This window comes from Lygodium microphyllum, chromosome 12 (genome assembly GCF_053477565.2).
Source record: "Lygodium microphyllum isolate KBCC chromosome 12, Lygodium_microphyllum_v1.1.10, whole genome shotgun sequence".
NCBI classification, from domain to species: Eukaryota; Viridiplantae; Streptophyta; class Polypodiopsida; order Schizaeales; family Lygodiaceae; genus Lygodium; species Lygodium microphyllum.
The window spans coordinates 127,871,008-127,943,096 of NC_141146.1; positions in this window are offsets into that span (position 1 = coordinate 127,871,008).

Consider the following 72,089-nt stretch of genomic DNA (forward strand, 5'->3'; position numbering starts at 1 on the left):
ATATATCTTGTAACAATACTATGAGTTGTTCTGTCAGCCCACAAGGCGAGCAATCGTGGCCACTCTTTTACCTTCTCTCCACATGCTTTTGTCAATGCCTTCACAATAGATGGATGACCTCTTTCACTTTTTCTATTTCCTTCAGGGTTATAGGTTGAAGTTAAAGCAAGCTTTATCCCCAATTGTGCTAAGAAATCATGAGCCTCATCTGCATCTAGCTCACCCCTATCTGCTGTAATTTTTCCCACACAGCCATACCAACAAAAGATCTCTTCTATGAGAAAAATACACACTGCATTTGTTGTCTTAGTATGAAGAGCTCTCCCTTCTACTTGATTAGTCAAGTCTTCACAGGCAAGCACAAGATATCTCATTTGCCAAAGACCTGTAGGCATCGTGGCCAAATCCACCACCCACTTAAAATGAAGAGATAATGGATATGTGGGTTATAATCCATCCCGATGTCTCACAGATGAATACATTTGACATGTCGTACATGTTTTCACAAAGTGAGCAACATCTTTACACATACCTTGCCACCAATATCTTTCTTTGATCTTTGAAAAAGTACCCTAAATACCTCTATGGCCAGCCCATAAGCTTTCATGAAATTCTTCCATAATATTTACTTGTGAAGCTCTATTACCCAAAACTCGCAATGGCATCCCTTTTTTCTTTTTAGCATGTTTCCATAAGTATCCATCTTTTAATAAAAACCCATAGGCTTTCCTCTTGATCTTCTTAAACTCCTCATCTGACCATTCATCTCTCTTTGTTAATGTACTGAGGTATTGACCAATTCTCAGCCATTCTCCTGCATATTTATCTTCCAAAAACACTTCAACACAAGATACAAAACATCTAAAGTGTCTTCTCTTTGTCGTCCAAGATTCTGTTAATGCTGTAACAACACCTTGAATTGCTAAATTCATTCTTACAACATCATTTTCAGCTGCCGCAAGAAAGTCCTCTTCTTCCTTCTCATCCATCATCCCATCTTCATGTATGCAATGAGATAGCAATCATTTGGCCAGTGGTGGCAGAGATGTTATCTCAATTGTAGACCAAAAGTAGAAGAGAGTACTGTCGCATAAGCATTTCAAATAGCCAAGTCTTCTAACAACTTCTGCATATCTTCCTTTCCAAAATTCAAAGCAAGAGGAAATCCCATTTCTTGTGCATGGATTTTTCCATCTTTCCAAAAGATGAGCTGTCATGCCAAGGCCTCCTAATAGGTAGCACAATCCTTTCTCTCATGCTCCAAGCTATCACACCACATACATCTTTTTCTTGGCTTAGGGACTGCTACCCGTCCCCTTTCCTCTTATTTTTTTTCATCCAATTTTGCAACCTTTAATTGAAGATCCTGCATGCCTTTGACCAGTTTATCTAAGACATCTTCCTTAATAGAGGGAGCAATAGTAGGTACAGCCATAGGGTTAGCCACAAAAGTGGATGGCTTATTGGATACATCAATTGTCTTGCCCGTAACAATGGGCATGCAAGAGACATGCAATCTTTCTCTTCTTCTATGCTTTTTCACAAGTGGAGCAACATCTTCCTTGACATGTCTCCACTTTATTTTCAAACATTTCTTTGTAGTTTGATCCTTGAGCAAATCATCAAGCTTCTCTTAAAGCTCAAGCTCAGCTGCCTATAGAAATAATTCAATTTTCTAACTTGCAAGATCTTGTTGTTTTGCAAGATCCAACTACTCAAATGGAATTTCAAATTCTCTTAGTGATTCTGTAGCCATAAGACCCTTATTGGGTTATAAAATCCACTCCTGATAAGTCTTGCGTGTAATCAAACTGGTATCTTCAATGTAAAATTCTTCCCTAAGTGTCTTCTTGAAAGCTACCCAGTCAGTATCCTTCATGTATAATTCAGTAATCTGCACTTTTAGTTCATGTACAATAACACGTCCAAAATACCGACTCCATGCAAGTTGAGCCACTCCAAAGAATTCCATCTTTTGAGCATAGGTATGTACATATGCAGATACATTCCTACCATTGAATAACTTCATTTCATTCTCAACTACTTGCAGAGCATTCATCACAACACTTTTTGTTTGAACAAAAGCATGCATCACCTATCGTTGTTGTTGTACATGCATAAGCATATTCATATTTTGCACCAATTGTTGCAAAATATCACCGGAGATTGTGTTCAAAGGTTCTCCCATCTTGTCTTTCCTTCTTTTGATGACCTTTCACACTGAGTTCACCAATGTCGTAGGGATTTTTGTCGAAAGGTTGTATCCACCAGGGATCAGAGATGGAAGGAAGTAGAGATAGGAGATGGAAGAGAAGAAAAAAGAATAGACAAGAGGTAAACATGACAAAGACAAAACACAATGAATTGAATCAATATGTATTGACAGAACCTAAAATCCTTCGTTTGGCACTACTCAGAAGCAATCTCCAGGCATTAGATCTCTTGGAGCTCTTTCATAGACAAAAAACATGCATCAAAATAATAGTTCCTTCTCTGCTGCTCGGAACCCAAATCTGATGGCTCGGTTGGCTTCAGAAGGGGGTAAAAACCCATGACACATACTCCAGGATCTCCTAGCTCACTCCTTCTTCTTCTTCCAGTTCAAAGTGCAGCTTTCAGCCTATCAACAGCGATCGTGACATGTGTGATTTTGCCAATCTCTCTTTTTTATGAAAAATCCCATAACTAGCTGAAAAAACAACTTGAGTTTTGCATGCCATCCTAATCTAGAACCTTTTCAAACTTTTTTGTATTTTTACAATAAATAATATAAAAAATAAGCTAAAATTGTCCAAAAATCTAGTATTTTTGGACCGTCTATGCCATGGACACTAGCATTAATGACTCACATGTCATTGACTCTCTTGATCAATAAGAAAGTCGGATGATGATGCACTCTAGAGTTTTTCACAATGTGTCCGCGTAGTGGCACGACAACATGGTAGTCTTCTCATGCACAGAACATGTGTTATTGGATTGAGAGATGGATATAACATTAGGTAGGCCAAAGATCCCTCAATATGTCTCGCTCTACTTGTATAGATTGGAGTGCAATGAATTTTGTGGCATGGAGGATGTCTCAAGATTTTGACCCAATTTGAGCAAACTTGTGATGCAAATGGAGTATTGTTTTCCCACTCTACCTAATTGGGAGGTCTAATACTTGGTTCAACATGTTAGACTAAGTCATTGCAAGACATACCCACCCAACAATGAAACTAGGGGTAATGTTTTGGTTGGTGCTTAGGGACCTAGTCGAGACAACACCATTTGGGTTTCTTGCAACTTTGAAGACTTAGTTAACTAGGCAATCCTTGGATTTACCTTGCAATAAATCATCTTGACTTCTACCCATTAGGATCTACCTAAGGTTCCTATGACAATAGGTCTCTAACAGCAATCTAGTGCCCACAATTGTGAGAGGTCACTTTACAACCAAACACAACTCAGAGTGGACTACCACTGCATTTGGTTCAAAGTAAGTGAGAGATAAGGGGGAGCTCGTCATTAACCCCTTTGCCTCCTAAAATGGTGTTAGTTGGGATCTATGACTTAATCCTAGGAAGTCATGCATTTGGTTCTTTCCTATAGATTCATTTAGAAAGCACCCAACTAATCGGGTCCACCCTACCATAGAGTGCTCCTATAAGTGGAGATGCTCACTTGCTTTGCACTCATGCACCCAAAACAAATTTAGTTGCGTAAACCAATATGTGCTACTCACACTATAAAAAATTCAAAAGCAGCTTCCTTAATTAATCCCTTAGAATTACATACACAAAAATAGTAAACTAGTTCTTTCAAAAAGCAAGTATCCTTTATTCTCGTGTAATATTCACAATGCTTGATTTGCTACTACAAGAGTCCAACCTTCTTGAGGGTAACCACTTTTCCCTGATCACTTAGGCCCTTTGATGCTTTGGCATGTCAAGCTCGTAGATATTTCATCCCTATCACAGGATCAGAGCAAAGATTATTTATATAGACTACTAGAGCCCTATTGGTCTCACTCCATTAAAAGGGAAAATTCTTTCTCTTATGGGACCCCTACCTAAGTGATGGTCAATTATCATTAGGTAGTTCTTATAAGATCTGGATGATGGAGCCCTAGGGAGGCCCTAAGAGAGGTGTTTCACCTATAGTCCAATCTAGTAGCTAGGAGCATAGACTTTGATTAGAACTTGTCCATTCTTTTAATTTTGAAAATCACAGTCAGGGTTTATTGCCAACTTTTGTTAAAACATTTGTTGCAAAACAAATCGAAAAAATAATGCTAATTAATACTTGCATTTTCATTAAACATATCCATCAATGCTATTGACCTTATATAACATGAAAATAAATAGACACTAACATCTAGTTAAAGAAAAAGGTTTTTCTTGGAATTGTGTAAGTGGGTTGAGTTACCTATTTTCTCAGCATTATTTAACTACCTAGAAGGTTGTCCTTCTCTTTTGGGTTTGCCTTTACTTGTTTAATTGATCAAGTTTTATCTACATTAATATTATATTTCCTTCTACTTTCCATCTTGGGTCTCATGCATTTATTTGGTCGATGGACTTGTTTGGGTAACAATTGTGATTTTTTACTAACTTAATTATCACAACTTAATTCACTAATCTCTTGTTGGGTCTAAGGAAAGGAATAATTTTTTTCTATTATGAATATAAACACCCTCATTTCAACCCATTTTATTATTTCTCAATAAATTTTATACTTATTTAATTTTTGCTTGAAATTTGACTATATTCTAGTTAAACAATAAACACTCTTTCTTCATTTGTAGGTTGTATTATTTTCTAGTTGTACTAGTTATTTTATAAGCACTAAAATAGTTTGCTAATAATACCACTATCTTACTACACACACACACACACTTATGTTAGAATATCAAGCTCCCGTTACTCTTTAGTCACAATTTATCTTTATGTGTGTGATTAACATTAGCTAGATACAGCTGTACACATGTGTGACATTTAATAAGTCATTGTAGTCACTGACTTAACCATAGTTAGTCTTGGTTAGTCGTACTTGTGTATAAGTCTCTGTATGATGAAAGAATAATGGAAGAACAACAACAATGATCTGAGGCTCATCTTCCGCTCCACTCTGTCTCTCTCCCTCTCTTTCAACATGGTATCAGAGCTTGAACGCTTGAAGCTTGAAGGCTTGGAAGTGGCCATTTGACATCAAGACATCAAATTTGAAGAAAATGTCATCAAATGAGACTGTGCATGTAGCTTGTTTTTTTACAAAAACTATATCTTGCTATAGAAATGGTTTTTAGAGAAACGCCTTGCTAGACCTGACTGTTTTGACGTGGTTTACAACTTTGTAGAAGAATGTTTTTTCAAATTCCTCACAGATTTTGAGATATTCAGCATAGACCTGTGCAGATTGGTTGTTTACTATAGTAAATAACAGGTGATTCCTGGGCATTGGTGGCTTTCATCCTAACAATGTATATGCCCTTATTATCATAAATTTGAGCATGATATTGGAGTGTTAAATGCTCAGTTTTGGAGCTTACTTGTAGGCTGAAAATAGTGAACTAGTTGCTGTCCTAAATTTGGAAACAATATACCTATAGGGTTGAAGTATCTGTGATGCTTATTTGTTAGTGACAAATGCTTGGATCATACCATTTGAGTGGTAGATTCTTTTTGGGATATTGTGAGTGCTAAAAGTCCAAAGTTTGGACTGATTTGTTGTTGGTTATACCTAGGTATTGATTGGTTATTGTTTGCAAGAAGGATATCTATCATCTTCACTTGACATACATGCAACATATTCTGACAGGTTGGACATGTATCAACTCCTACATAGAGTGGCAACTGAATGAGATGTTTTGAGGTCTGAATACTCTTGTTTTAACAGAGAAAATACTGTTGGTTATAGTAGTGGGCTGGCTGTATTTGGTATTGCTACTTGCATATAGTACAAACATTGATACTTGTATAGATATAGTTTGTTGCTGGGATATTTTGCACTACCATAGAATGTTTTGAACTCATTTGAGCTTGGTTTATGCTCAATTGACTATGTTTTTTCATTGTTGGAATACAGTTTATAGCAAGCAGGTTGTTAGGAAAACTGTCATGAATTGCAGGAAACTGTCCTAAATAGCAGGAAACTGGTCCTGAACTGTAGGAAAAGGAGTCAAATACTTACAGGTTGTATACATCACTGAATACCTAAGCTTCAACTATGGCAAATGCTCAAGGCACTGATAATATCACTCAAATTGTGGGAGAAAATTTGGACAACAAAATTTTTGCTTTATGGAAGTTCCATATGAATAATTTTTTGGTTGGTAGAGATTATTGGGATTTATGTATAGGTGATGAGGCTGAACCTGAAATGCATGAAAGGAATCCGACAAATGATCAGAAAAGGGCTCATAAGCTATGGGCTGAGAGAGCATGCAAGGTGTTACATTGGTTTTCCTTATATATATATCAGATGATATGGTTACACAGATTACTAGATACAGTTCTACAAAGGATGCATGGGACATACTCATGAAGAATTATGGAAATGGAACACATGCAAGAAATATTCAACTAAAGCAACAGTTCAATAACATGTCTAGGAATGGCAAAAGCATTCAAGCCTACACTACAGAGATCAAGAACATAACGGATCAGCTTGCCACCATTAAATCTTCAGTGTTTGAGGATGATATGATTGCAGTGACATTGAATGGACTTGGCAAAGAGTATAAAACATTTGATATGTCTATTTCTGTGAGAGCTGAATCCCCTGATTGGGATGAGCTGATTTCTTTGCTATTGCATGAGGAAGTTAAGATTGGGATGAATACAGGTTCTAGTACGTCTCAAAGTAGAGACACTGTTCTTTACTCTAGCCAGCATGGTAGAGGCTGTGGCTCTTTTCGAGGTTGAGGAGACACTCGAAATGCTTATGGACATCATTGGTAGAATGTATGGCATGGCACAAATACACAAGGCTAGCATGGATCTAGTGGCTTTAGAGGCAGGGGAGATCATCCTATGGTAAAGGTGGTGGATCTGGTTCATGGCCAGTCAAATAGAGATAAAAATTGTCATTACTGCGGCAGATATGGACACATTGCAAATGATTGTTACAAGAAGCAGGGAGATATGAATGCAAAGGGCAAACAACATGGGCATTATGTATCTTCTAGCGGTGCTCATGATGAGCAGGTTGACAGATTGTTTGCCATGCAGCATGTGTCTAAGAATGCATCTAGGCAGAACTGAGATGAGAGATGGTACATTGATTCAGGGGCTTCAAATCATATGACACCCCATGGAGAATGGTTTGATGAGATGGTTGCAAGTTCACATGGTTATGTGTGTACTGGGGATGACACCCAACATGACATTCAACACACGAGAATTGTTCCGTTGTTGATGCCTGATGGCAAGAAAAAGATTCTGCATGATGTACTACATGTACCTACAATAACCAAGAATCTTTTGTCAGTTGGACAGATAGCAAAATAGAATCTACAGCTGAGATTTAATAGACATGGATGCTTTGTTGAAGAATATGGTAATGGCTGCAAATTGGTTGATAGAGGCCGAAGAGATGGCAGAATGTTTACTCTTGATACGTCAATTCCAGAATTGAAAGTAGCCATGTTTGCACATGATGGTGGTGCTATACGGGATGTTGCAATATAGCATAAGTGGATTGGCCATGTGAATGTACAAAAGCTGAAATCTATGCAGCAGAAGGAGATTGTGCTTGGATTGCCTAAGTTTAAGTATCATGACTTTGGACATGTATCTGATGCATGCTAGTTTGGAAAGTAGACAAGGTTTCCATTTATGAGACATGTATGGAATAGCTCATGACCCTTGTAGTTGGTACGTTGAGATGTATAGGGTCCATCTCATAATGCTTCATTTGGTGGTGCTCGTTACGATGTATCCTTCATTGATGATTTCAGCATGTATACTTGGCTTTACATATCGAAACATAAGGATGATGTGTTTGATGCATTCAAGGACTTCAAGAAGCATGTTGAAAATGAGTTGAGCTATAAAATTTCATGTCTTAGATTAGATGGAGGTGGAGAATATGTCTCTAATTACTTTGACAGGTACCTTGCTATATATGGGATTAGAAGATAGTTAACTTGTAGCTATACACCGCATCAAAATGGTGTAGCAAAAAGGGAAAATAGGGTACTAATGGAATCCGCAAGAGCTATGCTGAATGAGAAGAGTTTGCCAAATGGTTGGGCTAAAGCAGTAGTGACTGCTATCTATGTGCTGAATAGAACTCCTATAGCAAGGATTCATGATGCAACTCCATATGAGAGGTTGTATGGTCATAATCCTGACATTTCACACTTGAAGGTCTTTGGTAGCATTGCATATGTACATGTTCCTGGTGAAAAGAGGAAGAAATTGGATCTTAAAGTTGTGAAGAGTGTGTTCCTTGGTTATGCACAAGACTGGAAAGCTTGCAAGTGTTATGTACCATCTACACATGAGACATTGATTAGCAGAGATGTTGTTTTTTATGATCTGGCATTGTGGTATGGTAATCAGGTTGCAATGGCTACTGATGGATCAACCAGTACTAGTAATTCTGAAAATACACCTACAGTGAGTACATCTATGAGTGGTCCTACAAGTGATGGGTCACCTACAGTAAGTCCTGGGTTAGGACTCTTGCAGAGTCGTACTCCTACATCCACTAACATGGATATGTCAGTGAGGGGGAGATTGGATAAGGGAAAAGAAAAGATGCTTGAGGATGTGACAGGTCCACTTACAACAGGTTATGAGTCATCTAACATCGAAAATTTGGATAGTGAGTTGGGCATTCCGTCTATTATGACACCGGAGCAATCAGAATTGTCATTGCTTTGGCAGCATGCAAAGGCTGGAAATTATGGCAAATGGACATCAAGAATGCTTTCTTGAATGGTGATTTGGTTGAGGAAGTATATATGGAGCAACCTGAAGGCTATGTTCACCCGAACTTTCCTACACATGTATGTAAGCTGAAAAATACTTTATATGGACTGAAACAGGCACCTAGAGCATGGAATGCTTGGATTAGCAGTTATTTACACCAACATGGATTTAGATTGGGTGATGCAGATCATAGTCTGTTCATGAAGAAGACAGATCATGGATATGTGTTTCTAGTGGTTTATGTAGATAATCTTATCATCACTGGAGATGATGAAGCGGGCATTGCTAAAATTAAATCATGTTTACAAGTTGAATTCAGAGTCAAAGACCTTGGTGAACTAAAGTATTTTCTTGGGATTGAGGTAGTCTCTACGCCTCAAGGTATATGGCTATTACAAAAGCAGTATGCTCATGACATTTTACAGAAGTATGGTATGGTTGAATGCAAGCATATGGAGACACCTCTTGATCACAATGTCAAGGTGCAAATTGATGTTGAGAATGACATAGAAAATGTGACAATGTATTGACAGATGGTGGGTAGCTTGATATACTTGACTTTTACCCATCCTAACTTATGTTATGCAGTGGGGCTGATTAGTCAGTTCATGCAGAAGCCTTGCAAACCACGTTTAGATGCAGTCAGGAGGATCATGAGATATGTAAAGGGTACTATAGATTATGGGCTATTTTATGCATATGGAAAATCTCTTGACTTGACAGGGTTTACTGATGCTAATTGGGCTAGTTGTGCCTATGACAGGAGGACAACCAGTGGTTATGAATTTGGATTGGGCAATAGTATGATTAGTTGGCAGAGTAAGAAATAGCCTATTGTTGCATTGTCTAGTATAGAAGCTGAGTATAGAGGAGCTGCCTTAGCGGCTTGTGAAGCAGTTTGGTTGATGAAATTGCTGAAAGACTTGGAAATACAACTGGAAAGTAGAGTGAGATTGCATTGTGATAACCTTAGCAGTGTTATGTTGGCTAGTAATCATGTCTACCATGCTAGGTCCAAACATATTGAGGTTCACTACCATTTCATTAGAGAAATGGTTCTTACAATACAGATTGACTTGGTTCATGTGAAGACTGAAGACCAGGTAGCATATATATTTACCAAGTCTCTTGGTAAAGCAAAATTCATATACTTCACACATCTACTTAGAATTTATCATATGGTTTGAGCTTGAGGGGGAGTGTTAGAATATCAAGCTCTCATTACTCTTCAGTCAGTCTATTTTTATGTGTATGACTGACATTAGCTAGATATAGTTGTACACGTGTGTGACATTCAATAAGTCGATGTAGTCAGTGACTTAACCACAGTTAGTCTTGGTTAGTCATACCTATGTGTGTAAGTCTCTTTCAGTTAGTATGATGGAAGAATAATGGAAGAACAACAACAATGAGCTGAGGCTCATCTTTTGCTCCACTCTGTCTCTCTCCCCCTCTTCCAACAACTTACATATGCGCACGCACACACACACACACACACACACACACACACACACACACACACACACACACACACACACACACACAGACACACACACACACACACACACACACACACACACACACACACACACACACACACACACACACACACACACACACACACACACACACACACACACACACACACACACACATGATATTATTTTTGCAATAATAAATGTATCATAATCTTGATGTTATTTTTGTAATAATAATAATAATAACACCAAAATTCCATGTTTTATTTAAATGACATCTCCTTTTTCAATTGCATATGCCCATGATCCATTGTGACAATTATACACATATATATTTGATAGTATTATAATTAGATATCTTAATATTATTATCACTTAAGCTATAATATTTACCTTAAATTTACTCACTCAATCTTTATTTATACTATCATATGAAATTTTGAAATTGATTTAATTAATGGAATACATAAGGTGACTTAGACAACATGAGTGGTTCATTGTTAGCCACTAATGAGGGATCCAAGACATCTATATACCTACAGGGTGTCATGTCAATGTTGACAAGGGGAAAAGATCAGAAAGTGTTTGAAGATGATGCACTCGCATGTGGACAAGTCTCTCTTGTGTGGCTCAAGAAATTGCACTCTTAAGGCCTTCCGCTCTCTCGAGTCTCTCTCTCTCTCCCCCTTCCTCCTCCTCCTCCTCCTCCTCCTCCTCCTCTCTCTCTCTCTCTCTCTCTCTCTCTCTCTCTCTCCCTCCCTCCCTCCCTCCCTCCCTCCCTCCCTCCCTCCCTCCCTCCCTCTCTCTCTCTCTCTCTCTCTCTCTCTCTCTCTCTCTCTCTCTCTCTCTCTCTCTCTCTCTCTAAGAGCTTAGAACAGAAAAGCATGACAAACTTTTAAAGGATATAAGAGGTTTGTTTCGTAATAAGTATCCATCCTCATCATATAGAATCACGAACCACCATTAATCAACTTCTCAATCAGCTCCATCTTCATCTTCAACTACATGCAAGAAGGGAAAAACACCGCATATACACCATAGAACATATACAAAACTCACATAGACATAAGACAATGTATTCCAAATGGCACATGCTCCCAAAAGACGAAGAGCAAAGAGAAAGTTTTTTATTAAAAGGATTAGTACATCCAAGAGAATGTCCACAAGCAATGTAGGATGAAGATATTTTTTCTTGAACTTCATACTCAACTTAAGATGTTCCAGACTCTTGTTCTCATCCACAAAATGTAGATGCACATTTCAGAGAAACCGTAAATAACACATCCTTTCCAATAGGATAATAAATCTGGTAGGAAAATCTTGTGCAAAATAATTCAAGACATCTATCTAAGCAACTATCACATCCTCATTAGGATTAATCATCAAGTTTGGAATACTCTTCCAAGTATTTAGGTGAGACTATTGATGCATAAAAGCAAGATACCAACAAAAATGAGACGCTTAGCATACCAAAGTATCCTCAGAACAAGCATGTGCTCTAGAAAATTGAAGATAAGAAGTAGAACATTGTGCAAAAGTGTCCTAGGAACCATGAATGATAGGCCAATTAAACACTGGTCCTGTCAAATAATCATTCAATGTCCATTGTTGCCGACAGAGGATATCACTATTATACCTAGGAGTATCCATCACTGATTGTGGAGGAAGATTAATATAAACAGATGGAGATAGTAAGGAAATAAGAGGGAAACATTGAAGAGATGGGTAAGATAAATCATAAAATGAAGATATTTGAAGGGATAATGATGATGGGAAAGAAGGGAAATAAAGTAGAAATTTATGAAGGGATTCTACTGGAAAAACAGAAGAAATAGGTGGAACAACAAGAGTAAGTTCAATAGGAGTAGGCAAGGATATAGGATCAGTAAGAAATGGGCATGTAGCAAAAACTAAAATTTGAGGGAAAAATACAGGGGTAAAAGATAAGAGAGGGATACTATCTGGATTAGATGTGAGGATGGCAATATACAAGGGTAATCAATAAGATATTAGGGAATAAGATAGGATATCATGAGGATCATATAAATAGATGGAACATCGAAAATCAAAATTTGAAAAGAAATCCTCAGTGAATAAGGGATTGTTAGCAATATGGTTCAACACTTGGGATCTCAATAACTGAATATCTAACTTGTGAAAAACACTTTGTCGATGATGTCGAGGATCCAGAACATCATCCTCCAAAGGAGGATGCCAAGCATAGCCTTTACACCACAATGTCTACTGATGATAATCTTTCAAGCCATCAACCAAAGTCAATTCAGCTAAATGGACATACATGATTGCCTGCAAAATCACATCTCCTACACACAGATTCATGTCCTCCTCATCAAGGATGTGCACATCTCCTTGAAGAAACATAAAAGATAATAACTGGGCCTCATGAGAGATTAACTCATCAAAAAATCTATTAAACACTTCTTTGAGTAAATTTGCAGATCATATGTTCTGCCACCCATTCTTTGGAGGTTCTGAGTCCACATTACTCAAGGAAATGTACAATCCAAAGCACTGTTGTTGATACTGAATCCAGAAGGATGATGGAGGTGACACCAATTCAACAAAGTGGACAAAATCTTCCTGAACACAATTCATACACTATTGAAGGTGCTCTACCTTGGTAGAAAATCCATCACACAATTTAGCCTTCTGTTGCAAATGATTTAGCTCTTCCTTAGACAACAAAGAAGACATCATCGGGGCTGGAGGAGGAATAGAAAGAGTAGCAACTTTCTGATTAAGTCCATCAATAAACTTCTTTTGTGACTCTACAGTTTCTTGGGAATGTTGCAACTAGCCTTCACATATACCAAGCTTGTGAGCTGATTCTATCATTTCCTCAAGAGAGCGCCATTTTTCTCCCTGGTTAAGGACACATTCTCTTCCTCTAAAGTAGCAACCTTAGCTTCTAACTCTTTAATCATGGCCTTTTGTGAATCCATCAAAACTGTAGTTGCAGTCATTTGTATATGGATATCACTCAAAGTAGCCTTTTCAAAAGCTAAATCTATCAGAGCTTTGCTAAGTTGATTGGTCAAAGAGCTCGCCTTGTCTTGCAGTGAGGTATACGCTGGGGGTAAAGGTGCCTCCACCTCGCCGCCCGTGTATTACTACACTGACAATACCCGCCACTGCACACTACAGCGGAGGCGCTCGTCATCGTAACTTTATTCTTTATTCTTTTAGTGACAGTTTGAATAAAGGAAGGCCCAATCACACATTGTGACTGTTGGAGTTCCCATTTGGTCTCTCTCTCTTTCTTGCTCTTGCTCTCCCACCATGGCTCTTCCAAGCAAGCTTCAATCCTTCTCTCCTTTCAACTGGCATTAGAGCATGGATTCATGACCAATCGAGCTTGGTTCGTGGTGTCTTCAGCTTCCTATTGATTACCTACACTCATTGGGTCTCCTTTCCAGCAGCCATAGCCAACTCTCTCGAGCTCCAGTTACTCCCCGGCTTCTTGAGCACCTTCCCGACCCCTTTGCACACTCTCGGAGCATTGTATTGGAGGTATTTCTTCATTTTCTTTGGGGTTTCATGTTGGTTATGGGTCTATATGTCTGAGAAGAGAAAGGGGGCAGCACCATTGAAGCTCTGGTGCTCCATATCTTGACATAGACCTCTTGTGGCTGCTTCTTGAGGCTTATTGTGTGCCTTCTTTGGTACCCCCTGGAGCTTCCTTACCATCCTAACCAGCACCACAATAGTAGCAAAATCCATCAGTAGATTAGCGTGATTTGCGCCTAGTCTACTTACCCCTTGGATAGCTCATCTCTCGCTTGCTGAAGGTCATGCCTTGCTCCCAGATCATTGTGGCACCCTTGGCATTGATGTTTGACATGCTTTGATACCTCCCAAGCCTTGGACACTGATCTAAGGTACTGTAGTACTATTTTGAAATATTTTACAATAGCTTACAGACATTAAATGTCAATGCTACACTAGCAGTTGATGCCTATGCTTGTTTGATGCTTCCTAGTTAAGCGGTTTGATACCTATTGATGACCGATAGTTGGGGGATGCAAGACACATGTATTACCATAATCTTGGACTAATTTTTTGGGCTGAAAAATCTCAGTTTTGAACAGTAAATCATTGCTGTACAACAATGGGCTGAAGCATATTACTTCATGTTTGCCTATGCCTCTTGGAATTGATGTGTTGATCATCGGGGATCAACTTTGAGCTTGATATTGCTTTAGATCATTGGCTGAGCTTGAGATTGTGACGCATAGCATTTGGATCTAGATCTTTGATGTACTTATGGCATGTACTTCACTTATGTCTGACCAATCATGACATGTTTGGCCTATGCCACTACTACATGCCTGTTACATTGTCTAGAGTTGGATGCTATTGAGCCTTGATTTGGCTTGAGCGTACTTTGGCTATTTCTTGGCTTGCCAAAGTTACAATTTGGATGTACTTGATGTATGGCCTATATGCTCATGAGGTCTCATTGATGCTTGATCTTGGATCTTTTGGCACTAGTGCTATCATATGTCCTTGTTGAGCTTCTTTGCTTGATATTTACAGATTTTGTGCTAGTGGGAGCGTCTTTGGATGCTTGATAGACATTGAGTAGGCGGTTTATGCTACTTGACCATTTAGACACTTGAGACTAAAATCTTCACTTGGATGTTGCATGGTTGATATGCCATGGTCCTCATAGATGTACTTGGGTTGATTTAGGCTTTGCACTCCCTGAGTATACACCTATTTGTGTCAGGTCTTGCTAGTATTGTGTACACTTTGCTCTATTACATAAAGGGTATGCCAGCTTACTGACGGATTCATTTGACATGCTTGGGTGTTTTCTCGATGTCCGTATGATTGTCACATGTTGCTTTATGCCCGCTTGATGCTGGTTATGCTTTGATAGTTAGTGGTTGACTTGGTGCATTCATTTTGCGTATAGTTTGCTCTCATTATACTTGACTATAATTTATTACAACAAGTAGTTATGCATGGACTAACGTAGACCTTTCATGTTGAATCATCCTAATTTTATGTACTTTTGGTGATACTTGGTGGGCAGCATCATTAGCTATCAATTCGTGGTCATTTTACCTTGGTTTTGGTGGTATTTTGGCTATTTACAATAGAAAATATCAAGCAGTTTTGAACTATCAGCACCTTTTTGGATTGCAGTATGGCATCTTATTTCACTGATGGTGCTATCTTTAACATCACTAAGCTTGATGGTACGAATTATGCCTAATGGAAGCGCTAAGTTTGGCAGGTATTGTTATAGAAATCACAAATAAAGCCACTAAGAATGCATGGCGAGCAACCTGAAACTATGACTAATGACGAATGGGATGAGCTTGATGAGTTATGCAAGTCCACCCTCATCTTGTCTCTCACTGAATAGGTGCATTACAATGTGGTTGAGGAAGCATAGAGTGCTTGGCAGCTTTGGGATAAAATCAAGAATCTTTATGACAAGAAAAGTCCAACAAGTCAAATGTATTGGATGACGCAACTTATGGACATGCACATGAAGGGGAATATGATGATGTCTACTCATTTGACTAGTTCTATTCTATTCTTAACAACTTGAATTTGTAGGAAATTACCTTCAATGATGAGGTTACTCCATTGTTTTTGCTTGGGACTCTGAGTGAGTCATGAGATGTATTTCGCACTGCCTTATGTGTTCCTGCTACTATTCTGAAGATTGCTTGATGTAGAGAGTACTCTTCTACAGGAAGAGATAAATCATAAGAACTTGGATGCCTCTCGTGTGTTGCATGCTTTGACTGTTAGAGGCAGAGATGGTACTAGAAAGAATGACCGTGGGTATGGATGTGGCAGAGACTCGCAGAAGTCTAGGTCTAAGTCACGCAGCAAGTCTCATGGGAGAAATGCTAATGTGACATGTCATCATTGCTGCAAGAAGGGTCATATACGTCCACAGTGTCATGAGTTGCGCAATGAGAAGCACAAAGAGAAGGGGAAAGACAAAGTACAAGGAAATTCCTCTGATCGCAGCATTATGATTGCAAAATCCAGTGTGAAAATCAAGGAAATATATGTCATGCAGACTGATGACTCTGATGGGGAGTACATACTAGTAGCTAGTTCTTGTGATGCTACACCATTGACCGAGGTTTGCTCTATGTATGCGCAGTGCTGGCTTTTGGATTCTGGTACTTCATTTCATGTTACACCATTCTGTGAGTGGTTCCACTCCTACCGCATTGTCTTTGGTTCAGTTCACTTGGGTGATGACAGGTCACTTTCTATTGTTGGCATTGGGGATGTATGACTGTAGTTCTCTACTGGCAGTACTTTTCTATTACAAGATGCACGTCATGTACTTTGCACTTACATGTAGTCTTATGTTTGCAAGGCAGCTTGATGATGATGGCTTTTTTCAAAAGATGCGGGATCTAGAGCATGGTTATGGCGGATGGAACACAAAGAGAATGTTCATGATGACATAGACTGAAGAGATCAACTGTTACTCAAGTGAATTAGGTTCCAGGATGAAAGCTTGGACTCATAAACACAATCTTGAGTATGAGATTGACAATGACCAAGACACTAACTGAGATGGAAAAGCATCATGATATTGTATTCATCATCTACAAAAGTGACATCCAAGTACAATGTTATATAGAGATGGGTAGGTGCCTGTCTTTCTCTCTATGCATATGGGATTCTTGCAGCCTGCATGTCTTCAGCCCATCTTCTCTTATAAAGAGGCAGCATAGATATGATTGCAAATCTCAACACCCCTCCTCAATCACAACCAGAAGTACAAAGTGTGTAGAGGCTTCAGTAAAAGCAACACCTGCAAAGTGTGGGCACACCATAGACATGGCAAGACACCAAAGGTTGTCGTAGAAAAGGCTAAGTGTGGGTACCACAAACATGGTGGTCATCTAGAGGCTAAAATAGGAGCCTCACAAAGTGTATAGAGGCTATAGTACAAGGCTACATGAGGAGTTTACAAGCTTATGTGACAGGAGCATTTTGGGCTAGGCAATACAAGGCTAAAAAAGGTCAGTAAAAATTTGGGTCAAGGACCATTAGGCCCTTGTAGTTTTCGGCATTTCTTTTCGTATAGATCTTCAATTTATTGTAGGTCTTCTTGTTGATGTAGTCTAGCTTGCTCTTTTTGATCTTGTACTTATTTTTCACTTTGCTTGCAACTTCAATGTCCGCTTCAATGTCCAGTGCTTTGATCTTTTGGTCCTCTTCTTCTAGGTCCTCTTTGCTTGCAACAGTTGCATCAATCTTCATGTTCATGTCCCCCTCAAGCAAAGATATCATTATCTTTGAGGCAACGGAAATGATTGCAAACTTTTGCACTTTCATGTCTTCAAGGTCTTCAAATGGATACATTGATGGCATTTGGATATAGGCAGCTCCATGTCTTCCTATATGTATAGTAACATCTTCTATGTAGTGTAAATGGGCCATAAGATACATGTTACTCTTCATGAGAAGCACCCACTTAAAAATATTCATGTTTGGCATTGGAACTCAACTTCAAATCCTTGAATTTTTTGACCAACAAAAAGAGTTGAAACCTAATGTGTCAAAGGACACAAGAAGGTAGTGTGAAAACACACTATGCTTAGTGCTAACAAGCACTATCTTGATGGTTATGCTTCTTGTGTGCTAGCTTACAAATGCCTTATAATCTTCCTTTAACTCTTCCATATCTTTAGCAACCTCCAAGGAATGTAACTTAATGATTAAAATTACTGCGGATAACTCCAATGAGAAGAAATAGTGAGAAGATGAAGTACAAGAGGAGCTTGAGTTTGACTTGATGATCTTCAAAAAATCTTCACAACTCCCCTTTCTTGCTGATTTGATGCTAGGACAATAGATCAAAGTGGAAATGGGTTGCTCTAGGTGGCAGGAGAGAGAAAATGATGAGATTTTTGAGCTTTAGTGCTATGGCTTCCTGGATTAGGGTTTTGACCTAAGCCTGTTTTTTTTGCAAATATCAAGAGCTATACTTGATCATTTTTGAAAAAATTTCAATGGAAATGAAGATTATCTGATGCTCTATCAAATCCCTATACTAATCATCCAGTTCGCCCTATTGATTCATGACACGTAGAGCTGGAGAACGTGAACGGGTGTAATTTTAACAGTGATCACGAGTTTTCGTAATGTCACGCTAGTTGAGCAGTAATGTTGGTGTTTGATGTGCCACATAGAGAAGCCTTATGAGTCAAGAAATAAGTCCACAAAAGAAAGTGCAAAGGGATATGGCCTCTGTTGAGAGATCCAGGAGCTCCAAGGTGGGTATGTCCTGTAGGTCACAGTTACAAGCTATGGCAGTGACTGAGAATTTTGACAATGCTAAGCGTATGGTTGCTTGATGTCAATGATTGAGGTGACAACAAGAAGATTTGGAAGCATAAGAACACTTTTCTAGAAGAAAGCTCCAGGATATTTGACCTATGGAGTGAGATATAAGAGCCTCAAGCTGTCAGGGTGCTGCTGGCTATGGCTGCTGCCAATGAAGCTCAAGTGAAGGAAGACTTGAGAGATGAAGTCATGGGCTGGAACTGAGCTGACCAGAGTTGAAAAGGGACTAAGAGAGAGCAGAGAAGAGCTAAGCCAAGCTGAGCCATGCCAACTGGGCTCTGATACCATGTCAAAAGATGCAGGATCTAGAGCATGGCTATGGCAGATGGAACACAAAGAGAATGTTCATGATAACATAAGACTGAAGAGACCAACTGTTCCTCAAGTGAATTAGGTTCCAAGATGAAAGCTTGGACTCATGAACACAATCTTGAGTATGAGACTGAAAATGACCAAGACACTAATTGAGATGGAAAAGCATCATGATATTGTATTCATCATCTATGAAAGTGACATCCAAGTACAATGTTATATAGAGATGGGTAGGTGTAGTCTTCCTCTCTATGCATATGGGATTCCGGTAGCCTTCATGTCTTCAGCCCATCTGCTCTTACAAAGAGGCAGCATGGATGTGATTGCAAATCTCAACAGCTTTCATGTCTCCTTTGGGGATTCTGCCTAGAAGATCACCCATGGCAGACTTGTGCTTGCTAGAGGTGCCAAGGCTAGCAGCCTAGATCTATCCTCTTGTAGTTGATAGGTCCTTTGTTGGCCATGTCTTGTTGGTGGGTTCCATCCCACATGTATCTCTTTGGCATGCCCGTTTGGGCCATATGTCTTTGAAGGGAACTAAAAGGCTTTATGGCTTGTAGTACTTACCGCCCCTTGACTATTCATGTTTTGATTCATGTGAGCATTGTCTTTATGGTAGACAGACTAGAAATATGCATAAGAAATCTGGTAGGACATGCATGGGTGAGCCCTTGGCATTGGTACATTTGTATGTCTGTGCGCTCATGCCCTGTTAGTCTATGGGTGGTGTAAAGTATTTTGTGACATTTATTGATGATTTTTTCCGTAAAGTTTGGGCTTATCCCATTAAGCTTAAGTCAGATGTCTTGGATGTATTTCAGAGATAGCTTGCATGGTTGAGAACCAGACTAGGCATAGGCTGAAATGCCTTCGGACTAAAAATGGGGGAGAATATGTGTCATGTGCCTTTGAGTAGCTACGTGATGAGAGGGGTATTAAGTGTTAGTTGGCCGCCCCTTATACCCCACCCCAAAATGGTTTGGCTAAGTGGATGAATAGAGCCATCTAGGAGAATATACATAGTATGCTTAGCCATGCAGGCCTACACAGAGATTTTGGACTGAGGTAGTCACTACAGCTATGCATATCAAAAAATAGATCACCTTTCACTGGTTTGGATTTCTAGGTTGCAGAGGAGATATGGATTGGGAAACCTCCGTCTTATGCGCATCTACGTGTCTTTGGATGTGAGGCATTCTGCCATGTGCCCAAGGACAAGCATAGTAAATTGGATCCTAAGAATGTCAAATGCATTTTCCTTGGCTATGGAGATGCATGCAAGATGGGTTACTACCTCTAGGATCTGCAGGCGTGGAAAGTCATCCGCAGCCATGATGTAGTCTTCCATGAAGACAAGATGCATAGGCAGCCTGAGAAGGTGGTAGAGATACATAGGGTTATATTCTAGGAGAGGAGCCACATGCTCTAGTGCAGCCTGCACAACCAGATGGTTAGCCTATAGCAACAGTTGGTACACATGGCCAGGGTGTTGGACAGGCAGGAGAGCCTACTGTGAGACATCAATCTACTAGAGATAGACGTCCACTTGATAGATTTGAGCCCTTGATGCATTATTTCTTGGTTATAGATATAGGAGAGCCTCTCACTTATGGACTCCTTGCATAAGAATATGACTTGGGATTTGATTTCCTTGCTTGTAGAGGCAAGAAGACTATGCCATGCTAATGGATGTGCAAACTAAAAAGTACCCCTGGACCCCCCAAGCTGGCTTATAAGGCAAGACTTGTTGCTAAGGGTTTTAAACAAGAGCATGGAGTTGACTTTGATGAAGTCTTTTCTCATGTGGTCAAGATGACCACCCTTTGCTTGGTTTTGGCCTTAGTTGTGCAACTTGACTTGGATATGTATCAGATGGATGTCAAGATTCCATTCTTGCACGGGGATTTTCATGATGAGATTTACATGGAGCAGCCTAAGGGCTTTGCAGAACCTAGCAGGGAGCACCTAGTGTGCAAGCTGAAGAAAAGTCTTTATGGCTTCAACCAGGCACCTAGGGAGTGGTATCATAAGTTTGATGCCTTTATGCAATGACAGGGCTATAACAAGAGTGCTATGGATCTGTGTCTTTACACGAAGAAAGCTTGTGATGGCTCATTGCTTATTTTGGTAATTTATGTGGATGATATACTGATAGGAGGGAAAGCTCACGATGAGTTGGATGCTCTTAAATATTAGTTGAAGAAGAGCTTCGAGATGAAGGATTTGGGACATGCCTCTCACATTCTTGGTATGCGCATTAAGCACGATAGGCATTAGGGACTACTTTACCTCTCACAGAGGGAGTACATTTATAAAGTCCTTGAGCATTTCTACATGCAGGATGTGAAGCCTATTGGCTATCCATTGCCTTCTTATGTGAAGGTTTCACAGGCTGATTGTCTATAGACAAATGAACAGAGGGCCAAATAGCCAAGACCCCTTATTCATCAGCTGCTGTGGGTAGTTTGATGTATGCCATGATAGCTAGTCGTCTTGATATTGCCTTTGCAGTTGGTGTTGTGGCACACTATATGGCTACACCTGGCAGGAAACATTAGGATGTTGCGAAGGATATCATGAGGTACCTAAAAGGCACAAAGATATGTATATTTGCTATGACAGCCAAGATACAAGAGTTGTGGGGTACACAGACTCCGATTATGCAAGACATGCAGATAGTAGGAAGTCCACTTCTGGCTATGTATTCACCTATGCTAGTGGTGATGTCTCTTGGATGTCCAGGGTTGAGAAGTGTACAACTCTCTCTACCACTGAGGTCGAGTATGTTGCATCCATCGAGACCTGCAAGGAGGCCATATGGTTAGGCTGTTTGGTTCATGACCTTGGGATTGATGTTATACCTACGCTGCATTCGGATTCTATGAGTACTATTTAGCTAGCCAAGAATCTGGTCTTCCATGTGAAGACAAAACACATTGAGATGATGTATCACGTCATACGTGGGGTTGTAGAGGACAGGGCTATTGACCTTGTCAAGATCTCCATTGATGAAAATCCTATAGATCTGCTCACGAAAAGCCTCACTACTGAGCACTTTGCCTTCCTCAAGAGATTGATGGGTGTTGGATGAGATGACGTTTTTCTTTATCTTGTTGTACAAGTGTACATTGTACTATCTTTTCTTTTTTCTTTTCACTCCTCAGTGGGGTAGATTCGCCTTTAAGTGGGAGTTTGTTGGGGATAAAGGCACCTCCACCTAGCTGCATGTGTATTACTACACTGACAATACCCGCCACTGCACACTGTAGGTGGCGGATGCCCATCACCGCCACTTTATTCTTTATTCTTTTAGTGACAGTTTGAATAAAGGAAGGCCCAGTCACACATTGTGACTGTTGGAGTTCCCATTTGATCTCTCTCTCTTTCTTGCTCTTGCTCTTCCAAGCAAGCTTCGATCCTTCTCCCCTTTCAGTATACACTCCTATATAGATTTTCTGAAGATAGGAAGTCATGGAAGTCTCCAAAGTAGATTGAACACCAGAAACTAGCTATGAAAGCATAGATCTAGAAAGTATTGTTTGTAAAGAAGGAGGAATCTACGGATCTAGTTGTCCTTCCCGTTGCGCTGCAAAGAGGTTGGTACAAGACAAGAATGAGGAAAGGAAGCTACTAGACACTTCAGATCGGAATTTGTAGTATCGGATTAGAAGGACCCTATGTGCGACAATTCTTTCAAATGATTTTGACAGGGGGTACATCTGCTAGATCTGAATTGACTTTCATAGGAGAAGGAACTGAAGGAGGAGACAATTGCAAAAGTGGAATAGGATCAGATACAGAAATGCCACCCAGCGAAGGTGCCAAATGAATGATCTTCTGTAGGAAAACCCCATAGGAAACAGTACTGAGATGACCTTTCGTGACACGCTGAAAATGTTGATCCATTTTAGCCAATAAAAAGGTTATCCGATTAAGCCGTTACCCCTTCCAAGATTCTGATAAAGACCATGAAGCGTTCTCAAGACAAACACTTTGATGTAGGCTTGCCTAAAGCGATCTTGGAGGAATTGGCATAATTGCTTCCATAAGGGAGAGGAAATATGTGCCATTGATACTCCTAAACTAGTGATAACCTTATTTTCTACCAAAGGAGTAGAGGTTTCCTTTTGCAACAAGGCAAGGATCTCTACATTGGATAATAAATGATTACCACTAGGCATAGGGGAAGCTACAAAAGGTAGGAATAAGGCATCATTAACAATACCAGGAGATAAACAAAATCGACGGCCATAAACCAAGCCTGAAAGCTTCTTGTAAGTCTCCAAAATGAGTAACAGAGCTTCGCATCCACCACTAGAGGGAACCTCAAGGCCACAAAGGGAGATGAAGGCCAGCCTTTCTAATGTAGATAGCATCCAAAGGAAGAGAATAATCATGGGTTGGTAACTGTACATGCTGAATCACAAGAGCGAGGGAGTGTAAGAAGATGCCATTTAGACCACACTGGATTACCCACACACACAAAACCAAGAAAACGAGGAAGTATTCCTGCAAGACCCGCACATATCACTACTTAGATAGATAACAAGGGAACAAAACAACAACAACAATGACTAGACTAGACCAGACCTTCCTAAGCATTCCACATCCTAAACGAAAAATTTGACATGACCTACATGCATATGCAACTGAAGCTTCATGCTATGCATACATACATGTATCTGAAAACCCTGTAATAATCAAACATTCAAAAGAAAAGAAAATACCACACATACCGTATCCTAGATACAATACAGAAATCAAGATTAAACCATAGACTCCGACCATCATAATAAATATAGACAGACAAGATCTTTGTCTCCGACCAAAAACCCCAATCCCCAAAGTGTAAGGCGTATACCTATGGTGTGGTGAAGTGGGTGAGTGAAAACTCCATGACTCATTTTTATTAGATGACCAATCAAGCATAGTTCATTATTAAATTATATCCATTAATGCATGGTGAGTCGTATTCGTATCACAACCCCTACTTAAAATGACTTGATTGGATTGGACTGAGGGTCTCTACAAATGCAAGTTATTTTTAAAAAAATTTAGATTATATGTGGAGCAAAAAGTGCATGCATGCGTGACTTTTGGGGGTTCATCATTATTTACAAATTAAATTTGTGTATAGCACGTGTACACGTACACTGTGATGTATTTTAAATTACAAAAATTAAGTGGATTATGGTGCTATGTTCTTGTGCAACAGTGGGGTTCCTTTTATAAATCAACAGCCGGTTCTTTTTAATTAGAAACTTATCAGGTGCATTTGTAATATACTAGTTCTCACATCAAGTCAAATAACTAGAAATTTATGAATTACACCATGTTTGTAAAGAAATACACCATGTTTGCAAGGAAGCCATAGCCAAGGTAGCTAGGCATGAAATAGTATTGCCATGGAAGGCTGAGAATCATAGATGTAAGCTGCAACATGAATACTCACCTCATGTCAAGGTGGGACATGGTATGCACCCCATATCTTTGTGGCTAAGAGCATGCACCCTCTTAGTTGGTGGGAAGAAGGAACCTCAAAGCATGTATTGCTTGAAAATGGCAAAAAGATCCCCCACAAGTTACATCTCCACCTTTTATACTTAACCTTAACCTACTCTAAATTAAGGTGACTTATGTTTTATTACAAGTCACCCCGACCTAAAAGAGCTTTGTCCTCAAAGTTGAATTGGGAACAAATAACAAGGATGATTACAAAGATAGCTTGAAGTATTAGGAATCGTGCTGAAATAAGGCTCCATGTTGATGAAGTTCAAAGAAGTTGATGAAGATGGACCACATAAATGGAACAGACTGATGTAAACTGTCCGAAACAAGCTGCAGTACGAAATTGGCCATATCTCTAATTAGAAGTGGCCGATTTCCATATGTGAGATATAGAAATGTAGAGGAAAACATGTAGTATCCAGCCATGCCTTCAAAATCAAATTTTGATGCCAATAAGACAATTTACTTTCTGATAAAAATTTAATACAAAAAGCTATTTACTGCCCTGTTTATGAATTGTCCTCTTGCTTAAGCCATGGAAATTGTTCCAAATATGATGCTTGTTGCCATGAAGACTTTTGAATAGGCAAACCCTTCCATTTGATAAGGTATCCCACAAGAATACGGTTCCTTAGAACCTTCTCCCACTTGCCAATAATCTTTTTGGGCTCATAGATGATCAAACCATTATCATCCAAGGGCGGTAGATCTTCAAGAACTTGAATTTGAGGTGCCACATACTTTTTAAGCTGAGACATATAAAAGAAATTAAGGATTCTTGTGGTTGAATGTAAGTCTAGTTGATAAGCGAGATCCCCAACTCACTTGATAATACAATAAGGACCATAAAACCTATGAGCAAGTTTGTTGTGTCCTCCTTTAAGAGAAGCATAATGTGACTTGGGAACCTTCAAGAATACCCATTCATTTTTCTCAATCTCCATATGTCTTCTTTTCTCATCCGCATAAACCTTCATTGTCTCTTGAGCTTTATGAATGTTTCCCTTGCATTGCTTCATAAGGGCCTTCATATTTTCCAACTCCTCACATGCTTGTGGATTTATATCTTCATGAAACAATGTGGAAGGTACTTGTACTTTGTAACCATATAATGTGTCTCATGGCAAAAGTGCCTCAAATAAACTTCTAGCCATTTGTTAACTCTTTCAATTTTCTCATCCATTTGTCGGTGATATGCGGTACCAGGAGTCAAAAGAGTACCCATTGAAGAGAACAAACTCCTCCAAAATCTGCCCATAAACTTAGTGTCATGATCGGACACAATCTTCATTGGCAAACCATGAAGCTTGAAAATATATTCCATGAATTGTTGAGCCACTTGCTTGGCTATAAATTGGGCCTTAGTAGGGATGAAATGGGATGATTTAGTCAACCAATCAACTACCACATAAATGCTATTCCACCCATGCTTAGTTGTAGGCAATCCTACAATAAAATCCATAGAGGTATCAATCCATTTGCCTTGAGGAATAGGGAGTGGTCGGGTAGAAGAGATGAGGCTTTATTTTGTTGACACAGAAGACATTGCATCACATAGTCCTTGACATCACGCCAAATGCCCTTCCAATAGAAGCTCTTATGGATGTTGTCAAATGTTTTGAACAGCCTATGATGTCCCGCTAAAGTTGAAGAATGCATCTCATGAAAAATACGGTCTTTGAAAGAGGATTGTGGTATCAAGTAGACTCTACCATGATACCATAAAAGACCGTTGTGCCAATTGAAATTGGGATACTCTTCTCGTTTTTCTTGCTGAAATTCCTTCATCATCTTTGATGCTTGCTCATCAAGAAAATATTCTTCTTGGATGTCATGAATCCAATCCTTATGTCTAATTGAAATTGAAGATAAAGAACATGTCCACATACGTGATAAAGTATCCGCCACAACATTATCTTTTTCAGCCATGTAGGATATTTCAAAAGCATAGCTTTGAAGAGTAGCTAGCCACCTCCTTTGTTTAGGGGACAAATTTGGTTGAGAAAGGAAGTATTTCAACACATTATGATCGGTCTTCACCTTGAAATGGCTGCCATATATATAGTGATGCCACTTTTCGATAGCATGCAAAATTTCCAATATGTCTTGTTCATAGACATGTAGTTGATGCTCATTGTCATCAAGCTTGCGACTTTTATATAGGCTATAACTCCATGGTCTTGATTCAAAAAAGCCCCAACTCCTCTTCCACTAGCATCCGCACATATAATTAATTCCTTAGAGAAATCTAGGCATACAAGAATAGGTGTTGAAACTAATAGAGATTTTAGCTCATTCAAGCTCTTGTTGGTTATGGGGGCCCAAAGGAAAGCCTCTTTTTTCAACCTAATAGTCAAAGAAGCTGCCACATGAGCATATTTTTTTATAAACCTCCTATAGAATGAAGATAATCCAAGGAAACCTCTCAAGGAAGTAGAATTTGTAGAACTAGGCCACTCTTTGACACATTTCACCTTATTATGATCCACACGAATGCCATATTCTCCCACAATGTGACCCAAGTATTCCACTTCATCTTCCATAAAAGAACAATTTGACATTTTGGCAAAGAGTGTGTCTCTTCGTAATGTGTCAAAGACCTCTCACACATGCATTAAATGCTCATCCTTGGATTTGCTATAAATGAGGATATCATCAAAGAATACAAGGATTGTTTTGAACAAGAAAGGTTGCTATAAATGAGGATATCATCAAAGAATACAAGGATTGTTTTGAATAAGAAAGGTTGCAATAACTTATTTATAAGTGCTTGAAAAGTAGTGAGCGCATTTGAAAGCCCAAATGGCATGACCAAGAAGTGATATAACCCTCTTTCAGTCCCAAAGGTTGTTTTATCCCTTCCTTCATTTGAATTTGATGATAGCCTGAACAAAGATCAATATTGGTGAAGACCTTTGCATCTTTGAGCTCATCCAAGAGGTCATCAATGCGAGGAATCGGGTATCTATTCTTCACCGTGGACTTGTTAAGCTCCCTATAATCAATGCACATGTAAAAAGATCCATCTTTCTTCTTAACCAAGAGCACAGGAGAGGCAAACGGAGATTGACTTCGCTGAATTAAACCCATTTGCAACAACTCTTTAACTTGTCTTTCCACTTCTTCCCTTTCAAACTTTGACAAGCGATAGGGAGGTTTGTTGATGGGTTTTGTGTTGGGCAGCAAGTCAATAGGGTGGTCTACCTCTCTCTTTGGAGGCAAAGATGATGGTTGCTGAAATAAATCTTTGTATTCCTCCAATGGCTCTTCCATTCGTGGATCCTTTTGCTTTGAAGAAGATGATGGCTTATTTGGTGACTACTCTTCATCCACTTTTGCAAGAAGCAAAAGAGTGAATATGCATGACCGTGCATTGATTTCTTTACGCATCTTTTTCATAGAGATGAGTTCCATTTTTTTTTTGACCAATGCCCTTCGATATTATAGGCCATTTCATTGGAATTCCATCAACATGTTTTGCAAGTCCAAAGAAAAATTTCCAATGGTTTTCAACCAATCGCAGCCAATGACAATATCTATGGAACCCATTTCCAAAGTGATCAAGTCCACTTTCATAATACATGAAGGAGATAGGGTAATAGGAGTGTGGAGGCATACTTGATTCATAAGCTCCATTAGCAACTTGAATCTTCAACGGTACTTACATTTGTTGAGAAAGCAATCTCAACCCATGCAAAGATTTGGTATTAATGAAGCTATGGGTGTTGCTCGTATCAATCAAAATGTGAACTTTTCTACCATTGCTCAGTCCCTCAAGTCTAAGTGTATTTTCTCCTTTACAACCGGTCCATGTATCATGAGAAATTGCACATAAAGAACCACCCAGATCAAAAGGAAAACTGTCCACAATATCATAAAATTCATCATTATTGTATTCATCTTCACCATGCATTTCTTCAACCATAGGGTTTGCTTCTACCTGAAATACATTCTCCTCTTCATTTTTATCCTCATCCGGCTCATCGATGATGACAAAGTTAAGCTTGCTATTTTTGGATTTACATTTCAATCTATGGACTTGTGTCCACTTTTTGTTACACTTGAAGCATAACCCTTTTGCCCTCATGTCTCTAATTTGTTCATTTGAAAGAACTTTGCTGTAAGTGCTATTCTGAGATCCCTTTTGTGCATTTTCAACCCTTGCAAAGCTGTGTTTTTCTTCATCCATTGGTCTATAACCATTTCCCCCACTTAGTTTTGATCCATAGACTGTTGGATATGTAGGCAACTTGCTGTAATTACTACTATAGGTACTAGTCCCCTTGCCTTCTTTCCTAGAAATATCCCTTTGCTGGCTGAAATGTGCTCCAACCCTTGAAGACTAATTAGGTAATGAATACCCTACACTTTTTGGCTGAATCCCCATTGATTCTCTTCTATATTTCTGCCCATACATTTCAGCATATAAAATGGCTTCATGAATTGTCTTGGGTTGCATTGCACCTACTTCCGAAGAGAGGGTTGAATCTAGACCAAAGATATATTTGTTTAACTTGGCCAAATCATCAATCCCTTCAATGTACATAGAATCCCTTCAATGTACATAGAAAGATTAAGGAACATATTAGAGTAATCATGAACGAACATGCTTCATTGTTGAAGACCATACCATCTTCTTTGCAATCTTTCTTTTTCCATTTAAGAGACAAACATTTCCAACATTGCCTTCTTAAAATCCTCCCAAGAAGCAACATTGTGACCAACTCTTTGCATATATCTCCACCATGTATGTGCGTAGCCTTCAAGATGGAGTGCTGCAAAATAGATATCGGCTTCATCATAGTGAGGAAAAAGTGTGAAGTACATCTCTAATTTGTTTACCCATTCTTTCCACTCCGTTGGAGATACATTGAATCATTGAATCTCTTCCAAAAGAGTTTGGTCTAGGATTATTACCACCATGATTCGGTTGTCCCAAACCAAAAGAATGATGCTATCCATTACTGGACTGACCATAAAATGACTTTTGTTGGTGATATCATGAAATGACCTTCTTTTATCAAATCTTCCACTCTTATCATGAAAGTCTAATTCTTTTTTTTTAAATTGTAGATTGTGAGGGAAAAGATTTGTAGAAGGGGTCACATCCATGAAACTCCTCATTCTCTTCTCTTATGTCCTCCTTTTCTTCATAAGTAGCCTCATGTCTTGGATTTAATTGAGGATGGGCATGGTGCTTTGATGATATTGGTGGTTGGTAATGAGTACTCCTCAATGTGGATGGCTCTCCTTTCTCAAAGGTTGACATAATAGGTTGATCAATCCCCTTTCCTTTCATATTGGAGGGCTGGGCTGAAGTATTTTCAATATGAATAGTGGGTTCATTTGGTGTAAAGAATGTGGTTTGAGTCTTCAAATCCTTGATAGCTACTACTACATCCTCAAATCCACTCTTCATGAACTTGACCAGCTGCTGCTGAAGTCCTTCAACCACTTTTTTAGATGTGTTCTCAATCTTTCCCAAATATTTTTAAAGTTATTCATATTGATCATGCATCCCAATGTTCAACAAACACATCTCTCTTGAAAGCATGTGATCTTCAAAAGGTTCATGAGACAAGGGATTTCCATCATTACCCAATAGTGCACTATGAGCATTACCAACGCTTACATCATCATCTTATTGGCCATGATTGAGGGATTCATTAGTATTTTTTTAAATTTTTTATGCATTCTCTGATATCTTCTTGAATGGTCTCCATGACTTGATCTTTTCTCTTGTGTTTGGCCATTAAGGATAGGTGCTCTCAAAACGACTATGGAGAAGAAAACTGTCAATAACTTGCTTACTACTGCACCAATGCCAATGGTTTATTGATCCAAACAAATCTTACATATCAGGGATACTCTAGATTTTTCAATATCTCAGCTTGCAATATGATATATGGGTAAAATGAACTCAAACAGTGCACCCCTGTCAGCTTGTCTAGGTGCAGTCCACTAGACCCCCTATCAGAAAATTGGCCACAACTTTTGCTTCTAATTTCCAATTACTAAAATTTTTGATTCAAATGAAAGCTTAACATCTCCTCTTCAAATCAAGCTATCAGGATCCAAAATTAGATCATTATAAAATTTTATGTAATAGAAACTGTGTACCTATCCAGTGAATTCCTGCAACCTATTAACACCCTGTGTAGAGGCCTTGTTTCACCCTAAAATGAGTCCTATATTACTTGTAGACCTCCAAAGCAATTAATAGACCTGTGATAGGGTGTAAGGCACCTGTAAGTATCCAATAAAAACCTGCAACTATTAGGTACATGTTAGAAAGACGTATATATCTGCCCAAAGATGTCACAAACTGCCCTGTTTGGTACCCGTAGTCTTCAAATCTTCATACACTCTTTTCCAAGTGGTCTTCCATGGTCCACCACCTGTGGTGAGGGATAAAATAGTAGGAGGGGCACCTAAATGGGCTCTGAAACTTCAGAAGGTGTGCAAAGTTCCTTCTGGGCCAAGTTGTGCACCCCTACGCAGTCTTAAATAGCAAGGGAGGGTCACCTCTCTTTTGTCTTGCTATCTCGTTTCGCTTCGACCTTTTTCCTCAGTCGGAATATACATGGCAGAGCTAGTATTCTATCAATCAAAGTATGATATGCATGGCTGAATCAAAATCTTACCATTTCATGATATGCAAGAACAAAATGGAATAGGACTAAATTGAAATGGATATGGGTAAGGAATACCTACAGCAGTGACTCACTGCTTTACAATTCTATTCCACTTACCGATTGATTCTTATTTTCAGCCATATTGCATTCAATCACATCGAGCAATTCAGGGTTAGGATTAGCACAATTTTTCCAACAAATGGAAGGAATTAGCAACAATTGGCTACTGATTTTTATTGGGTAAGATGAAAAGAATTTAGCATGACATAATTCAGCCCTAAGTTGGGTCTATATGCAATCAAATGGTAATTCTTAAATGATATTACTCTTATTTATCCATTTTCAAAAAAATGGATGGCTTAAGCAACTGGATTTTAAAGGGATTAAGAGCAAAATTAAGAAATACCTATTGTATTGTTGAAGTAGATGATTATGGAAGCTCCAGTACCCGTATGAGACATGAAATACTTGAACTCCCACTTGATGTAGCCAAGAATATCCTCAAATTACAATCCCCATAATGAATATGTAGCTCATTGACTCCAATTTCTCTTCAAGAAAGATCCAATATCCAAAAGCTTGATAAAAGTGATCTTGTAGCCTAAATTTGGCTTGAAATTTGAAAAGGAATCAATAATGAGCATCCAAAAGGGTAGAAGACTTCAATCATTGATGGAGGACTCTTCCATTGTAGCACATAAGCTTGCATCTACTGCCCATACACTTGCAATGCCAAGAAGAAGCCCTATTCTTGCAATATTGATACAAGACCATGAATTCTTGATATAATCTTGTACACAGAAGCTTTATGATGCATCAAGAACCAAAAGCCCCATGATAACATGCTTCAAAGATAAAAAATTCTGAGAATTCAAGTGATGGCCCTGTTTTGACTCAGTTCAAGAGTAGAAGTGCTATAATCTTGCAAGAAATCTTCAATGTTGGTTCAATGAGTGCTAAAGAAGTTCAAGGATGCTTGTTAGAATAAAAGTCCTTTGACACTTTGAAGAAATTTTAGAAAAAACTCATTGCTGTCATAAATTTTCCATAGCCAGGGTTTGGAAGGTCAAGAATGATCAAGAGAGTGGAAATAAAATTGAATACTTGTTGAAATGCTTGAGTAATCCATATTGAAGCTTGCAATAGCCATAGCCAAGCTTAATGGTTGAATTTTTCGTGGAGTAGAAGAGGCTGGAAATCAGCGCAATTTGCACAAAATGCTCCTCTTTTTCTGGATGATCAAGATTGCTTAAGCTAAGCAATAGACTGCTCTACATAAAGCTTGTGGCATAAAGAATCAAGCCCTGGTGTCTCATCAGGAGTAATGACCATTGGAAGAAGATTTAAGTAGTAGAAGTTATGGATTCTTGGAGAAAAGCTTGAGAAGAGGAGAGAGAAAGTCTGCTTCTCAAAAGTAACTCTTCTTTTACCTCATTTAGTCACTGTAGGTTATCCTTTTGTCCAAGAAAACTCCAAAATGACTTCCAAATGGACCATGACCTGCTAAAATGGCCTTGAGCCCGCCATTTTTCCTTTAGACTCCTTCAAATTTCACCAACTTAGTCCTGCCTTGTTGAAGAATACTTCCAGTAGTCACGGTTTCCTGTAACCAAATCTTGGTACCCCAGTTAACTGGTTCCTGTCCCTGTGACTAAATTCTCCAAGAAAATGACTCTTCTCATGGATCAAAGGTCCATGCTCTGATACCAATGTAATATACTAGTTCTCACAGCAAGTCAAATAACTAGAAATTTATGAATTACACCATGCTTACAAAGAAATAAAAGAAATACACCATGTTTTCAAGGAAGCCATATCCAAGGTAGCTAGGCATGAAATAGTATTGCCATGGAAGGATGAGAATCATAGATGTAAGCTGCAACATGAATACTCACCTCATGTCAAGGTGGGACATGGTATGCACCCCATATCTTGGTGGCTAAGAGCATGCACCCTCTTAGTTGGTGGGAGGAAGGAACCTCAAAGCATGTATTGCTTGAAAATGGCAAAAAGATCCCCCACAAGTTACATCTCCACCTTTTATACTTAACCCTAGCCTACTCTAAACTAAGTGACTTATGCTTTATTACAACATTCTGTTTATTTTGTGGGTGTGCAACTACCAATTGATTTTTAATTACAATTATATATGTGTTATGGTGCATGTGAAGGAGGGAAAAAGAAAAAGAACCTGGCGGTGTGTGGACACCCGCAAGGTCTGATGCGCAAAATCCCACTTCTAAACAAATAGTGGAATAGAACAATCCTCCTACGAAAACAACAAGGTGACTAAGGGGCAGTCGGCCCCCCTATAAGGTATGAAAAACCAAAATAAAAAGAATGGGAACAAGAAAGGTTTGCCATGTGGGTGATTATGTGTTGGGGTTTTGTTTTCATTTTTTTAAAATATTTGTGGTTACGTGTTTTAAGTTGGGTTTTTTTTTTGGTTTTGGTTATTTTTTATTTTTATTAGTACACACACACACACACATGAATGTGAGTAACCAAATGGCCACAAAAATATTGGGAATATAAAAAAGAATTTTGTAAGGATTTTTATGCATTTAAATAGCCATTCGTGTAGATTTTCTCAAAATTTCCAACCATTTTCTCATTGTTTAAGTTGTTTTTTCAAATAAATAATTCCCAATATATTTTTTATTTCTAATATATTTTTGGCTATTCATAATCATGATGGACATTTGTTTAGATTTTTTTCTTTTTTTTTACATTTGTTTAGATTTTTTTACATTTTATTAGATTTTTATGACATGTTGAAGTTTTTTGAATTTGTTTTCTATTTTTATATTTTTATGGGCAATTTTGCAATTGATTGAAAATTAACAAAATTTTAAGCCAATTTTTTAATGTAAATTTTCCATTTGATTTAATTTTTAAATAATTTTTGGATGATTTTTTAATGTACTTATGGTTTTTTAAAATTTGAAAAGTATCGAGAATAGGGTACTTGGCCACAGATTGTGTTTTGCTACATGTGAACAGCTGCAAGTTCACCACCACACGAAAAAACCGTGCATGTGTTCTCGCATGCGTGAACAATCGCTATCATGATGAACATCCACACAAACATGAAAATGCGCACGCGAAAGGCACCTTAGTAGATGGCATGCAGACATCACATGTTGAATAAGATAGTCACGCGCCGGAAAATGTACATGGGTAGGATAAAAACAAAAATAGGGGGGGGGGGGGGGGATAGGTGGGTTGTTTTCTTTTTATAAATATGTATATATCTATAAAGGGAGTGAGGCTAAGGGTAATTTGTGTGTTGGGGGGAATTAATGGGGGAGGTCAATAGGGTGGGCCAGCGGGGGAGTTGGATTGGCGGTCAAGCGGGGGACATAAAGGGGAGGAAGGGTGGCCAAAGGGGGGGGGGGATCAACAGGTTGGCGGGTGAGCAGTTGGGGGAGGCGCACGTGTTGGAGGAAGGTGGGTATCTTGGAGAGTGTGGGCATTAGGGTAGACCAACGCCGAGGTGGGGGGTATCAACAAGTTGGAGGGCAGGCCATTGGAGGAGGCACGGGCATTGGAGGAAGGTTGATACCATGGAGGACGTAGGCGGCGTGGCAAACCAACACCGAGGTGGGGGGAGTACCAACAAGTTGGCGAACGGGCGATTTGAGGAGGTGCGGGTGTTGGAGGAAGGTGGGTACCGTGGAGGCCATGGGCGACAGGGCAAACTTGTGGGGCGTGGTGAACCAACGGCGGAGTGGCAAACCAATGGGCGTGGCAGCGAGCAAGAACCATGGCATCAATGAACCAGTGGGTGTGGCAGCGGGCGAGAACCATAGCAACAACAAGGGAGAGGATGGGAAAAGGAGGGAGGGGAGGGGAGGAAGGAGGGAAGTGGGAGGAGAAGGGTGAGAAAAGGAGGAGGAAGGGAAAAGGAGGGAGGGAGGGAGGAAGAAGAAGAAGGTGGGGGCTGGGAAAGAAGAAGGCGAGGAAGGGGAGGAGATGGGGGAGAAGGAGGGAGGAGGAGGAAATGGTGGAGGAGATGGATGAGAAGGGGTGAAAGAGGAGACGCAGAAGAGAGAGAGAGAGAGAGGGAGGGATGTTTTTTTTTAATTTTTTTAATGATTATGTGGTTTTTTAAAAACTATGAGTGTTTTTTTGTTTGAAAAGAATAGAAAAGCGTACTACCCCGTCCCACATGTACTAACACAAGGGGTAAAAAAATTTGCATTGACGGAAACCACCAAGGACGAATGAGAATCTACGTGACGAAACACCATGCCATGAAGACTGGAAATGTGTGTCAAGGCGAAAACTGGCCAGTGACGCGACACGCAGGGGATGAAAATGCCAAAATTAAACAGAAAAATAAATTCAAAGAGATCCGAGCATCAAATGAAGATGCCGTAAAAAAACAAAATTAGGTAGGATGATAGAGGGAATGACATGGACAATGCATTTGGTGTGTTTGGCAACAAAAAGAGGGGTTCACATGGAAAAATATAAAAAGTTAAGCACAAAAAGTCACATGAAATTTATTTGTGTAAAATCCATTAGGTGGAACGAAATGCAAAAAGAAAGAACATCGTCCATAAGGAGAAGGAAGACGTGTATCATGTCAAAACACAGTTTTGATGAGAATAGGACATGTTCATATGGAAAAAATAGTAAAAACACACCCGAAAATCAGAACAACAATCCATAAGTCAAAATATGGGGCAACAAAAAGGAAATTTTTTTGAGAAATTGTGAAAAATAGGGATATTAGATCAAAATACAATTCCGGTGCAAGAAAGGTGCATTTACATGGAAAAGACAGTAAAAATGAGCACCAAAATACACATAAAAATTTATAACACAAAATTGGTAGGCTAAAACATGATGAAGAAAAAAGAAAAAGTGTGCAAGGGAGCAAGCCAAACAAGGCTATCTAATCAGAGTCGAATTCTGGGGAGATTAGGACAAGTGCACATGGAAAAAGAGCAAAAATCACACACGAGAGTTCCTGAAAACATGTTAAAATTAATAACGGACAAATCGTACATCGGAATGATGAGCAATAAAAAGAAAAAAGGTAAAGGGGAAGGTCTAGGTTGGGGCTATCTCATCAGATCATTGTTTCAAAGTGAAAAAGATGCATTCACATGAAAATACTTTAATATTTATAGAAAATTCTTCAAAAATTAATAGATCATGAACAGTGACTTGAAACTAAAGAAAAGTGGCCATTTTCAAAGGGAAAAATAGGGTTGTAAAATCAGATTTAAATTTCGGTGGAACGGAGGATACATGCACATAGAAAAGTGACAAAACAAAAGATAAAGACACATGAACAAGGAACGGCCCCAAGGATGGGGTGAAAAGAGGACAAGTGGATGGGGAAGGAACCCCATGAAGGAAAAAATCAGGACATGGTATACATGAATGATCCGACAGGGGTGTTTTTCCATGAGGGTATGCGGCACAGATGTGCAGGGACGCATCCCCACAATTAAGACCTTAATAGATCGGGTTGACTAATCAAAAGGGGCCTAACACTTGACCCCATCATTCATACCCGTACATCCCTACAATTAAAACATGACATACACTTGTAAACAAAAGGGATAGGGTTAGAAGAACTTGTCTCGATTTGCAGATGGTCGAGTGAATTGTTGCTAACATGTGAAAGGTCATAGTCATCAGCACAGCAAGAGGTACCACAGCTTGCCACATCACACTCGTCTAGCATGGCAGGGACTATGCCACAGCACCCAAGGAGGTAGCATTGTCGATGAAGAGTTGGTTAAGTTGTTCATGGCAAAGTATACAACACTCAATCTCTACAGTCACTTATCTTGGAATGATAGATCAATTGCTCGCCCCATGACTCACATCACATGATGGGAAGGATTAAAACCCATATATAATGCCCGGTTTAGAAATTGACAAGAAGAATGGTTCAAGGGGAGTATGCCAATGTGCATAGTTGATGGTGCATTAATGCATTCCAACCCATCTGGCATAGGTGCAAGAAGGAAGGCCAGGGAGCCTTATCGTGCAGTGCACCAAATAGAGTGAGGCGTGTATTGATGATGGAGGAGGCTCGTGCCATGTGTGCATAGGAAAATGAGAATGTGCCTAACTCCAATTGTTGCAATGTCCCTCAAGTCTCACCTCTCAGTTGGTTGATGAAAGGAAATCAATCACGCTTAGTCCCCCCCTCTATCTCATGCTCTATTGATAAATATAGGAGGGCAATCCATTCTTCATACCCATTGATATAAGCCTCACTGCCACTTGTGCAAAAGTGATATGCCTTGTGCGCAATTGATAGTGCAATAGTGTATCCTACACTATGCCAGCATATGGTGCGAGAAGGAAGGCCAAGGAGCCTTATAGTGCCATGTACGAGAACAAATTTTGCTTTGTGCATTGAGAGGCCCATCCCTGCATGCAATTCTCCATTCACACATCTCACCTCCCTTTTGAATATAAAGAGCAAGGTCTGGTCACTCACCCCACCCTCTGTCTCATGCTCATTTTGATAAGTACAAAGGGCAGCCCATGCTCATATCCCCATTCGATTAGGATGAAAGCCCACATTACTCAAGGGTTGTCATCACTGAAGATCGGCTTCGTCTGGTTGATGATGTCAACTTGTATTAGATGATGAAGAGATGTATCTAGGGAGGAAGCTAACAAGTTTGGTACTTGGATTGTATATTGAAAACATCATCTCTACTATAGGAGTCAAAAGCACTGATAGAGTTGTAGAATACAACACACCAAGGGAGGTGCCTTTGGAATTTCTTCTGGAAGGGTTTTACTAATGATTCAGCTATGCTGGACTATAGGATGTTGTCAACTTTCCCACAGCAACCAACTTCCTGCCCAAAGGTGTTTGCCACCTTTTGTTGGAAGGAGGTATGTTATGACAGGGAATGACTTCCTTTTCTTCCATAACAGTTTTGTTTTTTTTCAATCTTTTCTTTTCTTTTCTCATTTTTTAAGATTTTTATATTTTTTTATCTTTTCTTTTCTCTATTTTAAAATTTTTGTTTTCTTTTTCCCTGCTCTTGAGGGTGTCTCCACCTTTTTTTGAAGAATAGGCCGACATGACAGGGTCTGAAGTCCTTATCTCCTATTATCGAGTATATATTTGTGTTTTTTCCTTTTGTTAAAAAAAAAAAAGAGAAGTATGGTAGGAATATCATGTATCAAAACCATCCTCACCACCTATATTAGATCAGATAGAAAGGGAGCAAAGGAGATGTGAGAGATGACTATGAGGGGCTAAAAGAATGAGGCCACCTCATCAAGACAAGAAGAAAAGCTATCAAGAGAAATAGGCAAAGCCTTACCAATCGACATGCAAGGAATGAAGGGACTATTGGCGGTGATTATTGGCATCCTAGGGAGGGTAATACTACTTGAGACGATAGCTATTAATCAGGAAGGGATCATCAGAAGCATCGATTTTTTGCACTTGATAAGAGCCATTAGGATTGACAGCAAATACTTTATAGGGACCCATCCATTGCTATTAAATCTTGCTTGGAAACTTGCCAAATATCGAGTCATAAGCAATGACTAAATCACATTCCTTAAACTCTCTACTTGATGAATCTATAATGATAAGCCTTTCTTCGAGCTTGTGTGGCTTCCATGCATTGTAGGGCCATCCTGTAGGATTCATCATCTCCCATGTGCTGCTCTTTGTTGATAGCCACACACAGAGAGGGTAATTCCAATTCAACAGGAAAGACAACTTCTATACCATACACCAACTAGGAAGGGGTCTATCCTGTAGCAACCTTATGGGAGGTTCTATATGCCCAGAGAGCCTTTGTAAGTCAATCATCCCAATCATGATGCTGTGTAGAAATTGTCCTTGTTAGGATTGAACAGAGAATGCGATTGGTATCTTCAACTAAGTTGTTGGCTCTGGGGTAGTAAGGTGTGGACTTGTGACGACGGATCTTGTACAACTCTATCAATTCTTTCATAATTTTGCTGAGGAAGTGAGTACCTATGTCAACACTGACTAGCTCTAGGGAACTGTGAAAATGGGTGATGATGTTCTCATATAGGAACAGGGCCACGATGTTGCCATCATCCTGCTTCATAGCTTTGGCTTCACATCACTTGGTAACATAATTTGTACATACCAAAAAGTATTTGTTTTGCTTTCTTCTGGTTGGTGGATTAATGGGGCCCACAAAGTCAATCCCCTACTTCTTGAATGGATTTAGGGGAAGGATGGGCTATAGTGGCATAGTGCTAGATTTGGTAGGCTTTCCCATCCCTTGACAAACATCACAACATTTGCAGTAGTCATAGGCATCCTTATGGAGGGTTGGCCACCAATATCCTATGAGCAAAAGCCTTTCTGGCTGTCACTTCTTGTGCAAAGTGTCATCCACCATAAGCCTCATCATGGGATGCTTTCAAAACTATTCAAATATCGTCTCCTACAATACATCTTCGCAACACTTCATCCTTGCCTTTCTTGTACATAGCACTGCCTAACATGGTATAAGAGACTAATTTCAATAGAGGCTTCTTCTTCTCACAGTGGCTAGAGATACCAAGAGGATACTATTGAGTAGCCAAGAGATTGGCTATGTCTACATGCCATGGGGTTACAATTTTGACCAAAAAAAGGGAAGCATCAAGAAGGTCAGGGTCATCCTATTCCTCTTCCTCACTCTGAGGGATCCTCAACAAATGATCAGCCAAGACACGGAAGCAACCTGGCTTAGTAACCACTTCAAAGTCAAACTCCTGAAATAGAAGGAGCCATCTTATCATTCTTCCCTTCACATTTGCTTTGTTCATCAAGAAGGATAGGGCCCTATCCTTCTTGATGCTAGGCAACCACCATTATTAGCTCTATCACTATGTAGTTTCGTTCTCTATCGGTTACTTTTTGGCTTGCATAGTAGATAGGTTGATCTAACTTTGAGGAGCCTTTTTGGCATAAGACTGCACCTAATCCTTCAATAGATGCATTGTTGGGGGTAAAGGCACCTCCACCGTGCCGCCCCGTGTATTACTACACTGACAGTACCCGCCACTGCACACTGCAGGTGGCGGGCGCCCGTCACGTCACTTTATTCTTTATTCTTTTAGTGACAGTTTGAATAAAGGAAGGCCCGGTCACACATTGTGACTGTTGGAGTTACCATTTCTTGTCTCTCTCTTTCTTGCTCTTGCTCTCCCGCCATAGCTCACGTGCAAGCTTCGATCCTTCTCACCTTTCAACTGGTATCAGAGCTTGGCATTCTCTTGCTCGAGCTCGACTCGGTGCTTCCCAACCTTCGCATCAACTCGCTTCACGCATTGGGTCTCCATCCCAGCAGCCATAGCCGACCTCTCGAGCTCCCGACTCTCCCCGGCTTCCCGAGCTCCATCCCGGCCTTCTTGAGCTTCATCAGGGCCTTGCCCTTGAGGTATTGCTTCAGCATTTGCAAGCATTTGAGTGTATTCTCAGTTTGAAACAGGGCAGGAACAAAGGGCAGCCACTCTTCTTGAGCTCCATAGCTCATATCTTCCCTCCCCTTTGCATTGGGCCTTCATGGCTTGGTATGTGCCTACCTTGGGCCATCATTGAGAGCCCCCCCACACTTAACATTCAGCCACGTGATTGGCGGCAGCACTCCAGGCCTCAACACGCTGAATATGGCACCCATTTTCAAACTTTGACCTCCACATTTTACAGCTGAATGCTTTGTTGCTCATGGAGCACTCATCACTGGCCTATTTGGAGGGCATTTGAGCCATTTTTGGATGTCATTTTGATGCTTTGGCTTGACATTGAAGTTGGGAGCTGATCATTCTCAGTTTTGAAACTGTCATTTACTGCATAACAGTGTTGAAAACAGGGCAACACCCCTGACACTGACATTTGTTGCTTATGCCTCATTCCATTGGAGCTATTTGATGCCTGTATGCAGTCTACTTCCTACCTGGATGTATTGGGGATGTATGCATTTGGTTTGACCATGATTTTGGCTTGAATTCGGGGCTGAAATCTACTATTTAGAATAGTAAATACATGCTGGAATAACAGTGGGCTGAAGGTACTTTACATGCTTTGGCACTTACCAACCGATACCGGATGTATGCTTTGAGCTTTGGCATGATGTCTTTGACATTTGGGGACAACTTAGAGCGATTTTAGCTTGAATACGGGGCTCAAATCTACTATTTAGAACAGTAAATACATGCTGGAATAACAGTGGGCTGAAGGTACTTTACATGCTTTGGCACTTACCTACCGATACCGGATGTATGCCTTGAGCTTTGGCATGATGTCTCTGACATTTGGGGACGACTTGGAGCATATGTATGAGATTATGGGATGCTTTTGAGCTTTGCATTAGCTCCGTCTTCACTGGAATTTGGACCGACTTGGCATGCTCGTGGACTGCCTATGCCTCATGTCTCTGCTTGACAGTTAGGCTTTTGCATTACATGCTTTGGTTCATGCCATATGCTATTTTGGTTCATGTATGCCATACCGACATTTGGAGCTTGGATTTGGATGTATTTGAGCATTCCCGGCTTACTTGATCACTGATCTTGGTTGCCATTTGGATGTCATTGAGTTGACCGAGAGCTTATTTGGGCTTATGTATTGCTTCATGGTTAATATGACCGGTGCTTCATGTATGTCATGCTCTCTTGGATGCGCTTGATGCATTGACAGGGTCACTTATCATTGGTGCTTTCTCTTGGGTTGTTTGAGCTTCTGAGCTCGCTTTGTACGCCTTTTGTGCCAGTGGGAGCATTTTACGTGCTTGCTTGACCTTTGACAATTGCATGCTATTGGAGCACTTACATGTATTTGGAGCAGTTTATGTCTTGAGCAGCTACATACGCATTGAGACTTTGGGATCATACTCCGATCTTTATGGATATGCATTGATGTACTCTTGGTTCACAGGATGCTTATGAGTTAAGTCTCATATTTGGATCTTTCTCTTTGAGCAGACACCTATTTGTGTCAGGTTTTGGCAGTTACAGGAACACTTTGCCTAGAGTGTCTGGGGGTGTGCCTTTCACTAGCAGATGTTATTTTGACATGCTTCGGTGTTGAGCTCATGTTCTTTTCACTGTCATTGGCCTTGCTTATGTCCGTTTCATGCCGGCTTTGGACCTAGCATTGTTTGCTTGACATTGGATCCTATTTTGGGACAGTTTGCTCTCTAGACTGCGTACCTAGAATTTATTACAGCAAGCAGTTATTGGTGGACTGAGGTGTACTTTTCATGCTGAAATATCCTGATTTGGTATACCGCACCTAGTACTAAGTGGGCAGCAACTTTTGGCACACTTTGCTCGCTCGTTGGACCCCGTTTTGGTCATTTTTGGGCAGTTTCTGCAGTAAAACATCAAGCAGTTTTGGACTATTTGGGCATTTCCAGCCTGCATAATGGCGTCATCTTCGCATGATAGTGCCATCTTTAACATTACAAAGTTGGATGGTACCAACTACTCTTATTGGAAGAGTCAAATTTGGCAGGTCTTGGTGCAGAAATCTCAGATTAAGCCACTTCGGTTGAGTGGGGAGCAGCCTGAAACTATGGACAATGACGACTGGCTTGAACTTGATGAGCTATGCAAGTCCACGATTGTATTGTCTCTCACTAAACAGGTACATTATAATGTATTTGAGGAAGCACAGAGTGCATGGGATCTATGGAATAAGATCAAGAATCTTTATGATAAGAAAAGTTCGGCGAGTCAGATGTACTGGTTGAAGCAGCTTATGGATCTGCGCATGAAGGATAATGTGACTATGTCTGCTCACTTGAGCTAGTTCCATGCTATACTGAAGAACCTGACTTCACAGGATATCACCTTTGGAGAGGAACTCCTCTTTTCTTGCTTGGGACTCTGAATGAGTCATGGGATGTATTCTGCACTGCTCTTTGTGCCTCTAGTGCTACTCTAAAATTGGCAGATGTTGAGAGCGCTCTTCTTCAGGAAGAGGTGAATCGCAAAAACTTGGATGCCTCTCGTGGTAGTCATGCTTTGACAGTTAGAGGCAGGAATGACAGGAATGATCGTGGTAATAACCGTGGCCGTGACTCGCAGAAGGGTCGGTCTAAATCTCGTGGCAAGTCGCGTAGTAAGTCGCGTGGGTGCAATGCAAATGTCAATTGTCATCATTGTGGGAAAAAGGGCCATATTAGACCACAGTGTCATGAGTTGTGCAATGAGAAGCACAAGGATAAGGGGAAAGAGAAAGTGCAGGAGAAGTCCTCTGATCGCAGCATAGTACCTGCGAAGTCCAACGTCATGATTGAGGAAATTAATGCCACGCAGACTGAGGAGTCCGATGGTGGTGATGAGTTTATACTTGCAGCTAGTTCTTCTGATGCTTCACACTTGACTGAGACACCTAGTATGTATGCACAGTGCTGGTTATTGGATTCAGGTGCGTCCTTCCATATGACGCCTTACCGTGAGTGGTTTCACTCTTACCGTACTGTATCTGGATCAGTCAGACTTGGAGATGACAAGTCTCTTGATATTGTGGGCTGTGGTGATATTCAGTTGCAGTTTTCCACTGGCAGTTTATTTTTGCTTAGGGATGTACGTCATGTACCTGCACTTACGCGCAGTCTTATGTCTGCAGGACAGCTGGATGATGCAGGATTTCATGTATGTTTTGGGGATTCTGCCTGGAAGATTACTCGTGGCAGACTTGTGCTTGCTAGAGGCGCCAAGGCTGGCAGCCTCTATCCTCTTGTTGTATCTGGGTCCTCAGTTGACCATGTTTTGGCAGTGGGTTCTATACCGCATTTATCACTTTGGCATGCTCGTTTAGGGCACATGTCTTTGAAGGGAATGAAAATGTTATCTGGTTTGCAGTATCTTCCGCCTTTGGATTATGCATGTTTTGACTCGTGTGATCATTGTCTTTATGGTAAGCAGAATAGGTCTACGCATAAGAAATCGGGTAGGCCACGCATGAGTGAGCCCTTGGCATTGGTGCATTTTGATGTTTGTGGGCCTATGACTTGCATGTCTATGGGTGGCGCGAAGTACTTCGTTACCTTCATTGATGATTTTTCTAGGAAAGTGTGGGCTTATCCCATAAAGCAGAAGTCCGACGTCTTGGTAGTTTTTCAGAGATGGCTTGCTCTTGTTGAGAACCAGACTGGGTATAGGCTGAAATGCCTTAGGAAAGATAATGGGGGAGAATATGTCTCGTATGCTTTTGAGCAGTTTTGTGATGATAGGGGTATTAAGCATCAGTTGACCGCCCCTTACACCCCACCCCAGAATGGTTTGGCTGAGCGCATGAACAGGACTATTCAGGAGTGTGTGCACTCTATGCTTAGCCATGCAGGCCTACCCCAGAGTTTTTGGGCTGAGGCAGTTAGTACGGCAGTGCATGTCATAAACCGATTGCCTTCCAGTGGATTGGATTTTCAGGTTGTAGAGGAAGTTTGGGCTGGTAAGCCACCCTCTTATGTGCATCTCTGTGTCTTTGGATGTGAGGCATTCTGCCATGTGCCCAAGGACAAGAGGAGTAAATTGGATCCAAAGAGCATTAAATGCATATTCCTTGGCTATGGTGAGTTAGGAGAGATGGGCTATCGCCTATGGGATCTGCAGGCACGGAAAATAGTACGTAGCCATGATGTCGTCTTCCATGAAGACAAGATGCACATGCAGCCTGAGAAGGTGGTTGAGATCTGCAGAGTGATCTTTCACGAGGAGCCTAGAGCTCCTGTACAACCAGTAGTACAGCCTGCAGCAGTTCCTCCACCGGGCCAGGGTGTTGGACAGGTAGTTAGACAGGCAGCAGAGCCTGCGGTGAGACGGTGTGCTAGAGACAGACGTCCACCTGACAGATTTCAGCCCTCTATGCATTATGTTTTGGTTACAGATGCAGGAGAGCCTTTCACTTATGATGAGGCTATGCGCAGGGGTGACAGTCACTCCTGGGAGAGGGCTATGCAGTCTGAGATAGACTCCCTGCATAAGAATGAGACTTGGGATTTGGTTGCCTTGCCTAAGGGCAAGAAGGCTTTGCCATGCAAGTGGGTGTACAAGCTGAAAAGTACCCCTGGACACCCCAAGCCGGCATACAAGGCTAGATTGGTAGCAAAGGGTTTTAAGCAGGAACATAGTGTGGACTTTGATGAGGTCTTCTCTCATGTGGTTAAGATGACCACCCTGCGCTTAGTCTTGGCTTTGGTTGCACAGCTTGACTTAGATCTATATCAGATGGATGTCAAGACGGCTTTTCTACATGGGGACTTGCATGATGAGATCTATATGGATCAGCCTAAGGGCTTTGCAGAACCTGGCAGGGAGCACCTAGTGTGCAAGTTGAAGAAGAGCTTGCATGGCTTGAAGCATGCACCTAGGGAATGGTATCATAAGTTTGATGCCTTTATGTAGTCACAGGGCTACAGCAGGAGTGCTATGGATCCGTGTCTTTACACGAAGAAAGCCCATGATGGCAGTTTGCTTATCTTGGTACTCTATGTTGATGATATGCTGATAGCAAGGAAAGCTCATGATGAGCTAGATGCTCTTAAATCTCAGCTGAAGAAGAGCTTTGAGATGAAGGATTTGGGACAGGCCTCACATATACTTGGGATGCGCATTAAGCGTGATCGGCATCAGGGGCTTTTGTATCTCTCACAGCGGGAGTACATTCATAAAGTCCTTGAGCGCTTCCGCATGCAGGACATAAAGCCTATTGGCTGTCCATTACCTTCTTATGTGAAGGTATCACAGGCTGATTGTCCGCAGACAGATGAGCAGAGGGCCGAGATGGCCAAGATCCCTTATGCTTCAGCTGTGGGCAGTTTGATGTATGCCATGATAGCTACTCGTCCAGATATTGTGCATGCAGTTGGTGTTGTGGCACGCTATATGGCTACACCTAGCAGCAGACATTGGGATGCCGTGAAGGGTATCATGAGGTACCTGAAGGGCACAGCAGATATGTGTATTTGCTATGGTAGCCAGGATACAGAGGTCGTGGGGTACACTGACTCCGATTATGCAGGACATGCAGATAGTAGGAAGTCCACTTCTCTCTATGTATTCACCTATGCTGGAGGGGCTGTCTCTTGGATGTCCAGGGTTCAGAAGTGTACGGCTTTGTCTACCACTGAGGCCGAGTATGTTGCAGCCACTGAGGCTTGCAAGGAGGCCATGTGGCTAGGCCATCTAGTTGTTGACCTTGGGATTGATACTATACCTACACTGCATTTGGATTCTATGAGTGCCATTCAGTTGGCTAAGAATCCGGTCTTCCATGCGAAGACAAAACACATTGAGGTGAGGTATCACTTCATACGTGGTGTTGTGGAGGACAAGTCTGTTGACCTTGTCAAGATCTCCACTGGCGAGAATCCTGTAGATCTGCTCACGAAAAGCCTCACTACTGAGCGCTTTGCCTTCCTCAGGAGATTGATGGGCATTGGATGAGATGTTGCCTTTCCTCATCCCTTGTACCTATGTACATTTGTACTGTCTTTTCTTTTTTCTTTTCTCTCTCACTAGGGCAGATTCGCCTTTAAGTGGGAGGTTGTTGGGGGGTAAAGGGGCCTCTGCCATGCCGCCCCGTGTATTACTACACTGACATTACCCGCCACTGCACACTGCAGGTGGCGGGCGCCCGTCACGTCACTTTATTCTTTATTCTTTTAGTGACAGTTTGAATAAAGGAAGGCCCGGTCACACATTGTTACTGTTGGAGTTCCCATTTCTTGTCTCTCTCTTTCTTGCTCTTGCTCTCCCACCATAGCTCGCGTGCAAGCTTTGATCCTTCTCACCTTTCATGCATCAGTGTGCACATGGAGCTCCTTCATCCAATCAGGAGGTTGCAAGATGGGTGCTCCAATTAGACACTACTTCAAGATGTTAAATGCTTTTTCACAATCAATAGTCCATGTAAACTCTGTATCCAACAATTGGTCAATGAAAGGGATAGAGAAATGATCCTTCTTAGTCTTGAAATTTAGCTGTTGAAAGTCCACACATATTCATAGCTTTCCATTCTTCTTAGGTATTACCACGATGGATGAAACCCATTCACTATTGGCCACTGGATAGGTAAACTCAGCTTCAAGGATCTTCAACAATTCGACCTTCACTAGGGCAGTATAATTTGGATTCATGCACCTCTATCTTTTCCTCATAGGCTTAGCATTAGTCTCTAGATCTTTGTAATGCTAGCACACTATGGGATCAATCCCCTTTATATCTTTGTAGGACTAAGTAAACACATCCAAGTCCTCCTTCAGAAGGTCTCATAGGACTAATAGCTCTTCATCCGGAAGACTGATACCCATCTTTAGGTGACGTTCAGTACCATCAACATCCATGAATGTTAATTGCTTTTCACTTTCCACTTCATGAATGAATGTCCCACGGGGCTACTTCTGGGTACAAATCTGCCAACTCTTTCAAGGACTCTGGTCTCCTCTTCTGATGCTCCACTGTAATTGATGTCCTCTGCCAATGAGGATTAGGCTGACCCCTTGGGATGCTGAAAGGATATCAAGGGTTTTTTTAGATATGGTGGAAGGGTTATTTATCTCTTGACTCGAGGACCCATCTTCTTCTGAGGATGCCTTTAGGAATGTCACACAACAAGAACCTTCGGAGTTCCGTTTGGGCTATCGGACTGGTGGTTTTTGGCACGGGGCATTGTCATCATCCTCTCTTGAGAAGGTAACTTTGGGTTACAAGAGCCACTCTACTAAAGGAAGGCTTATTCTTCATAATCCATTTCTTATGGATATTTTTCACATTTTGCGCTTCATTAGCCCGTCCAAAGGGCACCATAGTCATTCTATCTAGCAATATGGGATATTTTGCTTTTGATGCTTCTAGGACCTCATCCTTATTCGTGCCTCCTTTGAATAGGATAGATTCTTCCAACTCACTTTCATAGTCTTCTTCTACATTGTCATCTTCGTCCTCGTCAGACTCTATTTTTGGTGTTTATGTCCCTGTTTCTGAGCTTAGGTTAGTTATGCTAAATTTCTATGCACTCCTCTACCTCTTCTTTTGTCTTGCTTCTATTACTCTATTGCTTCTGCTGACCATGTTAAGGGAGATTCTGCGTAACCCTCTATTTAGACATGTGGAGACATTCCAAGTGGAGGGATTTTGACCATTGACAAAGACTTTGCTTCTTTTGGGAGTTGTCTTACAATGCCCACTATCAAGGACTATGCCTCTATTTTCTTGGGAAAAATTTGTTTGACAAATTTTTCATCTCATGGATGTGCCATCTATTACTTCGTTGGAAGAGTCTATGTGACGACTTCAATGGAAGTGGACCCATTACCTTTTTGCAAGTCATACAAATTCAATACCACTTTGTTGGGTCCTCTACTACCTAAGGTTAGTAGGGTTCCTTTGAACCAATCCGTCCATGCCCTTGCTTCAAAAAGCCTTGGTCTTTCTAGCATAGCAAAGGGTATGAGGTCCCATAGGAATTTGATTTTACTACCAGATAGGTCAACCAATAATCTCTTCCTGTGGCTAAGGTTGTCTTCACATATGGGAGAATTCCCAAAGGCTTAATGATAATTTGGTTTGCCAATCTAATAAGTCATTGTGTAGGCTGTATACTTTGCAAGCCTAAATCCTTCATTGTCCCATCCATCATTATATTCACTAATGAACCTCCAGCAATCAGTGTTTCTGCTATAAAGCATCCTTCAATCCACATGCCAATCTCTAGGGTACTAGGATCTAGGCGTTAGCCACATCCACTTCTTTCACAGGCTCTGGGGCTTTGTTGGACTTGGTTGTTGCCATGTCTTCTTGTTAGTATGCTTTTGAATTTCTTTCAATAGATAGGAGACAATATCAGCACAACTGTCGGAATGTCAGGTTTGGTTTAAAGGTGTCAGGTCTTTGACTAAGTCATAATCTTTAATAGGATCCACTTGGTTCTCCAATCGGCTAGAGAATGGAACAATGCCCAATTTTATCTTCCCTTTTTCTTCCATTTGTGGCAACCTTTGCACTTCTTCTACTACTAGAGGTACTTTTGCATCCTCCATCTCTTTGACCTCTGGTCTTGTCTTTGTAATTGTCTCTTTATCCGTCTATACTACTAGACGACTCTGTATTGTACCGTTCAGTTCTATATTATTGTGTTTCTCCTTGGGAAGATTGAACTTCACTGTTTTGGAAGAGGAAACATTTTCTTTTGGAACTGTGGGTTCTCTTTTCTTGGCACAAATTATTGCAGCAACTTCCAATTCCACCAAATTGGAGGCGGCTTTTTGAGTCTTCTGTGAGGTATCAGGGGTAGCTTTCATAGGAGCTACCCCTAAACTGGGACAGTCTTTTGTAGTGTGGCCTTCTCCTTTGCATCAATTGCATAAGGGTTTATAGTCCATGGACCTTCTAGGGTTTGGATAGTTTGGCGAGATATGTCCCTTTTCTCCACATCTATAACACTCCACCTCTAATCTCTGACCGTTGCCAGACTGTCGTCCTTTGTAACTTTGAGAGGGAAATCTCCTTGGGCCAAAATTAGGACCAAAATCTCTAGGCTTTAATCCAATATCTTGAATTTTCATCTTCGATTCCAATAAGTTGAATCTTGTTTCTTCATCTTTCTTCCTTCTTTCAGGCATCTGCTTCAAAGAGCAGATATCCTTTGTATGGTTTTTCCTTCAACAATACAAACAGAAGGCTCCAGGGATAGTTGGTTTTTGGGTACATTTAGTGGTAGCTAACTATCCCTCTTGACAGCACTTTCCACACCATGTATTAGATCACATCATATCTCTTCCTCCTCTTGTAGGATTGGAAATGTTGGCAGTATTCACCTTTAGCATATGCAGCTGTTCTATAATCACATCCATCAACTCCTTATTGATGCTTGCAAGTGAATTGGACAGATAGTCCTTCAGATTTGCTCCTCCTGGATTACTTACAATAATAGAGTTTTGGAAAGTCTCAGTAATCACTGCATAGATTGGTTGGGTTGATCCAAAGGGTCCTCCCTTCTCATTCTAATTCAGAGCTCCTATTGAGACTGGGGGTTGTTGGTTCCAGTTGGTAGGGTTCCATTGTTGTTGTTAAGTTGCCATTGGGAAATTTGTTTGAGGCTACTGCTGTGGTGGTTGAACCATCATTTGAGGTACTGCCATCTGCGGCCATAGTGGATTCCGTGAATTGTATTGTGGCACTATTTGCATCTAAGGGTAAGGGTAGAGAACTGTCCCTGGGAGACAGCATTTGGTGGATATACCATTCCTGGCATGGAAGGAGGTAGGACTCCTCTTCCTAAGGTCATCGACAACTTTGCTTCAACTTCATCATACAGCCTTGCACCTTCCATTGGCAACTTGCAGGTTGACTGGTCTTCTTAGGAACAAACATACGAACTTTTGGTTGTAAGCCTCTAAAGAAAACTCCCTTCTAGATGCCTTCATTCAAGTGATGGTTGGTCCATCTCTTCAATATGGATTCCATTCTAGAGACATATGCTTTTACCTGTTCACCAGACGACTAAAGTTCATGAACTCCTCTCACATCTGCTCTTCAAAACCTTCACGCCTGAATCTAGTGAGGAAGGCCAACTTTATATGGTCCGATGTGCCAAAAGTTTCTGCTACGTATCTCTCATACCACTGAAATGCCATGCCTTTGAAAGTGGCAAGGAATATCATCAACCAATGCTTAGGGGTTCTGGCATTGTTAGCTACACATGCTACCATGAACTCATCTACATGAGTATCAAGGTCTTCTTTGCATTCTCCCTTAAAGATGGGAAATGGGACTACATTCGCTAACCTATCTCATTGATATTTCTAGGATGGATCTGACTAGGAAGGAGACCTTGAGTTGCTATATGGGGACTTCTGTAGTAAAGAGTGCTGCTAGGGCATCAAAGGAGGCTTCTATTTTGCTAGCTTGTTTTGTCTTCTCTATTCTCATGTACATCTAGACTCATTCTAGTGCTTGCCTTTTGATTGCATCATTCATCAGGGAGTTAGCTCCACCCAATTATTTTGTACTCAATAGAACAGAATCAGGAGGAGTTCAGTCTTTAGAGGACTCTCTTGCCAACTTTTTTTCTACTTCCTTCTTTTCAATGTCTCTGAATTCAGCTTTCATTCTGCTATAGAGGGGAAGATATTTAGTTTTTAAGGTATCAAAACTAATTTTTATAAGCATCATTGTGGTGCCATCATAGTAATGTCAGCTTCTAATGGTTTCACAGTGTATGTTGTGAAGAACACTCTGTCTACCAACTTCTAGTGGGTCGCTAATTGGACCAATCAAAGGTTCTCAGTGCACCAAGCATCCCATGTATCTTGGTGCTGAGCATTCACGAACAAATTCCAACTCTTTTTCTTCTTATTCTTGTGAACTTCAACTGAACACGATTCTTGAATCTTCTTCACAATCTCTCACTTGATGATATCTAGAAACTCTTCAATGAAAGCCAAATCCCCCATGGATGGTCATTCTCTCTATTTTTGCTCTTCAATTTGCTTCCAAACAACTTGCCACCAAGATGCGTGTCTCTGTTGCTTTTGCAGGGAGAGGAAATAGTTCGCCACATAGAGCGCCTGCATCAAGATGGTAATATGTTTCCACCATTGTGTGATGAACTTCTTGTAGAAAGTGGCTTTGGTAAATGAGGATTTCCAATTCTTCAGTGGTGGTAGAAGGAACTTTGCAAGCATCCATTGAATTCTTCTCCTCTCACAACAATGCCATTTCCTTCATTTTTAGCCCCTTCTTCTGATGCTTGTTGATGGTAGTATTCCCTGGCTGCACACAAAAAAATGGAGCTCAAAGAGGAACACCAAGAAAATGGAGAATCTACCACAAGAAAATCTATCTTGTATCATCAACAAGCATGTTTTTCATATTTTATATGACCACAACAAGAAAAACAACACCAATCTTCTCAAATCCTCACACAGCATCATATAACAATTCTCCATGGATTTATCACAACAAAACTTCAGCACATTCTGCATATATTTCGACAAAAGAACAAGAGAATACAAATGAATTCTCGACTTTGAATGGAAATCATCACATAGTATTCATCTTCAATTGCAATATTTCCCCCCCTCCATGCTGCGTAGGAAACCACCTTCCCTCCTATTTTAATCAAACGAAATCGAAAATTTTTTCAATTATCTCCTCCCAGCCACCGTCGAAACAAGTGGGAGAAACGAGATGATGACAATGACGTCGAGGAAGTTGACAATGTTGAGTAGGCGACGACGTCGAGGATGCAGACACGACGGTGATGACGATGATGGAGGAGGAAGGCCACGGGCCTATTACCTCCCCCTCCCCCCCCCCCCCCCCCCACAATAATACCACCTCTTCCCCCTATAAAACTCTCCCCCCTCCCCTTAATAAGCTCTAGTGATCCAAAATATATTAGATACTTAGGAAAAACCTAGAGGATATCCATGAGATGTAACTACAATAAACTCTTCACTTGTAATCCAGACTCGGATACAATAAGTTACTATTTCAAAATATGGAATGTTTATGAGTGATCAGAGTAGCACAGGGGACGCATGATGGGTTCTAACCCATAGACCTTAAGACCCATTAATACTTGACTTCCCCAGTTCTTCTCAGATGAGGACATCTCGAGTTCTCTAAGGGGGAGAGGATGTAATATTCCCCCCCTCGCCACGGAAACCACCTTCCCCCCCCCCTTTTAATCAAACGAAATCAAATTTTTTTTCAATTATCTCCTCCCAGCCACCGCCACTGAAATGAGTGGCAAGGGGAGGAATGAGATGATGACAATGACGTCGAGGAAGCTGACGATGTTGAGTGAGTGGCGGCGTCGAGGATGCAAACACGATGGTCATGACGGTGATGGAGGAGGAAGGTCACGTGCCAATTACCTCCCCCCCCCCCCCCCAAGCAAGATAGACCATTAATTTTCTGGCCCCTACTGTTGAGAATCCCTCCTGAAGTGAAGGCATATAGACCACCTCCTTGCCCTTGCTCCCGTTGAGAGAGAGGGTGGGAGAGAGAGAGAGGAAGATAGAGAGAGGAGGAGATAGAGAGGAAAAAATAAAAAGAGGGGGGAGAGAGAGAGAGAGAGAGAGAGAGAGAGAGAGAGAGAGAGAGAGAGAGGAGAGAAGAATAAGAAGAGAAGAAGAAGAAGAAGAGGAAGAAGAGGGAGAGAGAGAGGGAGAAGAAGAGAGAAGGAGAGAGAGAGAGAGTAGAAGAAGAGAAAGGGGGAGAGAGAGGAGAAGAAGAAGAAGAAGAGGGAGAGAGAGGGAGAGAGAGAGAAAGAGACTCTTTGAGGGTTTCCTTCCCTTCCCCTCCTGACCATACATGTTTACCCCCCTCCTATCCGCAAGCATAACCCCTCCCATCGCGGTAGAAGGAAGTTGCTCCACACACCATCTCTCCAACAAGAGAAGGGGAGAAAGAGATTTACAAGCCGAAGTATGGCCCCAAAATGGAGGAAGACACACACCAATGGAAATCCCGTGTTTGGCAGTGGGGCCATCGGTCCGGGCGATATCATCAATTCGAATGCAACATTGGATATGGTTAAGCCATCTCCGAATACCCAGGTATGAATTGCCATCTTCCCTATTTATAGGCCATATCACTTTGGTATGCGCATGAATTCATGCAAAGAAGTGCAAAGAAGTAGCTTGAACTTATTCCTATTATAAATTGGCATTCCGATTGTTCCTTTTAACCCAACTTAGTTGCATACGGCATATTTGCTGATAGCGCAATTACAAGGAGAAACTAGACAAAGGTTATGAATGGTATAGTCGCTAAAAGAATGACATTAGAAGATTGTGCATACAAGTGCTAGGTTAAAGCATAGTCAAGGGTTACAACTAGCATAATTGCCAAATGAATATGATATTAAGAATCGGTAATAGAAGGTTCTAGTTTAAAGTTGGATACTTCAAAAGTACTTAGCCCAAGAGCCCAAATAATAAGAAAAACTAGAGTTTTGCTCAATGCAAAGCTTGTCTGAGTCTAGTTACTTGAAATCATCTCGCACTTGTCTTATCACATATTCACACATTAGGTCTATAACATGTTGATATATGGGAATAATTTCCCATTGCTTCATGTCTTGACTAGGGCCTAGTACAAGAAATTAATCATAAGGATTGAAACTGAGATGTCCTAAGACCCGTCTGTTAACTACAACTTCTATCAATCCAATTCGGGGTTGGATTATCGATCAATGTAAGTGACCTATAGAACTTATGTTGCATACAATGTTTGATCCCTTAACCTATACCATAACCGAGGGAAGGAAGTGTTAAGAAACATTTTGCATAGTATCGCCCTTTGATCCCAAGGGGGGAGAGCAAATGTGTTAAGGAAATGTTATTGCGTCTATTCTTGCAATGTTTGGAAAGGAATACCATTGCTCTATTGGTTAATCAAACAACATGCTAAATGCTTTTACTATAAACTGATTGTTGGATTGTGATTTGGATGATTATTCCAATTACTTGTGTTTTGTGATAAATGCATTGCGAGGGTCAGTAATGACAAGTTGCCATGGGGAATAAAGGAATATTTTCATCAAAGATGATATTAAGCTGATTGCCTTGTTCGTGCTTGATTCCTAAATAGATTAATTAAGGAAATATATTTTAAATGGTGGATCATCTCCAAGATCGCACTGCGGATTACCCCAAGAGGGCACTACTTGATTCACGGGCCGAAGTTCGAGTGGTGAAAAGGCCAACCACTGAAAGTTGTGTCTCACTCCTAGGTCGCTTGGGGTTAGTGGAGCTCTGAACACCTCTTGCCGAGTTCGGAATGGCGTTATCACTACCGTAAGCCTAATGTCTAGGGCGTTGGAAGATCCTATTCTAGATAATGGATGGAAGTTAAGGTGCCATGTGATTTGGACCGTGTACTTCTGTTGGACAGAAGGGATACATAATTTCTCCTGTATGGGAAGGAGACAAAGATTAACTTGAAGATAAGATAAGGAACTTGTTTGTAAAAAGGACTGCTTGTCTTGTTTTCGTGTTGGTGTTGTAAATACGCGAATGAACCTTGTTCCCTAAAAGGCCTAATTAAGGAAGCCGATTTTTAATGTCACTCATAAATGTGATAAGACCTAATTAGAAATCTAAAGCTATCAAGGGAAGTAGGTGTGGTGGAACCCCAATGGATCTGTCCTACAGCAAGGTGGTCCCAGAGAATTGGGAGGCTTCTCACAAGGATTTACCATCGTTCAACCTTTGGATAGTACTAAGTTAGAACACGATTCATGTTGTTTTAGGGAACCGTGATGGGACTATGCCCTACGGGCAGAGAGGTTAAGCAGCGCATCCCTCTCGTTTCCCATTCTCTTTGAACCAAGTGCGGCATGGGTCTGCTTCAGATTGAATGGAATATTAGTGAGTTTGGGAATCTCTCGATTCCCATTTTTTGAATACTAAAAAGGTGGCACCAGATAACATATCCATAAGTTTCTCAAAACCATATGATGTGACCTATCATTGGAAAGAGCTTGAAAAATGGAATCTTTTGAGCTATAGAGCGCTTGATTTGGGGTTATAGTGTTCAAGTCATGACAAATCCAAAGATTTGACTACATGTCCCAAACTTATGGAAAATTCCCATATTCCCCAATATGATGTTATTGGGTATTTCTAAGTAAAGTAGGATGTCCAAAATTCGATGCTAGAATACTTCAGGAGAGCTTGACCCCTAGGAGCCCAGATTTCAGGTCGATCCTAGTGGGTTTGGCCGCGAACGTTCTCTTGTGAGGTGGACTCGAGAAATCCTAGGTGACAAATCTCCGAACATTCCATGGGAGTGCCGGGCGGCGATGCTTAGATTCGTTTCTCGATGGAAAAAGATAAACATGCTTGGACAAGCCGATAGGCGAGCACGTTACATCAATAGTTCCGTAGTGTTCATAGTCTTTCTCTTGATCTCTCACTCGTAGATACGTTGTTTTGCATAGATTTGGCTATCTCTCACTCTCTATCTCTCACACACATAGGCTCTCTCTCAATAGTACAATGAAATAATGAATGATAATCATCCATAACCCATCTTTGGTCATGGATATCCCTCCCAAGACATACATCTATTATGAAAGGTCACTAGAGCTACTTCTTCTACTTCTTTAAGATTTTTTGAACTTGTATTCATCTCTTCCCAAATGTTATAAAACTTCCCCAAGCTACACATTCATCTATTATAGCACTTAGGCATACAGAATATAAACAGAATAGAAATAGAGGCTTTACAAACGGTCAACAGAGGATCTACAAAAAGTCATCAAAAAGTCATTAACTCAACTAAAACCATTCAAAACTATCAAGAATCATTCAATAAGCTTCCAAACACTCTTAAACTCCATCAATCATTATTCCATCCTCTCATACATAAAGAAAACAGAGCAAAATAGAAGCTCAACAGACTCAATTAGAACCAATGATACACTAATAACAAGACATCAATAGAATATATCTCCACTAAAAAACATCATGAGCTTCTAAAACATAATCAACCTTATCTAAAATACTCTCAAACACTTCCAAACCAACTAATAATCATACAAAATCCATAAAATTTCAATCATTCAGTCCACAAAAATAACAAAAATCAGCCCAAAAAATCAAGTCATTTCAACTCTCAACACTTCAAAAGGTAACATACTTCACAATGGCTTATAAGTTTGTATTTAATAATATATTTTAAACAATGTCACTCAATAAGATGAAATCTTGCAAAGTTTTCATATTTATGGCTCAAAATTTACAATTGTGGGAGGCAAACAACTCATATAACAAAAAGAGCATTTGACTACTTTGCGAATTGTTGTACTATTGACTTTGAACTTATAACTAGGGGATGTATTATCTCCAAGGTATCCCCCTTATATCCTTTAGAATCCAATTGGAAGTAACATTGACCTCCTTTGCTGCTTCATATGGTATAACTTGCATCTTAAGTTTAAAAGGTGTGCAATCTCTATCAGAATTCAAAGGAATCAAAATACCCAATCTAAGTTTGTATCTCAAGTAATCAAAGCCCAAAGCAAGAGTCTATTGAGAGATGTTGTAAGACAAAGCCAAGGATTGGGGGCATGCACTACACCTGAATGATATCACCCTTATGGTTGTACCCTTTAGATTTCCAAAGCATTTCTATAATGTTATCCAAATCCTCTTCCAAAAAATTTCTACTAAGCTAAGACACCTTTGTCCTTTGAAAATTTGTTGTTTTGAAGTAAGCTACAAAGATATGTAAGGGTAACAGCTACGATAATCATATTCTTCTCAATATCTTTCTTACCATCATGGACTTTCAAATATCTTGATATATTTTAAATTTAAAACTCTACATTGTTGCCTTGTGAAAATGGATATTCAGTATTAAAAAAATCCATGGTCTAATCAACATAGATGATGTCTACGAATACCTTATGAAAAGAATGTTAACTTCATCCCATCTTTGTCATGTATTTTTTGTTAGATTTTGTAAGTAAATAAGGACTTTGAAACCACCAAAACATGTAAGACTTTGGAGATTTCAGCTAAAAGGGAGGAGAGAATCATGAAAAATGGACTTTACTATCTTCAACACAAAGAGGAGACAAGAATAACATATTCTTGATGTAGCAATCTCTCTTTGGCAATTTTCTTAATCCCTTGATTTAAAAAAGTGCATTTTTTGAAGCATTTTTTTTTCCTAATGCTATATCATGCTATTGCATTTCACTATTGGCAGACTCGGGTGCCTTTTCTTGATAGGTCAGCTTTGGATTTCAATAAGTAATAATAGCTTCTTAGCCTCTTATAGGGTCGGTTTTGTCTCCTAATTTAACTTCTTGACTTAGATATGCATTTGGGTATCTTTTTCATTTTTCGTAATTTTGATGGACTTCGACTATGTCCAATGGAGGTAGTTGTGTGAGTGGTTTCAAAAGAGAGCTATCAATTTCTTGCATAATACCTTTGAGCATGTAGCAAAGCTTTGGGAACTTGTGGTGCTAACTCTCTATGAATTCTTTTGATAATGTACCCTTGATCTTCTCTTCCTTCTAGATGAAGGTTTTTCTTGGCAACCTTAAAAGCTATTGTGTTGTCTTTAGAAATTTAAGTCATTATTTTAGTAATAGGAGGATTCCTAGTAATGGGTTCTCTTTTCTTTGCTTTTTCCTTGAGTATTTTCTTTGCTTCTTACCCTTCCTTGGAGAAGAAATAAGATTGCCTTTATTAAAAGTTGTGATCATCATGCTACTTGGCAAGCTCAACTATATCCCAATGTGCTTCATGGATCACTTTGCATTTGGTCATGTGCTTGAAAGGTCTTCCAAGTAAATATTCCTTCCCTATATCTTCTTAATTTGGAACCATATAATACCAAACATAACTAAGAACCTAGTTTCTATTGGTCAAATGGTAGAACAGAGATTGTAGATTTGCTTCACATCTAATGGTTGTTACATAGAGGATCCTAGAGATGGCTACATATTGATTGCAAAAGGTAAGCATATTAGCAGATTGTTTATTCTTGATGTAGGTCTACCTAAAATGATTGATACTATGTTTGCCTAAGGTTCAGGTATTGCAACTGACATTAAAATTTGGCATAAGCAAATTGGTCATACAAATGTGTAACGCTTGAAATATATGCCATCAAAATAGATTGTGGATCGCTTATCCATTGCATCCCATTGTGAGAAAAAAAGAGCCTTTTAATTAGTGTTCACTAATGATGACATTAGTTACACCAATGGGACACTACCATGTGTGGTCCAATGTAACATTTGACTCTCTACTAATTTGGACAAGTTTCTTCTAAGACTAACAAAAAGGTGAAAAGGGGCATCCGAAATTATCCTTACTAATGATTTTTTAAAAAAGTCATCTCTCAAGAAAGTGATCATGATTTGGCAGAGGTTCCTCAACTTGAGAGGTATCTTATCACATGTTGGTATACTTTTCCTTTATAGAAATAGCCATTTTTTAGGCAATCAAAATGCAAATTTTGTGCCAAAATTTTCAATATTATGCAATTATTATTATTTTTGGGGCTTAAAATTTGACCTATTTTTCACTTGATTTATTCGTGGATCCGTATTTTAGCCTAAAATTCGAAATGTACCTAAAAGAGAAACATTTATCCTCATGAGACAATTCCAACCAAAGGATTTGCCCTTGATAATGGCATTTTTTTGAGTCATTTTTTCTCACTTTCAACTCCTTGATGTGACTTTTTAAAAAGTGAGATACTTTAAAGTCACCTCAAAATAATAAAACTAAATTACTTTTGATTTTATCTCAAAGAAAATGGTTATTTAAAAGGTTTAATAGTTCCCTCCCTTTTTATATGCATTGATCCCATAGCTCTCATTAGTTAATTATTCCAGCTTCTCCAAATCAAATTTGCAATATTTCTATTCCATTTCAATCTCATTTCTCATCAATGTCCCACCCTTCGTCCTCCATAGCTTCTACTTCTAGTGCTTCTTCTAGACAACGATCTAACTCTATAGAAGCATGTATGTGCTACAATACAAGAGGATGATATGTGATATTCATTAATTTACAAGCTAGAGGATTGGATAACAATGCTTCCCTCTTGTAAAGGTCCTCACAAGATCAACAAATGGAAAAGGGAAAACATGAGCTTTCATTGGAAATGACAAATTGTAGGGTTTAAAATGTATGGGAAATTTTTGTATACAAAAATTTAATATGTCTATACTACAAAGGATCTTAACTTGGCACCTTCCATGCAGCAACACTTCTCATCTCATTGTAAGGAAATGAAATTTACTTTTCAAAGATCATTTACATCTTGTAGGGCTTTAGTTTGTATGGTTTTATTTGAGCATATAGACTAAGTTTTAGTTTGTGTAGATGTGTTTCCATCAAGAAGTGTGGAATGGAAGCCATAAAAGTCTTTGACAAGTACATTTCGTGTCATATATGCTAAATTTGGAAACCTTATTTACCCAAATTGTCCATCATCCTTCTTTGTTGAAAATAATTCATATTTTGTATCTGCAATATATGTTGTTCCACCAAACACACATACATTTGGAAGGTTGGAAGAGCTTCCTTTACCTAATCTCAATGGACGAAAATTTTGGAATAATCCCAACAATGGACGCATCTAGGGCTTCAAGTTAAAGTTTATTAATGATATTCAAAATTCCATGAAGATTCAGAGGATATCAAGAAAAGAGTTTATCTTGGTTCATCCCACTTCATATTTTAGATTAATCTTTCAAGGAACATGTTTCCACAAAACAAAAGCAATGTGGTTGGGTAGGAGAATGCCATCCAACACAATAATTAAAATCTTTGGAGAACATTTTTTTTTGGTTGAGAAAGTACACAAGGATGATTTATTTCTTTGCAAATATTTTGAGGAACGTGGTATCTTGTCATTAAACATTCTAAGGAAAACACCATCTTTCTTTCTAGTACAAGAGATGGAAGAACATAAAAGGTGCATGGGTACCTTTGGACCTTGAGGAAAGTAATGATCACTTTATAATGATTGTCTACTTGGAGGATGAGGATCAAATGTGTTTATCAATAAACAAGAAATGGACATTGGCAGATGTCAAATAACCACATCAAAATCTATTGACAACCATGCATACATGATCTTAGTTTGAGATAAATGGTGAATTGATTGGATGAAGGGTAAAAAAAGCATATACATGTGATGAGATGCCCCAGGAGGGTATTGTAAGATTTTCAAAGCCTTAAACTTACCACTTTTATAAATCTTTTTTCATTTTCCTTTTAAGCTCTTTAATTCATAAAAGACTAGTATTCTTGAAATGACATCTTCCATTGTGCACAACTAAACTCATGATCACAGAGAGAATTCTAAAAACTAACATTTCACAAGGAAATATTAGAAAAAAATCAATGAATTTTAATGTATAAAGACAAATAAAAATGTGTTATATTCAAGAAAAATACATGCAATATCTGATAATGATGACAAATACAAAGATCCAATAGCCAATAAGAACCCTCATTTGTTCTTTGGTTTTTTCATTGGCATAGAGGAGGGGCTAGCTTCCGATGAAAATAAAAGTTCCTTATTTGCTTTAAAAAATGATACGCTTTCTCATTACCTCTTTCTCTAGGAGAAGCTGATCTTTCACTTTTGTGGAGCCCCAAGAGAGACACCAAAGAAAAGGGGTTTCTACTATAAGAAAATCTATATTGTAACATTAACAAGCTTTTGTTTCATTCTTTAGAGAACCACAACAAGGAAAAGAACACCACTAGCAAGAAATCTTCATGCAGAATCATAGTAGATATCTCCCACGAATTTGATAGAATCAACCATAATCTTCAACATCTTCATAGATCCATCAAAACTAACAAGAACACAAAAGAATACACCACTTTTGAATGGAAATAATCTTTCATAAAACTTTTAACACAACCTCAACCATCTCTCTAAACATCCATTCAACCATCTCAACTACCAAAACAGAAACACAATAGAACAAAATAGAAGAAAATCAGACCTTACAGAACTAAACAAAGAGAATCACAAAACCCTTTAGAACACCATATCCTCATCAAAAACCAACATAAACCCTTCAAATATAATCAAACCATTTCAAGCACTTTAAAACATCTTCAAATTCAAACAATCAATCACCAAAATCAACCATTCAACAACAAAAACAACAAAAAAATCAACCCAAAAAACAAATCATTTCCACACTCAACATATCCCCACACTTAGAAAGGAAGTGTTCTTGCAACCTCAGAAAGAAAAGGAGAATAAAAGCTCCAATATTTGCTAAAAAGAATCTTCAATCCATCACAAGTCACCAACTACTATCACGTTCTTAACATATCAGCTTCATAGAACCTATATTTAAAACACATATGAAAGGAAAACCAATAACACCAAGAACCATTCCAACATCATAAAACCAAAATAACTCAAACTATTAAAGGATATAAAATTTTGGCATCCAAGTCTTTAATTGCAAGCATGTTATAACTAACATCATCAATCTTTACATCTTCATCTTCATTAGCTCTACACGATCAAAAACAAGAAAAAAGCACATCACCCAACACAAAAAATACCCATATACAAATATAGTCTAGATGGCATGGATCCCCAAAAATTGGAGAGCAAAAAGAAGTTTCCATTAAGAAAAAGATGATACCATCATGAAAAGATCCTCTACTAAGTAGGATGATGAAGATATCTCTTCTTAGATTGCATACTAAGCTTGAGGCGCTCCAGTGCTTTACTCTCATCAACAGAATGCTGAGGCACATTTTGGAGTAACTGTAATCAACACATCCTTTCCAGTAAGATAATGAACCTGGTAGGGAAGGCATGTGCAAAGTAGTAAAGTACATTCATTTGAGCAACTGTCACATTCACATTTGGATTGATGGTCAATGGGGGGATACTCTTCCAAGCATTCAAATTTGATTGCTGATGCATGAAAGAAAGATACCAACAAAAATGAGCTGCAAGATGGATAGTGGTATCCTCAGAAGTAACATGCACTTTGGCAAAATGAAGATAAGAGTTCGAACATGCTGCAGACATATCCCATGACCCTAGAATAAGAGGCTAGTTAAACACTGGTCCTATCACAGAATCACGCAGTGTCCATTGTCTTCGACAGAGAATGTCATGATCATAACCAGGAGTATCTAGCATTGACTGAGGAGGAAGATTAATATAATCAGAGGGAAAGGGTAATGAAATAAGAGGAGAACATTGTAAAGGGGGATAAGACAAATCATAGAATGAGGGTAAATGAAGTGATAAGGAAGGTGGAAAGAGTAGAGAATTCAACAAAAAGGTTTGAAGGAAATCCGCTGAGAAAACAGAAGGAATAGTAGAAGTAGTAGGTGGAGGTTCAGAAGGGGTAGGAGATAATATGGGATCGACAATAAAAGGACAAATGGTAAACACATGGATATGAAAATATATAGAAGGGGTAAAAGATAAAAGCAGAATGGTATCAGGACTAGAGGAAAGAAGGGAAACATAAAAAGGGAAACAATACGCCATAAGAGAATAAGAAAGGAGATCAACAGGGTCCAACAGATAAAAAGAACAATGAAAATTAAGATCCTCGAAAAAGGACTTAGTAAATAACGAATGATCAACAATAAAGATCAACAACTGGGTTTGTAATGGCTGGATATATACACTTCTGAGACAATGAGGTTCCAAAGCATTAGCCTCCAAAGGTGGGCGCCAAGCATGTCCTTTACACCAAAACGCCTGCTCATGATAAATCTTCAAACTTTGTGCTGGCAAAAGCTCAACTAAATGCACATACATGACAACTTGCAAGATCACATTCCCCACATAAACATTCAAGTCCTCCTCATCAAGGATTTGCAAATGGCTTGTAAGATATATGAAAGATAACAACTGGACCTCATGGGAAACCAGCTCCTCCACAAATCTATCAAATACCACTCTTAGTAAGTCTGCAGACTACAGATTTGATCGCCCATCCTCTAGAGGTTCCAAATCCACATTGCTTAAAGAAATATGCAAGGCAAACCTCTGATGATTATATTTGATCCAAAAGGATGGAGGAGGAGACACCAATTTAGTATAACGTATAAAATCTTGTTACATGCAATTCATACGCTGCTGAAGGCGGTCCACTTTAGTAGAAAACCCATCACACAGTTTAGCTTTATGTTGCAATTGATCAAGCTCCTCTTTGGAAGACAAAACAGAAGATATAGGAGCTAGAGGAGTAATAGAAAGAACAACCACCTATCGGTGAAGTTCTTCCATAAGTTTCTTTTGGGACTCTACAGTTTCCTGAGAGTGTTGCAATTGACTAGACACTTGAAACCATCTGGGGAAGCATAGGTCCAGATAATATGGTTTATAAAGATGAAGGGATCTGCGAATCTAGTTGTCCTTCCCTTTGTGCTGCAAATAAATGGGTACATGAGAGGAATGAAGGAAGGGCACTGCCAAAAATAGCAAGAGCAAATGCTTGTATAGGGGAATCTAATACAAGAGGATTGGAAGGACCCTTCGTATGAAGGCATTTTGGTTAAAAAAAAAACAAGGGACTCTTCATCTTCTGAATTAGATTGCATGGACAGAGGAGAAGGTTCTGAAGGTGGAGGATGCATCGGCAAAGGAGCAGGATCAGGCACTGGCACACTACCAAGAGGAGGTGCAAAAGTGATAATGCGCTATAAGAAGGTACCATAGGAGATATTATTGAGTTGACCCTTTCGTACTCGGCTGAAAATGCTGATCCATTTTGGATAGTAGAAAGCCTGCCCAATTGAACTTAGCACCCTCTAGAATCTTCACAGAAGCTGTGAATGGTTCCTTGGATAGATACTTAGATGCAAGTTTGCCCAGTCCTGGAGGAACTAACATAGCTGCTTCCATGTTGGAGAAGAGATATGGGCAACATCTACCCCTAAACTGTTAATAAGATGGTTGAGAAGAAAGGGGGTAGAAGTTTCCTTCTTCAAGAGCATGGCAATCTCTTCCGTAGTAAGTATCTCGTTACCGCTGGGCACAAACGAAGTAGAAATGAGCAACAGTGCTTCATTGATATTAGATGTAGATAAATAGAAGCTGTGGTTATAAACCAGACCAGATTAGTTTTTATAAGAAGCCAAAAAGGAGTAACAAAGCTTATCATCCACATGCGGGAATGTGAGGGTAACAAATGGTTGGAGGCCTGCACGTTGAATGCAATCTGCCTCTAAAAGGAGGGAATAATCATGGACTACAAGGGGAACATGCTATACCACGATCGGAGCGGTAAAAGAAGGTGCTATTCAGACTATATCCAAAACCCACACGCACACACAACTAGGAATAAAAAGAGAAAACCTGCAAAACCCACAAACAAAACCACCACTGAGACCATCAACATGAGAAAGATTTATGACAAGACTAACTGGACTGGACCAAACCATCCCAAGCAAACCATATTCTACAGAAAATTCGACAAGACTTACACACATATGTGACCAAAAGCTTCATGATATGCATAACAATCAAACACCCTGATCCCCGTCGGCAAGCACACAATAGAAAACAAAAGTGTCACACATACCATAACCTAGACACAGACTCAAAAAGTCATGAGTAAACCAAAAACTCTAAGTGAAAATAAAAAGAACGCCGATCAAACCAATAATCCCAAATCCCACATAACGTTCAACGTCCTATAGTGCGGTGAAGTGGGTGGTGGGTAAAACTAACAACTCATTTTTATAGATGATCAATTAAGCACAGTTCATTGTTAATTTAATCCGTTAATGCATGGTGAGTCGGAAATGTAGCCCAGCCCCTCTCAGACTGGACATGACTTAACTTGATTGGGTCTCTACTAATGCAATTCATTTTTACAACTATATGATGTGTGGTACAAAGCGCATGCATGCGTGACTTCAGGGGATTCATTTTAATTACAATTTAAATGTGTCGGTAACGCATGTGCGTGTGCACTTATGAATGGTTTTTAATTTACAAAAATTAAGTGGAATACAATGCAAAGGTGTGCGTGCAACTGCGGGGTTCCTTTTACAATTAACATTTGGTTCATTTTATTTACAAATTTATTATGTGCATTTTGTTAATTTGGTGTGTGCAACTGTCACTTGATTTTTATTACAATTAAATGTGTGTTATGGTGCACGTGGGAGAGGGAAAAATAGAAAAAATTGGTGATGTGTGGGTCCATTTGCAAAGTCTGATATCAAGTCCTCAAAGATGGAATGCGCAATCCACGAAAATCCACAAAAAAATTGACAGATTGTCGACTAACAATAGTCGTCCTGCCGTACAAAAAAACGAAAACCAACTAATTTCTTGACCAAACAAAAAAAATGATACGCATGACCAAAATAAATAGAAAATGGACGTGGAGGAGAAAATTTTGATAAATTAAGGGAGAGTTTGTTTTGTTTTTTCTTTTTGTGACAATAATGTGGAATGTGGAGTGTGATAAAAAGATATATGAGAAACATTTTGGTTTGTTGTGGTTTGGATTTTGCTTTGTGTGGTTTTATTTGTTTGCTTTTGTGGGTTTTATTTTTCTTTTTTTTCATACCATGACAATATAGCATGGAGATGTTTTCTTTTGTTTTTTCAACATTAAATGTAAAGAAGTTAGGGAAGTATGATGGAATGGTTGTTTATTTTTGTTTGATTTGTTTTTATTTTTGTTTAAAAAAACCAAGAAACAAATATTTCCCACCACGAAAACTGAAAATCATTTTGTTTCAAATTTTTAGAAAATTGTGGATCATATTTTTGAATTTTCAAATGATTTTAAATAATAAGTACATTTTTATAAGATGTTTCCATTAAAGAATTATGTTCCAAAAAATATGTTGACATTTTTCATTCCAAAAATTTGTCCAAAATGTGAAAGAACATGAATGTAATTTTTGGGGATTTTTTTTGTTTTGGATTTTTTTCTAATTTTTATGTATTTTTTATTTTTTATGAACTTTCAGCATTTTATGAATGATTTTGGCCAATTTTGATTCTTCAAAAATTATTTAATGGCATTTTTCATGAAGAAAAATTTTCAAAATGTGTAAAAAGGTTTCGGAAAATGTTTATAATTTTTTGTATTTTTAAATGATTTTTCATAATCTTAAATATTTTAATGAATTTTAGAATTTTGAAGGGAGTTTCAGGATTAAAAAATGAATACCCGGGTACGCACATGTGAACATCAATGACCTTGCACGCCCACGAACGTGTTCGATGCGTGTCCTCACGCGTGAAAACATGCAAAGACCACGTACACACCGACCACACACAGAAAACCACGTACAAATGCGTGTGAACAGTCACTACGAAATCCTGAAAGCACACGAACACACGTGAACTATTGGAATTGAGGTGCAGGCAGAGGGGGGTGTCTACAAGGGTGAATGGGGGAAAGGTGGGAAGGGAGGGCTTAGGAGGAGGAGGCGACAGAGCGAGCGGAGCAGAAGAAGAAGAAGAGCAGGATGAGGAGGAGGAGGAGGAGGGAGATGGAAGAAGCGGAAGAAGAAGGAGAAGAAGAAGAAGGGGAGGAAGGAGGAGGAGGAGGAGAAAGAGGAAGAAGAAGAAGAAGAGGGAGATAAAAGAAGCGGGAAAGGAAGGAGAAGAAGAAGAAGAAGGGGAGGAAGGAGGAAGAGGAGGAAGAGGAACAAGAAGAAGAAGAAGAAGGAGGAGGAGATGGAAAAAGAAGAAGGAAAGAGAGAGCGAGAGCAGAAGTACGGAGAGAGGGGAGAGGGAAAGGGAGGGGTCAGGGAGAGAGAAGAAGAAAGAAAGAGAGAGAAAGAAGAGAAGAGAGAAGAGGGAGGAAGGAGGGGGGGAGGAGGGAAGCATCAGGAAGGGGGGAGGGATTTAATTTTCTTAATTAAAGAATTAAAAAATAAATAATAAATGATAATAATAATAATAATAATAATAAGGGAGACCCTCCTCGTCCCGCACATAGACGTGGAGCGCGAGTAAAAGAATTTGTAGTGGCGGGACCCACAAGCGGCTAGGACACCGTCACGAGGGCGAACAGTGCGATAGACACATCAAAAGATGGGTAAATTAAAAAACGTGGAGGTTCACGCGCAACACGGGAGGCGCGTATACACGTAAAAACACAAAAAATTTAATAAAACCCAAATCGTGTATCAGAATGGAATGCCGTAAAAACAAAAAATGTGTCAAAAGGCAAGGTAAAGAAATGGAAAAATGCAACAGGGGATTCGCGGAGAATGCATGGCATTCACATGGAAAAAAGGCAAAAATCGAGCCTGAAAATACATACAGGGATTAATATAAAAAAATCCACTCAGTAAAACACAGGGTAGAAAGAAGGAAAAATATGCAAAGTAATGTGCTCGATAAACCTGTCATGTCAAAACACGGTTCCGGCAGAGATAAGATGCATTCAAATGGAAAAAACCCAATAAAACAAACTCAAAAATCAATACGGGAATAACCGAGTACTAGAACGAAGGGCAATTAAAAAGAAAAATTTTGGGGGAAGGGGATTCACAAGGCTGTCACATCAAAACTCATATCCAGGGGAACGAGGAGGAGTTCACATGCGAAAAACACAAAAAAGACACCCAAAAACACATTGAAATTTTAATAACTTAAAATCCAACAGGCAAAATAGGGTGGAGAAAAAGGGAAAAATGTGGGAAAAGGTTGGCTGGACACAATTATCAAATTGAATAGGAAGTCCAGTGAAAAAAGGACATGGGCACATGGAAAAAGGTAAAAAAGACGCACGAAAATGTCCCGAAAACCCACCACAAAAATTAATAACCGGTGAACCGTGCATCGGAATGATGGGCGGTAAAAAGGAAAAATGTTAAGGGAAAGGTATAGGACAGGGTTGTTATGTCAGATTGTTTTTCCGAAGCAAAAAGGATGTGTTCACATGGAAACACATCCAATTGACGGAAAATTGCTCAAAAATTAATAACTCAAAAATTGTCAAACAGAACAAGGATTAGTAAAAAGGAAAAATGGTCAGTTCAAAGGGACGAACATGGCTGGAAGGTTGGATGTGGGTTCTGGTGAACCTAGGGTGCATTCACATGAAAAACTACAAAACAAGGGATAAAGGAAAATAGAGAAGGAACAGCCCCAAGGGTGGGTTGAAAGTGGACGGGTGGGTGGGAAGGGACCCCATCAAGGTAAAATCGGGTCATGGCATAGATGCATGATCAAATTGAGGCATATGCAAGGTGTATGCATCATAGACGCATAGGGACGCGTCCCCACACTTAAAACCTTAATGGACAGGGTTGGATGCATCAACACAGCCTAGGACTCATCAATCGACTGGACTCTGATATCCCCACACTTAACACATAACATACACTTGCAATCATAAGTATAGGGTTAGAAAAACTTGGCCCGTTTCACGTATGGTCGAAGGAACCATCACTCCTACAAAAGGGTTGGAGTTGGCTGCAGGAGGTACCACGGCTCACTCCAGCATTCAGTCAGCATGGCAAGGACCATGTAGCAGCACCCAAAGAGGTAGCTCGTTGACAAAGCCCGTCGGGATAGGTGTCATTGACGAAGGATAGTCACTCAGCTCTCACAAGCACTCAAAGGGGATGAGAGAACAATCACTCACCCCATAACTTACATCACTCGAGATAATATTGATGGAAACCTAGATCTCACACCCGGTTTAGGAATCGACAAGGGGGATGGTGCAGAGGGAGTATGCCAAGGTGCACAGTTGATGGTGCATTAGTGCGTCCAACCCCGTCTGGCATAGGTGCAAGCAAGAAGGCCAGGGAGCCTTGTTGTGCAGAGTATAAAAGAGGATGACATGTCCTGTGGTGATAGGAGAGACCAATCTCATGTGTGCATAGGGAAACGAGAACAAACCTGACTCCAATTATCGTAATGTCCCTCAATCCTCACCTCTCAATAATTGATTTAGGAAACACTAGTCACAGTCAACCCCCCTCTATCTCACACTCTGTTGATAGATATAGGAGGACTGCATGTTCCTAAAACCCATTGATGTTGTCCTCACAATCAAGTGTACAAAGGTTGTATGCCTTATGCGCATTTGATGGTGCAGTAGTGTATCCTGCCCTGTGCTAGCATATGGTGCGAGAAGGAAGGCTAAGGAGCCTTATAGTATAGTGCACAAGAACAGATCATGCATTGTGCATTGAGAGGCCCAGCCCGAGCATGCAGCCCTCTATTTCACACAACTCACCTCTCATTTGAATTGAAGGGAAATGACTAGTCACTCACCCCACCCTCTATCTCATGCTCTACTAATAAATACAGAGGGTAGCCCATACTCACAGTCCATCTTGTTAAGATGAAAGCTCACATCACTCAAGGGGTTGCCGAGGAAGATCACCTCATCTGTTGCTAGCATCAGGGAGTTGATGATGAGGCGTACCCAAGGAGGTAGCCCATATATCTGGTACGCTAGATTTTCAGGAGATCATGTCATCTGTGTTAGGGAATCACAGGTTCTGCGGGGAGTGCACACCAAGGGAGGTGGCTTTGAAATTTCTTCTGCAAAAGTGTTTGTTGATGATTCGGCTATCCTAGACTGCAGGGTGTTACCACCTTTTCCATAGCCATCTTTCTATCCAAGGGTGTTTCCACCTTTTCTCAGAACAAGGCTTGCTATTACAAGGAATTGCTTACTTTTCTCCCATAATATTTACTTTCCTTTTCTTTTCTTTTCGTTTCGTTTCTTTTACCCTACGCCTGAGGGTGTTTCCACCTTTTCTCAAAGAATAGGTCAGCATGATAGGGACCGAAGTCCTTTTCTCCCATGACCGTTATATATATGTATAACTGGAAAAAGAGAATGCTAGAAATACCATGTGTTAGAACCATCCTCGCCAGCGCTACTGGATCAGACAAGAGGAGAATAGAGTAGGGATGAGAGGGGTCTGGGAGGGGCTAGCAGAAGGATGCTGCCTCATAAAAAAGAGTATAATGGCTATCAGTAGCACAAGGAGAAAAACAATGCAATGCCCAAAAGGGAAAGGGTGGGTCAATTGTGATTGTCAAGATCCCTAGGGAGGGAAGTACTTCTTTAGGCGGTAGACATTGATCAGGAAGGGATCATCAGAGGATCATTGTCTGGACTTGGATTGAGCCATTCGGATTGACAGCCCATCCATCGTTGTTGAAGCTTGCTTGGAAACTTCCAAATCTTGAGTCATAGGCCATGACGAGATCACCTTCTTTGAACTCCTTCTGCTTGATGAAGCTGTCATGATAGACCTTTCTGCGAGCTTATGTAACTTTCATGCACTGTAGGGCCATCCTGCGGATCTCATCAAGACGCTCCAAGTGCAAGAGATGGTGTTGCAAGGACTTGACATCTCCCAAGCATTCATTGATGGCCATACATAGAGAGGGTAGCTCGAGTTCAATAGGAAAGACAGCTTCTGTACCATACACCAGCTAGAAGTGTGACTGTCCTATAGCTGCCTTATGGGAGGTTCTGTACGCCTAGAGGGCCTTTGTAATTCAATCATCCTGGGAGCCATCTCATCATTCTTCCCTTCACATCGGCTTTTTTCATTAGGAAGGACAGGGCCTCATGATACACATAAAATTTGAAGTAAGTTGATAGCAAGTAGTGGTGAAACTTCTCTAGGGCAAACACCATTGCCAAACACTCTAACTCTGTCACTATATAGTTATGCCCTCTATCAGTGAGTTTTCGACTTACATAGTAGATGGGCTGATCTAACTTCAAGGAGCCTTTTTGGCATAAGACTGTGCCTAAGCCTTCAATGGATGCATCAGTGTGCACGTGGAACTCCTTCATCCAATCAGGAGGTTGCAAGATAGGTGCCTCAACCAGACACAGTTTTAGAGTGTTGAAGGCTTGATCACAATCCTCTATCCAAATGAACCCCGCAACCTTTCTTAGAAGCTTATGCAGGGGAGCTGCCTTTGTTGCAAAATGGGCTATGAATCTTATGTAGTAGCCCACATGGCCTAGAAATCCCCTCAATTGTTTGAGGTTAGTTGGTGCTGTCAAGGTTGCAATCTTCTCAATTTTTGTAGGGTTTGTTGATATCCCTTCTACGCAGAGACAGTGTGGCCCAACAGGACTCTAGAAGAGACTCCAAATATGGATTTGTCGAAGTTGAGAGAGATCTCATACTCCCGGAATTGATCAAAGCATTGCTTCAAATGTCCCCAATGTTTAAGGATCAAACTATAAACACAGAAATCATCCAAGTGTACCTCAATGAGGTGATACAGATGATTTTGAAATGTGGCCATCATGACTCGCTAGAAGGTTGTAGGGGCATTGCAGAGCCCAAATGGCATCACTCTGTAGGCATAGGTCCCCCACTCTGTTTTGAAGGTTGTCTTGGACTGATCTTCTTCTACTATCTGCACTTGGTTATAACCAC